This window comes from Archocentrus centrarchus, chromosome 24 (assembly GCF_007364275.1).
Source record: "Archocentrus centrarchus isolate MPI-CPG fArcCen1 chromosome 24, fArcCen1, whole genome shotgun sequence".
Taxonomy (NCBI): domain Eukaryota; kingdom Metazoa; phylum Chordata; class Actinopteri; order Cichliformes; family Cichlidae; genus Archocentrus; species Archocentrus centrarchus.
Window position 1 is genome coordinate 27,771,638 of NC_044369.1, and position 63,450 is coordinate 27,835,087.

At 40.9% G+C, this 63,450-nt stretch overlaps 2 protein-coding genes and 1 long non-coding RNA gene across 6 annotated transcripts; 2 read left to right on the forward strand and 1 right to left on the reverse strand.

Moving 5' to 3' along the window:
- Positions 1-103: 103 nt before the first annotated feature.
- Positions 104-5,272, reverse strand: LOC115773951 (uncharacterized). 2 transcript variants are annotated; one of them, XR_004019148.1, is made up of 5 exons: positions 5,113-5,272; positions 3,719-3,819; positions 2,562-2,714; positions 1,734-1,835; positions 104-1,351 (listed from the first exon to the last, which is right to left on the reverse strand). It is a non-coding gene; the product is annotated as an uncharacterized LOC115773951 (long non-coding RNA). The 2 variants fall into 2 exon arrangements; XR_004019149.1 differs by lacking the exon at positions 5,113-5,272 and adding an exon at positions 4,654-4,683.
- Positions 5,273-17,583: 12,311 nt separating this feature from the next.
- On the forward strand, positions 17,584-24,331 carry rpl7l1 (ribosomal protein L7-like 1). 2 transcript variants are annotated; one of them, XM_030721384.1, is made up of 9 exons: positions 17,584-17,633; positions 19,620-19,809; positions 20,163-20,261; positions 20,584-20,823; positions 21,409-21,517; positions 21,607-21,767; positions 21,893-22,030; positions 22,124-22,233; positions 23,644-24,331. In XM_030721384.1, exons 4-9 carry the CDS (start codon positions 20,810-20,812, stop codon positions 23,850-23,852), a joined length of 741 nt encoding a protein of 246 aa, XP_030577244.1. In that variant the 5' UTR covers positions 17,584-17,633; positions 19,620-19,809; positions 20,163-20,261; positions 20,584-20,809; the 3' UTR covers positions 23,853-24,331. The 2 variants fall into 2 exon arrangements, with proteins under 2 accessions (XP_030577244.1, XP_030577245.1); XM_030721385.1 differs by lacking the exon at positions 17,584-17,633 and having other exon boundaries at positions 20,166-20,261.
- A 4,433-nt stretch (positions 24,332-28,764) lies between these two features.
- Positions 28,765-59,794, forward strand: slc5a6a (solute carrier family 5 member 6a). Of its 2 annotated transcripts, none has more exons than XM_030722037.1 (18): positions 28,765-28,804; positions 37,114-37,191; positions 49,041-49,283; positions 49,386-49,607; positions 50,247-50,312; positions 52,026-52,077; positions 52,225-52,292; positions 52,542-52,696; positions 53,339-53,479; positions 53,585-53,714; positions 53,802-53,890; positions 55,265-55,377; positions 56,086-56,153; positions 56,493-56,579; positions 56,681-56,859; positions 57,236-57,339; positions 58,190-58,311; positions 58,410-59,794. In XM_030722037.1, the coding sequence occupies exons 3-18, from the start codon at positions 49,158-49,160 to the stop codon at positions 58,605-58,607; spliced, it is 1,920 nt and encodes a 639-aa protein (XP_030577897.1). In that variant the 5' UTR covers positions 28,765-28,804; positions 37,114-37,191; positions 49,041-49,157; the 3' UTR covers positions 58,608-59,794. The 2 variants fall into 2 exon arrangements, with proteins under 2 accessions (XP_030577897.1, XP_030577896.1); XM_030722036.1 differs by having other exon boundaries at positions 28,776-28,804; positions 37,114-37,195.
- Positions 59,795-63,450: the final 3,656 nt, after the last annotated feature.

Sequence of the window (63,450 nt, forward strand, 5' to 3'; positions counted from 1 at the left end):
AGCACAAATCCTTGAAAAGTACATGTGCCACAACAGAAAACATGTAAAAGAACAATTTGTAAACATTTTTACCTTGAACCCACCACAACAGAAGTTTTTAAGGGGTATTCAGAACGATGTCCTAAGCAGAACCTGCAAACGTAAGGACCTGTAAAGCTTTCAATAAGTCCACCAAGAGAGTGCGCACCAAGATTGTCTGCTGCCATACAACATACTGTCCCTTTAAAATTCTTTCCATCACTGGCAACAAAAACTCTAGACATACAAAACTCTTCTTTTTAAGACACAAATCTTTTGAGAGGCTCTAACACAATATCATAGCCAAATCTTTTAGCACCAACAGCCTTGCAGAGACTAGACCAGTTTATTGCACAAAGTATAGAGCGCAATCCAGGTGGTATATTTGCTAATACCCAATAAACAGCTGTGATATTGTTTTTTTACACAATGTTCCTAATGGAATCCTCAAAATAATCAATGTGGAGAATGAATGCTATTCTTGGTTCCTCTACAACGAAAAAAAATAGTTTTGTCTGAAATATTCCCCATCTTGAAATGATTCATTCTGAATGGATAAGCTTAACCTCAAGTGAAATATCCTTATTGGTCAATATATGCTGCAAGGTAGAAGGGGCAGGGCATGTATTGGGAGCTGAGATTCTCCTGCAAATCAAGAGCATACTCCACTGGCTAAAATTACAAATAAATTAAATGCTTGTGACAAATAAGAGAGGAGACCATTTATGGTCATTGTATAAACTGAAAGAATTGTCTTGTCGAAAAGAAAAATCCTATGCTTGCTTCCTCAGCACAGCGAGCCATTAAATTATATCAGTTATGATCTCAAAGAAAAAGCACAAATCTATGAAAAGTGCACTTGCCCCAACAGAAAACATGTAAAAGAACAATTTGTACATAAACATTTTACCGTGAACTGACCACAACAGAAATTTCACTGACATTTGGCACCTTCAAACATTCAATTCTCAAGCTTTGTTAAAGCTGAACCTTGTGGGTCACACAAAAGTGTGCGACCATAGTCTCAGTTCAAGCCAGAAGTTTGCTCTTGAGGGACTGGACTTTCTTTGACAGCTTTGATGCATCCAGTTCCAAGAAAAGTTTTTGGAATACCTCAAAGGTGTACTTCAACTGCTTGGGATAGTCGAGATTCAGTGCATAGGTCAAGCCCAAGAGGAGACAGCAAGTCCTGGCAATATCTCCAAGTCCTCTGATGACTTCCATGCCCTCAATGACAACTCCAATTTCCTTTGGGCTGTCGCTTGTGGAGGCTATGTCCTTTGTGAGTTATTGCCACTACAAGCTGTTCAAGTTCCTCCAAGTTCTCGATGTCCTTTATTTTTAAAGTAGCATATCACTTAAAAAAAAAACTGCACAACACATCACAAAGATTTTTATTAAAGAGCTCTATGTCACCCATGTCAATGTAAGGGTGAATGACAAATTAAAGCAAAATTTTAAGTTCATGTTTATTTAGGGCCCTTATTCACTGTTCACTGATCACTCATGAAAACCAGAAGGAGTTCATCCACCAGCAGCCAACAACTTCAGTGCTCCTTAGAATTGATTCAACAGACTGAAGCTGTTCTGGTAGGGCAAAAATTAAAGAGTACGAAAACAGTTTTGGTTACACATCACATACCAATGTACTTGACAGCCTCTAATCAAGGAATTACAATCCTTGAATTAGGTTAATGCAAATTAAGTTCACCTACACTGAACTCTTTGATGAGATGTTCCCCATGCTCTCCAAGGTATTCTATAAGGCACCGAAGGACAACCTCTCTGGCCGTCTCAACCCTAGGGCACGTGGAGTTCTGGAGAGGAATGCAACAACTGATAAGCCAATCATAAAAACAAAACAAAAAAAATCACTGTAGATGTTCTATTAATTCGTAAATGTCAACACATAACACTTAGGGGACAATTCTGGTTTTGTACAACCTAGATCCTATTTTTGTGATTTTGGTCATCATGTTTTTAAATTCTGATAGTATTTTACTTGCCTGCTTCACTATAGAGTTAAATATACATTTAGTGAATCCTTGAGTTCATGGCAGTATTTTTGTGTATGTGTGTGTTTTCTGTTCTTATAAATGGAGTCAGTGCAGTGTCATAATTCTGTTAGTTCTGATATTACACTGCTAAAAAACAAACTTCATTCCACAGCACCTTAGTTTGAAGAGTTTGTGTGGTCCTTTTAGCTTTGTAATGCCTGGTCTGTGAAAGGTACTACATAAAAAAACTTTACAATAATATCGAACACATGGTGATAAAATGATAACTGCTATCTTGAAATGGAGCCTAAAGTCAAATATATACTGACAGCACCTAAAATCCCAATCACTGTATAGAGCGGTTAACTCCATAACCACAAAACTCACAAATAGATAAATAAAGAATTATAATCATCATGATAAAATATTATCTAGACATGTACTTTCAAAATTTTATTAGATTTTGCCACCTTGAGTGTAAAGAAAAAAATGTTGCCTGGAAATCTTACGGAACAAAGCGACTTTTAATTTTGAAAAGTATTGTACCTCCAGTGGCTCCATTATGATCTACAGTCTTTGTCCAAGTGCTCCACCTTTAGCATGAAACAGCTTCAGTAGCTTGGGAGTGTGAAGGTCCAACCCAGACATAAATTTGGGTTCCAGTTGTACAGTGGTTATTCTCTGAAATTCAGCACTGATCTGAAACAAAAAGGCAACAAGACAGACAGTGGTATTACATCACTTCTCAACCTCGAAATCGTCAATGTAGAGAATTAATGCTATTCTTGGTTCCTCTACAGCAAAAAATGGGTTTTGTTTGAAATATTCCCCATCTTGAAATGATTCATAATGAGTGGATGAGCTTGGTCTTTTTTTTAAAACTTCATGTGAAATATCCTTATTAGTCAATATATGCTGCAAGGTCTCAGGAAGGGGCACGTATTGGAAGCTGAGATTCTCCTGCGAATCAAGAACGTACTCCACTGGTTCGATAAATTCAAACTGTTCCTTGAAATATTTTCTTCTTTTATAAACAGAACCAAAGGGCCCATCTACTCCCAATGCTTTGCTTGTAGGATGTGACTTACAGAGCTCTTCTGCCAATTCAGTGACAATGTCTTCTTCCACGGCACAATTGTTCTTTTTCAAACTTGTTTCAACTAGCTGATAAATTACTGGAGCAGATGCTGTGTATATAAAATGAAGCTCCTCCACCAAATCATCAATACATTTACCAGAAACGTTGTGCACACTTTCCAACTTCAAGAGAAGTAAGCCAATTCTTTGTTGTATTTCATTCGATATATCCACTGGAGGATTTATACAGGTATCCTCATAATCACTGTCACCTACATGATCAGTGGTAAAGTCTGGTGTTCACCAATGACATCTGGCTTTAAGTCTTCAATTGAATGAGATCTGTGCTTTCTGCTTTTGTGCGAAAAAAATGTGACATATATATTTGTCTTAAATGTGCATCCAGCAAAAACACACTCTACGCTTTCATGATGCCTCAGATGATTGCCAAGGTGTAGGAAATATTCTTTTTTAGTGGGATGTTTAGATGAGCAGATTAAACATGAGAAACAGAGGACTACTTCTGGCCTTCTAGCTTCATCTTCTGGATGGTATCTTGAAAGATGCGTGCGTAGGGCACTCAAAGTGTTAAAGGAGCACGGACAATCATGAACAAGACAAGGTACCGAATTTCCAGTTTCAAATGTCCTGTGCTGTAGCCTGTAATGGGTCAGAAGATCACCCTTGTCGTTGCTCTGAATCCGCAGGTTTTACACTGCCATCTCATCTGGGGACATGTAAGAGAAACACAGTAATGTTAATGACAAAATGTGCCTTTCTGCTTAATTGCATCCCTGTATCAATCACATGCATAGGCTGTATTGTAGGGCTGGTTGGTATATCAATATTTGCATCCGTTTGTTATATGTGCACTGACGACATCCAGCCTAGCAAGACGTTAAATTTTTACACAATTATAGCCTACATTCTAGATTTGAGAGTTTCTCCCAAAACAAAACTTGTTAATTTGACTTCATTATTTAAGCCATTTTAAATATTTCATACTATTAATGAATTGTAAAGCCTAATTGTTGTACACTTGAACATGTGATTACTATAATATAATAAGTGACTGGCTACATTTTTACTGAGTTTTATGCAAAGGTAGAACAAATTAATTTTAATAGGGAGGTTTTTATAGCAGGCATCACATCAAGCTGCATCACTTCACATCAGGCTTGCGCATTAACCTACTTTTATCTTTTATATTATTTCACCACCACCACCCCTGCCTGGCTGAAGTTCGCGAAACTTTTAAACTATCAAACCTGGCTGTGCTGGACACAAAACGAATAAAGATATGGTACCGCATTACTCAAATGTTTTCAGAAGAATTGTATTGTACTGTTTCGCGTTTAAATGAGAAAATTGACGCAACCGTCGTGTTAGCTCGCCTCCCTGATATGACTTCTCGCGGCTGGCGGGAGATTAATAAACAGTAACCCTTAATAAAACTGAAGCTCTAAAACGTAACTGTTGATACACTGACTTAATGCGTTTTCAAGGTAACTTAACATTTATGACAAAACAGCGAAAGAACAGAGAGAAGTGATAACGTTACCTGCGTGGTAAACGGTCCAACACAAAGAGGCAGTAAAGCTAACGGAAGTGCAGCAAGTAGAGTTTGGAACATGGATGCTTACTATACTTAGCCCTGATAATTTCCCGTTATGGAAAGGTGTCTAATCGTAACACAAACCCCAACATGCTTATCGGCAGGATTTAATAAGTACATACCGAGGACATATCACTAACATAAACGGAACATGGGCAACACAATAGCGGAAATACTAACCAATATCTTTTAAAATAAAAGCTTGTGCTTTTGTCAGCAATACGAACGGTTCGAAACGCTACCACAGTACTAGCCTATATTAACATGGCTTAGCTAACAGAAGCCAGCTTTCTGCTGCTGGGTCTCTCTTTCTCTGTGACTGCTCATGTTGTATTATAATGCAGCATACACCATACCTATGCATTGTCCTCACCAGCCCAGTACAAACAAAATAAGTTTCCTTACCGTAGTCAACCAGATAGATGAGTAAAGAGGTAGAGGGTAACTCCCCGTCTGCATGTTTTGTGGCTATGTCTGCCAAATTCAAAAAGCGCGGTTAACAGGAAGTGCTTTTCAATTAAAAATTGACCAATTCCATTAAGTTGGATTTATTCAATTTTCTCTCTGTTTAGAATTACACAAACAGAAAGCTTATATTTGATTAACCCAGAATACGTCAGTTTTATTCAAGACATTTTTATTTTAATTTTACTTAAATAATTACAACAAAATCAAAAACACATTAATATTGAATATATTTTCCTAAATTCATCAATTAAAACCTACATGACCACAGAATCATTTATTACAGTGTAGGATTAAATCTATTTAACAGGAGAATAAACCAGAAACAATAAAACATCAAACAGACCCAAGAACACGGGAAGCTCTAGAACTGAAACACAGGATGAAATACAGAGTGAACAACAGCCAACCGAACAGAACCGAGAAGAACCAACAGAACCAACTAAACCAAGAAGCCTGAGGATGTAAAGAAAGAAACCAACCAGGAACGACCAGAAAAAGGCACAAAATTCAAGACTGCAAAAACACAGTAAACTAGGAATCAAATAGTAACCTTAAATAATAGAAAACTGAAAACACTGGGTCATAAACTCAGGACCATGACAGTAAGATCCAAGCAAAATGTATATTAACTAGAAACACACTGAGGACGGTGACACAGTTTAAAGGGTTGTGCTTTTTTTGATTGAGATCTAGCGACATGATAAAGATCATACCCAGCAAGCTAGCTAACTACATAACCGTTTGGACTTGGTTACCAACTAAAAGTATTGTAATTGCTGGTGGAAATATACCTGTGTCTTTTTTCTTCCTCTAATCCTCTCTTTTTCCTCCTCTCTGCCTCAGTGGGACACGTCCTTTCTCTGACATTTCTGTTTTGTAGCCTAGGGTCAGCACTACACTGCCTTTCAGCCTCTTTTACCTTGCAAAGAGTTGTGGAACCTCCCCAAACTAAAGCGTGACCCTCTCACCACCCCATACAACCAGAGATGAAATCTACTGAAAAGGAACTTCTAGTAGCCTATCACAGTCTGTCCTAGGGTGAGCAGCAGGGTACAACATGGACAGGCTGCCTACCTGTCACAGGGCTAACACACACACACACACAGACAACCAACCATTACACACTTACAGGCAGTTTACAATCACCACTTAACCCCACTAAGTGCATGTCTTTGGGAGGAAACCAAAGAACCTGGAGAAAACCCACAAACTCCACCCAGACAGGCCTCAGCCAAGGCGGATTCAAACCCAGGACCTTCTTGCTGTGAGGCAACAGTGATAACCACCACACCACTGTATAATAATATATATCCAAAAGAAAACCAAATGTCAAAAAAGGAAGAAATATATACTGACAAAAATTCAGTTGGTTTGAACAGGAAAGGGAATGACAGCAGAGTTCACAATGAAAAAAAAGAAGCACAAAACACTGAAAGCTACTTTCAGCGCCTTTATTCACAAGCAGTTTGATTTTTGCCTGAAATGTCCTTCCTGACTCCACGGGGAGCTGTGCCTCTTTCTGGGACTAAACTGGGAATCTTTCACATGTTGTTTTTGTCAACGCAGATTCACTCCAGAGCGCTGCACCACCAAGTGAGATTCATGCATTAGTGTTGAGCTTTAAGTCAGAGTTTCATGTGTCACAAAAGTGGCTCTGTTTTTATCTGGCTCAATGACCGTGGTAACTTATGCCGAACAACACACAGCCTGGTCCTCGTACGAGATCTGGTTTAAGCGGGAAGCCCAGGTGCTGGGGTGGATCAGTGGGTGAGCAGGTGACCACATGTGCTGCATGGCTGTGGTGCAGCTGGCCTGGGTTCACATCTGACCTGTGGCCCTCTGCTGTGTGTCTTCCACGTTCCTGCCTATGTTCACTGTCCAAATGATATTTGTTTGTTTTTTTTAAGTACCACTTTTTCATAGATTCTTTTATTTATGTTTTAGGTGCAATCTAGACTCTCTGGGGGAATATGTGTAAATTGTCCAAGCTGTTGCTACTAAAACCCCTGAATGAAGCACAAACTGTGCGTCTCATTGTCACTGGAATGTACATGTATTAACTTGGTGATGCAGAAAATGGATGCATGAAGTTAGACCTGACTCTAACCTGCTGCTAAGCCTCTTTTCCACAGCTGCTAGAAGACAGACTGAGAGTGCCTGTTCAGTCAATAAAATTCATTTCACTTCAGTCTGCGACAAACTAAAGCGATTTCCACGCCTCCTTCGTGAGGCTGCGGGGCCGTGACCTTTAATGTTTAAATGGATCCAAGTTTCAGAGCTCTAACTTGCAGCCATCATGTTAGAAAAGAACGGCAGCAGCGAGAGCAAACTGAGCACGAAAATAATTAACTCAAATTAAAATGTTTATCTTATTGCTCTGTGCTCTAAATCACCAGATTAATTTTCTGCAGCATGAATCTCTTGTCTCGTTTGCAACAGTTTTGCATTTTCCTGTTATGTTTTTTATCTTCTGTATAGGTTTTTAATCACCATTTTATCATCATCTTCATCATCATCTGATTGGGGTGAGTCGTATTCACATTTTGTGCAGAAGAGTCATATGACCCATGAAATGACCCTTTTATGTGAGCAGACACAGAGATTGAAGTAGAGAGCCCAGCTTAACAGAGAAAGCTGATAGCTACTGTTAGGATACCCATTATCTCCACCTGGGGATTTAGGTTTTATCAAGCCAGCTAAAGCAAGGGTGGAGCCTCCATGAACTTTTACAGCAATTTGAGCTACAGTAGCTCATCTGCCGGATCGGACCACATCAGTGAGCCTTGGACACCCATGACCCCATCGCTGGTTCACCGCTTTTCCTTCCTTTGGCCACTTTTGATAGATACTGACCACTGCAGACCAGGAACACTCCAGAAGAGCTGCAGTTTTGGAGATTGCTCATTGCTTGCCCATTTTTCCTTCTTCTAACACTTCAGCTTTGAGGACAAAATGTTCCTTTGCTCCCTGATATGTAGCAGAAAAAAGTCAGCTCAAATGCAACACTTCCAAAAAGATACACAAGTTTAAATTGTGCTAAATGTGCCATTGATTACAGAATGCTTGTTGATTTTACAGCGTTAAGTCAGGACAGCAGCACAAAGCAATGCATTGTTAGAATGGCTGAGCAGTCCAAGGTACTGCATTCAACTGAAAGGTCTCTCCAGAAGGGGTGGCTTCAAATCCCACTTCTGACAGCAGACAGACTCATACAGCAATTCATATTTTATTTCTCTCTGAAAATCAAGATGTCAGGATTTCAAACAGTCCCCACCTGGGACAAGGCTGCTTTTTATGGGCCATAATCAGCAAAAAAGAAAAAGAAAAGGCCTGGAATGTTTTACTTTAAATGTAATAAATTTAGAATAAATGGCAGTTTACCTTTTTTGATTATGAAAAAATAACTTTTTTTCCATATTCCAATTTTTTTAGTTGCACTGATATAACCAAGCTAAGCAGATTTTTCTTACGTTTTACCATCAAGCATGGACCAACATGGCACTGTAAAAAGAGAAAAAAGGAGCGCAAAAGTACAGGAAATACACACTGCAGCAGTTTTAGGTGTGTGATACATCCATAAACATGGAGAACATGTCAAGATACAGCATCTCCGGATCATATTTTCAATGTTCGGGAGATCTCTCGTCAGAGAATGACTGAGAGAATGGCTAATGAAGAGATGGAACGAATAAGACTGGAAAATGAACTGAAAGAAAAGCAGGCAGAAAGGGAAAAGAGACTGGAAAGTCAAAGGCGTCACCATCTTCTAGCTGCGGCTGACAGACAGGCGAGGATAGCCATGGATAGAGAGAGACTTCGCCACATAAAAGCAGAAACTGAAAGAAAGGCTCATGAAGAGAGGGAAAGGCTGAGATATGAATGGGAACAGTGTCTTCTAGCAGCAGAGGAGGAAAGAAAAGAGCTATTCCCTGATTGCGACTGGATCCCTATGTGCCTTTTAAAGGCAGAGGTGTCTCGGCGACAGTCTGCCGCCAAGAACACACGCCAAAATCGTGATCTGTCCTAAGAGCTCAAAGCTGCACGTAAAAAATCTTCCCATTTTAGACACTAATGTGGGAAGGAACGGCCTCCTTTCAGACAAAGTGTCCAAAGCCACAAGATTGTCTGCCCAAAATTGATACTGGCCAGATTAATTTAGTCCAGTATGAGGAACACGGCAAATAAAAGCGGGAATTTAGGCAGAAGCCAGGAAAACGCCTGCAATAAAAGATTTACCTGGCAATGCCAAACCAGTCACCACCCTCCCTCTCCTTTGCGACAACAAACAATCCACCCATTTCCAAAAAGAAATTCCACCTCCCCCCGATTTAAATGATTTATTTACAACAATGTCAATATCTACTGTGTAAAATAAATATACATGTATATTTATTTTACCCCCAACCGGTCTAGGCAGATGGCTGCCCCACCCTGAGTCTGGTTCTGCCGGAGGTCTCTTCCTATTAAAAGGGAGTTTTTCCTCCCCACTGTTGCCATGCGCTTGCTCAGAGGGGATCATATGATTGTTGGGGTTGTTCTACAATATTCACAACAACAGTTATATAGCCATATAACTGTTGTTGTGAACTGACATTGTTGAATTAGATTAAACTGCATGAGGGAACATTTCAGATTTTATTAACAAAACTAAGTTGTGTTTATATAATCTGTTTCATTTATAATAGTGCAGTAATAACTGCAATAAAAAAAACAATGACTACAGTCCAGTTACTTGTGTAGTTATGGGAAATGCCTGAACCTTATGAAAATGTATATTTTTAATAGGTAATTGTGTGACTCAAACTCTGGAGTTGTGGAGTGTCTTAGAACTTTATTCCTTGCAAGCAATGACAAAAAAAAATATGGCAGTTACATGGCAAGGTAAAGACCTTTTTCCGACTGTGATGTGAATTTCTGCGCTTCACAGTCGGAAAAAACGCTGCATAAACTGCGCGGTGTGTCCAGCCTCTCAGCAAAAAGCGCAGCTGCAAACACAGCAGTGGAGACCTGCTTTGATTTTTCTTTGTTTTTTGGACAATCAGACATGTAATCACGCGGTCCCGTCACTGAAGCTGCACCCACGTATTAAGATGCTTCACTGTGTCGCAGGGAAAAGCCGACTCTGCTCTGTGCTTTCAACATGTGCATCAAAGCCAAGTTTACTTGGAAAACTCAAAGCTCAATAGCTGGTAACTTGGAGGTCATAATCTATTTCAGTCTGTCTTTCAAATACATATCTGTGCTAGAATTTCACATAAAGACAATTATTTTCATGCACACACACACACACACACACACACACAAACAAACAATTATGTGACATCACACCTTTGTCAAAATTTTGTGATTTATTTGCTCCACTGGAGTGCAGTAAGCCATCATATGCCCCCATTGGAAAGTAAGAATATTACATAAAATTGCCTGCTTGGCCAAAAATTGATAAATTGATAAATCTGGTAGAAACTGTTAAAAATAACAAAGTCCATGTCTTGAGTTTGGCAGTTGTGCCCAAAATGTGTGATTTTATGTTGAATGTAACAACGAATTTTAAAAAATGTAGTTTTAATGTGTTTTAATTGGCCAAAAGTGTCCACGATAGAGCCAAGTGGTACAATTGAATGTATACAGTATATTATTGATATATTTAACAATGATAACCTTCATCCATTAAAATAGATATTCAGCTTATAAATGAAGCTGTCACAGTCGGCCTTCCAGACGCCTGTGACTCTGTCTCTCCTCAGTGTGTGTGTGTGTGTGTGTGTGTGTGTGTGTGTGTCCTTCTGAGTCGCCGCTTGGCCGCTGCAGCACACCTGTTGATGATCTGCTCATCTAGCCGGTATTTATGCAGAGCTATGGCCATCAGTTGAAGCTGGATTGTCTAGTATGCATGTTAGTGATCTTGGTTCATTCCCTGTTTCCCCACTTACCTTCACAGTACATCTGTTCACCTGTATGTTTCTCTCCACACAGACCTCACCTGCGTCCCTGAGTGAGGAGTGGTGAGAGGCTCAGCTGAAGTCTGTTTGTTTGGGAGCTTTTGGACCCTGTCAGTCTGTGGAAATCCATAACCGCTGCAAACCTTCCTATGGAAATCCTGCTGATTTATCCTCAGTATTGTGTTGTAAATAAACCTGTTATCCTTGGTCTTCAAGTCCGCGTTTTGGAGTCCTTAACTGGCTGAGCCATGACAGAAGCTGTGTTAATCTCATGTCAGAATAACCTGATAAAAATCAAACTGCATCTTTTAAAGCCACTAATCAGACTCAGATTTCAAATCTAATAATGATGACAAATAAATGAATAAAGAAGGAAACTGCTACTGCTCTGCCTCTGAAGTTTCAGGTGGCAAGAGGAAAGTATCAGACATAAAGATTTATATCTCCTCCTCCTTTCACCCATCCAGCAACAGGCTGTATGAAAATACCCACTCATCATTTTAACAAGTGTGCCATAATGTTTTTTTTAGAGGATTAGTTCCCTGTCTCACATCCTGTTTTTTGTATTTTCAGTGAAATCAATCTGAGATCTTGAGTTAATCAGCAGAGGTCACTTTCTGAACTTCCCTTTTATTCAGAAACATTTTCTCTCAGCGAGGGAACCGTTCCTCAGTCGACACTTTCCTAAAATCAACCACAACGTGATCTGGTGTGAATCCAAGATCACAAACACAAACATATACACTTAACCTTTAACACAAAATAACAATGAACACAAATCTTGACATAAAACTGACCTTCATGAGAATCACTCAAGACAGTGTTCATCCAAACTTTAAATGAGTTGATTAAAAGAACTCAAACTGTGGAAAACCATCTAGATTTCCACACTGACACTGACCAGGTATTTTAAGCCACATTTCCATTAGTATCTACCAGTGGCGCAAAAAGTGGGTATGCATTATATGCAATGCATAGGGGCGTTGCACACAAGGGGGCGCCAAAGCGACGCGGGGAAATTATTTCTCTAATCGCATTTTCTGTATTTAACAGCTGTGCATATGATATGATCAGTAACGGAGGGATGCGGCTGATTAGGCGCCCCTGTGCTCCTTCACCTCCCCTCCTCCTGCTCCCCCAACACAGACACACACACACACGCACACACAAAGGAAGTCAGGATAGCAACTGAGATGGATGCTTCTCCAAAACGTTTTAGGAAGCAAAAGAGATTCCAAGATGACACTTCCTGCGCATTGTTAGACATTTTTTTGTTTGTGATTGAGCTGATCATCTGCTGTAATATGTGACATAAAATAAAAGCCTTAGTAGGGTCACCCCAGATAAGTGGAAGAAAATGGATAGATGGAAAATAAAAGCCTAAAAATAAGTCCTTAAATAAGGGAGATCTGCACACATGAACAGAGTAAACCTTAAGAGGGTGTGTTTTGTGTGTGTGTGAGAGATTTTTGTCAAACTTGTCTTGTCCTGCTTTGTTCTGTTACATAAACTCCACAGAACAGCATGTAAATGTGAGTAAGAGTTCATTTGCTCTAACAGCCACTGGGGTGGTCATCAGGAGAGCAGGTTATTGGTAGAGCAGGTCATCTACCAATCAGAAGGTTGGTGGTTCAATTCCTGGCTGCTCCAGTCTGCATGCCAAAGCATCCTTGGGCAAGTTGCTCTCCAGTGCAGTCGTCAGAGTATGAATGTGTGTGAGTGTTGGATAAAAAGCAGTTTGATATAGAAAACAGTGCTTATATGAATATGGGTGAATCCAAACGTGTTATATGAAGTGCTTTTAGTGCTCAACTAGAGTAGAAAAGTGCTTTATAAGAACTTGTCCATTATTGTCTACTTATATGTTTGCATCAGATGTCCAATCCTCCCCCAAGATATGCACACAAGTTTAGTTTCCATCCCAGAATGCTCGTCTCAAATACAGCTGTGAAGCTGGCATTCATTTCACGAAACTGCAGAGACAGATAAATAAGTCCTTAAACTTTGCTCCAGAGCTTGGAAACAATTTGACAACAAAATCTTTCTGTATCCATTTTTGTGTTTTCATCATCTCACTCCCAGATCCAGCCTCCACATTGAGGTGGGCCCTTCGTCTTCAGCTTCCTCGTCTCCCCTGTCCCCATCCGGCCCCACCCTGGAGGAGCGAAGGAGGCCTGGTACCTTGTTGATCTGGCAGGAGAGAGAGCGGCTTCAGCAGCAGCAAAAGGAGAAAGCCAGATCAGTGAAGGGCTATTCTAAAACAATGACCAGTTTTAGGCTAGTCACATGAAGAGGATGAAGAGGTTTTTTTATACTGCACATTACAGAACGTTACCACCATGAACACGATGTCCCTCCAAACACTGGAACACTGTAAATTTGAACCTTTGTAAAATGCTGTGTTGGAACTTTCTGCTCCATTCATCCAGTAAAGACCAGTTCTCAGTCCAAGGCTATTCCCTTCTGTCTTTCTCATATCTAATTATACACTTTTACATGTCAAAATCCATTATTATTTTTTGCTGAAGTTATCCACCAAAACAGGAAGTCATGTGACCACTGCACAGCAGATGGGAAGTAATTCTTGGTAAGGATGGCCTGCAGAGCCGGTACACACACATCAGAGCTACAGTGGAGACAAAAATCTGTTTACGAGCTGCACTCTTTCTTCACTCTTCTATCTCAGTCTTTATCAAAGTAGTAACAAAGGAAGGCTTGGGGGTGCAGAAAGTTCTATTGATTAAAAGGTGGTCTCTGTGTCCCCCTAGTGGTACATCACCAGAAAACAGCAATTCACATTCTGGCCTGCGACACAGATGTGCAGTGAGTAATGCTCTACTTGCCTTCAGTGACTCAAGCTCAGTAAAGCACAGAGCTGAAGTGAATTTTGTGTTTGTAAATCAGACTTCTTTTTTTTTTTTTCTTAGAGTGCCGACCAAATGAGCACCGGCTCTCCTTCAGTCCTCCTACAACGATCAAGCAGCAAGACCGGTAGAGAGATAGCTGAGCTTATAAGAATAGCCAAAAACTAATTTAGAATACTCTAAAAAGCAGGAATGCACTGGTGAGCTCAGTGGGTCCAAAAGGTTCACAAATGACAACTAAAGTGGATGAAAGTAAACCCCCCCCCTCACAACACCTGAAGGAGCCAACAGCAGTTCCCTAAAACAGAAACCCCTCTGGAGCAGGATTTGTCCAGATGAAACAAAGATGAGGCACACTTCAGGAAGTCAAGGATTTTTATCTGCAAGGCAACAGTTTGATCACATATTGACTGCTTAATTTTAAATCTGTGGGGCAGATGCCAAATTAGGAAAATTTTGTCACCATTCAAAATTTGATGAGCTTGACTATAGTTTGAAGGAGCATTTAAGGGCAGGAAAAAAGTACTTTAAGAAATCAGAAATCACTCAAAAAACAGCCTTTAAATCTACTACACCAATTAAGGCAAATGCTGGTTATTGACAGTTAAGAGAAAAGTGTATACTGATGGCATATTTTAAATTCAAGGTTAAAGTGTGTGTATATCCGATCACCCTCACTGAGAGGGGGGATCTCTGGGTGTGTGTGTGTGTGTGTGTAATTTTGTCAAACGTGTCTTGCTCTGTAACATAAACTCCACAGAACAGCCTGTAAATGTAAGATCTGCTCTAACACGTTTGCACTGCTGACTTAAATGTTTGCGTCAGAAGTCCAGTCCTCCCGCAAGACGTCCCCTCCTCCCGGTCAGGCCCAGAAACCCAACAGTTTTCTGTTTCGCTCGTCCTCTCACAGCAGCCTCAGACCCACAGGTACACAAAGAGCACCCTGCGCACACTGCACAGCTTCCTTCTAGAAGTCAGACACACTCACACCTTTAGTGTTGTGTTGTCAGGGGCCGTCTTTTCTCTTGGTGAGTCTGGTAGAAGTGAGTCAGGAACAAAGCTGCATCACTCAGCTACGCAAGGTAAACCATGTAGACGAGCATTACTTCATAATTTCAATAGAGGCTGGAAGGGCCTTGATAGGATTGAGTTTAATATATTGATTATAGAAAGACTACTTTGGGTTATATTCGGGGTGCAGTGTTTCTTAGACTGAGACCTGTGTTATTATAAGCATCCCTGGCCTTGTCTGTTTCACTGTAACCTGACTTACTACCACCATTGCTAAACTGTCTATATAATCATATGCTACTTAGCCCTGTGCTCAAGTGGAGCTGTGGTTTCTGGTTTAAGCACCTTAGTGTGGTGAAAGCAACCCTCTGTGTCCTTCCTCAGACTCTCGAGTCCCGGCTGAAGCTCACTCTGCCAGAGGATCTGGGTGAAGCTTTGTCCAACGGCACCATCCTCTGCCAGCTGGTGAATCACATTCGACCGCGCTCTGTGTCAATCATCCACATTTCTTCCCCAGCAGTGGTGAGTCTGGAAGCCTTGAAATGGGTAGAAAATGTTGTTTATATTCTCATGTTATAACCAGAGACACATTAAAAGCTGTTTGGCTATTGTTAGCAAACCCTGAATAGCTATATGACTTATGTAGGCAGTTTTCCTTCTCACTGTGTGATCACATTCCCTCACTTCTGTCATGCCACCTTAAATTTGTTTTCCTTTTTTTTAAAACATTCATTCATCCTTTTTGAAAACGATGATTCATGTAGTTTGTCAGAAATGTAGAAATGTGTGTGTACCAGTGTTCAGAAAATAAATGGAGGCTTGCTGGTTAGCAGTGTTACCTCACAGCAAGAAGGTTCTAGGCTCAGTTCCACCTTAGCCCGGGCCTTTCTGTGTGGAGTTTGCATGTTCTCCCCGTGTTTTTTTTCTGGGTACAAGTCCCAGTGTTTTCACCTAAACGTGGCCAAAACTGAGCCCGGCAAAGTGTCGACTTAATGTGGAAAACTTCATTGCTGCCTGTTGCAAGCTGGGAGTCACTGAGGTAAAGACACCTTAACCTGAGCCCCCTATTGTTTCTTGATGATGCGTGCTTTGAAACAAAAATGAAAATATGAGTGGTAGATAAAAAGAGCCTTACATGGACTGTGAGCTCAGTTGTGTTGCCGTTTCCTTATGTATATTGTCACAATGGCAGTGCTTTATCCTAAATTGGATACGAGTTTAATCAAGTCCACGTCTGCTTTTTGCTATCTGCACTGTGTCTTGTCCTTTTCTTATGTCCTTGTTTTAACAATATAACTGATCATATTTTCTTTGTGTGTGTGTGTGTGTGTGTGTGTGTGAAAAACCACATCCTCTGTTGAGTCCCCATTGCACACTATATCATCCATACATGCATGCATACATCTGTGTACTTGGTGTAAACATGATGACTCTTCAGTTGTGTTTTTAATGCCATTCTCACGGCATAAAAATGCACATGAATACGTGTGAATATGTGCTTCTATAAATATAGCTGAACTTAAAGCTTCGGCCCTTGGCTTTCCATTGCAGTCCAACAGATTCATTACGTGATGCCACTGTGCGGTAGCTCCAACTGTGAGTTGTAGTTACACAACAAGGCCACCAAGGTCATGCAAACTCATCTGCTGACTCAACAAAAGGGCTCCAATTCCTACTGAATGTCAAAGCCTGTGACTTTACTGATGATAATCCATCTGTTGAAGAATCTTTGTGTGGCACCCCAAAAGTTCCTGAAGTTCCTCTGGAGGTTCGTGGAAAGCTGGGTTGTTCCATTGGAAACGAGTAGAAGAACTGAGTTTCTGTGTTTTTCACTAAGAAAGAAAGCAGGCGGTTCTGTTTGTGACGATGAACTCTGGGAATGAGACACAGTCGGGTTGGTTTTTAATAAACTCCTGAGGGAAACAGACCAACTGTCACAGTTTGACTTCTGTGTGTTTGTAAATCTCAGGTTAGCCAAGTCGCTCACTAAATATCCTGGAAGAATGTTGTAGGTAAATGGAACGGCTCCTTGGAGATGTTTTATTTAGTTCTGCTCATGAATTGAGACTGTTTTTGTGTATAGAAGATTAGAAGGATGCAGGCAGATGGATTTTTTTTTTAGCCTTGTGACAGATGAAAGTTATTATGCTTATTTCTAGCTGCATATTTTTATTGTTGGACTCTACAAGAGTTGCTTTGCATGATGCTTAGTTCAAAGTCCTTATTTATCCTATACTGGGCCTTAACACCAGAGGAGCAGAAGGTCCCTCTCCAAATGATGTGATGTAAGCTGGGCACAACTAAAATGTTTTCCAAGCAATCATTTGTATTATATGAAAATCACTTGCCAAAAACAGATTATAGCTGCTATTCTTTCTGGCTCAAAACAGCTTCTTATCATTCATGAAAGGCGTTTGACGGATTGTGGGTCATTTACAGCTGTTTAAATGTCAGTTTTTGGAGAGTGATAACTTTTCGGCACAACGGACAGGCACTAATGCGCTGAGACCGCGAGACTACGGAGCGAGAACGAGATTCATCATGGCGCCACCCGGCTGGTAGGTCTGATCCAAAACTTCTCCCATCTCTGAAGCAAAACACCTGAAATACCAGACAGTAAAACGCTTTCGGAATGTCAGACCAGGTGACACAACATCGTAAGCTATTCAGAGTGAAGGATTTAGAAGGTTTCATCGATAACTGCCGCCAGTGCGCTGACGGAGCAGCAAAGCAACCAACAAACTCCCAAATTGGCTAAGAGAAGGAAGGCGCTATTGACACGAAATTCTCACCAGCTCTCGGTAACAACCCATCCAATCCGCACATGCAAAGAAATCAAACCATAGATGTCCATAAATTAAGTGTAATAATGAGAAATGACAGGGGGGAAAGAACTGGATTCGCTTACTGAACTTTAATTCTTCGTGGTGACGACTGCTTCAAGACGCCTCCTGTATGGAGAAAGTAGTCACATACATCGCTCTGGTGTGATTTTTTTTTTTTGGCCCATTCCTCCACACAAACGCTTCAAATCCTGAAGGCTCCGTGGGCTCCTGTGAACGCTGAGCTTTAGTTCCTTCCATAGAGTCTCAGTTGGATTCAGGGCAGGTGATTGGCTGGGCCAATGAAGCAGCTTAATTTTCTTTCACCTGAAACCAGCAGTTTCCTTGGCTGTAGTATTTCGGATCATTGTTTTGCTAAAAAAAAAAAAAAAAAATAATTTATATGTATATATATATATATATATATATATATATATATATATATATATATTCATTCTTCAGCAATGGAGTCTTGCGTGGTGAGCGTGCATACAGGCCACGGTGGTTGCATGCATTACTTGTGGTTTTCTTTGAAACAGCTGTACCTGCTGATTCCAGGTCTTTCTGTAGCTCTTAGAAGACTCTTCTAATAGTTCCTTTCACTCCTCTGATTCAAATCTTGTGGGGAGCACCTGATCACAGCCAGTTTATGGTGAAACAATGTTTTTACCACATCTGGATTATGGCCCAACTTCTTCTTGCTCTTTCTGGTCTCTGAGCAAACTTTGCAGGAGACTCTCCCTCTGTGTTTTTCTCTGTGTGGACTCACTGTGTGTTGTCTCTGCCCTCCTCCCACTCTGTTGCTCTGTGTAGACATGCAGATTCTGCCACACATTTTAACCAATCACGTGCGGCTTCCACACAAAAAAAAAACACGAAAAGAATACAGAAACGGCTCACTATCAGGAGGCAGCTCCCATCGTTCACTTCAAAGAGCCGGCTCTTAGAGCCGGATCGTTCGCGACTGACCCATTACTAATGGGTTGTTACTGAGATCTGGTCAGAATTTCATGTCAATAGCACCTTTAGAAATATATTTATTAGAAAATTGGCGGTGTGTTCAGTACTTATTTTACCTGCTGTATGTTAGACAAAGGCAGACAGGTCCATGCATTTTCTTCCACTTGTCTGATTCAGGGTCACAGGGGAGCTGGACCTTATCCCAGCTGCTATAGGACAGGTCACCAGTCGGTGGCAGGGCTCTGTCTGACCAACCTACCTTCATTATAAGAACCATTCTCAGCAGCGTATCCCTCTGACCAGTCCAACCCAACATCAGCACTCACTGCAGGGGGACTTCACAGTGTGGAACAAAGCAGGTCAAGATGGCTACTGCCTCAAATACTAACTCAGGCTGGAGAATTAGAGTAGAGGCTCTCGGTGCTTCTAAAACCTTTATTGTTACAAGTTGGGGCTGCCATCTCTGATGCACAGAGCCAGAGTTTCCATTCACTTCTCACACTATCAGAGGAGACAAGAGCGAGAAATACAGAAATCTATCACACTGTAAAGAGGCTGCTGAGAGTAAACAGCTTTCCTTTTCTCCTCTCAAACTCTGCGCTGAGGCACGTGAGAATGAGTATCCATGGTTACAGGGAGATGCTGGGAGACTGTCATGAAAGGCACAGAAGGATAGGAAGGTAGCAGCAAAAAGCAAGAGATGCTGACTGATGCACATCTGCAGCTGCATTAAAGATTGAACACTAAAGCTGGCAACCAAAAATTTAAGCTTGGTTGAGTAAATCTATAATCATCACATGAAAAATGAGAGATCTGGCTGTAGTTTGATTGGTGCATTCTCTTCACAGCCAGGACGAGAGCGAGAACAGCAGGAGATTAAAGGTGCAGCAGGTTGACGAGACACCAGCAGAGCAGGAAAGGTGAAGAAGAGGTGAACCCCATCCATGGTTTGGAGACCAGCATTGGCGAAGTTTAAAAACTGAACACTGTCAACATGTGACACACAATCTCACATAGGACTGCTTCATCAACATGAAGGTTTAAAGTTTTCTCAAATTGCACTGATTGCTTATTTCAATATTCTGGTGAAGACACCTGACCTTTTATATAGTACACAGAGTCTGAGGTTTTATATTCATTTTACTATCAAATCTAGTAAATAACTTTAAAAAGGTGTTGTTGTTGTTGTTGAGTGAAAAGATTTCAAGGCTCTGCGAATCTCCCAGTGTTTTGAGAGCAATGCCCGGGTTTAAAGTCAGTAACAAACTAGGAAAGTTCCTGTTTCCCTTTTTTCCTTTTCCAATAATAATTAATAATTGCAGGAAACACAGCGTATGTTCAGTTTTAGTGTGACTAAAGTAAAATCCCATTGTTTTGTCAACATTGCTCAGCAGGAGCCAACTCATGTTGTGGCATCGGCACCTAACTGTGGCACCCTCAGATGCTGCGACCTGCCGCGGGATTACACAGTGATGCTATGGCATCTGGAGGTAACACAACATAAATGTGATCAGTGACATCCAAAGAGCAAAGAGATATACACGCGCGCGCACGCACGCACACACACACACACACACACACACACACCATGGCATGTTAAAACAAAGTTTATTGATCAACATTATTTATTAATCACAAATAGACATATTATTTTTTCACCAGAAAAATCCATATTCAAAGCAGCACACCAGCAGCCCGACATCAGACATAACGGTCACATGATATTAAACAGAAGCTGTCAGCAATCAGCAACTTTAATGAAGCATTTCATGTCGTTAGATTCAAACTGCTCTTCATATGTTTGGCCTCCAGATGCCGCGAACAGGTCTGTGCTTAAAAGCGTCCAGTAATGAACCTTTTTTCAATACGATAAATATCCGCGGCACTTCGGCCCAGCTCTTCGGAAGCCGTGATAGCTCATGTCGTCATCCACCGAACTGCGGCTCACGCCAAACCAGGGCCGCTGATTGGACTGAGCTGATGGAAACCCTTCCCCGTCGCAGGGGTGACGTCAGTTTTCAGCGACTAAGGATCCACCATGGCTGAATCAGAGTATGTTTTTGGGTTTAATCATATCGAAGTTCATCCGTTTATTTCTAACGTGGAGTTGTGCTGTTTGCAGTGTTTACAGCAAATATACGTTTTACCGATTCTGTTAAGGCTTCTATTTAGAGGGATGAAGGGTGGAAAGCATATTTTAGGGAGCTTAGTTTAACATGGAGCGAAGTGGACAAGTCAATCCAGGGTTTCCTAACGTAACTCGTTTAACTCCCGGGTTGATGTTTGAATGTGTGTAATTTTTCTGTTCGTCCAGCCCTCCTGATACCGTTTATGGAGCTTTTCCATAAACGGCGATAGTTTGTTTATCAGGCGGGACAGACCTTCTCTCGAGCAGGCTAAGCTGCCAAAGGAGCATACCCCGGTAAAAAGTGAACCACATTGGAAACACTGAAAGTCCAGAGTTTCAGGGTTCACCGGAAGTTACTGCTCAAAGCCCCAATCCTCCTTCATAGAGCAGACCTCTGACTGAGGCCTCATAACAGTTCTGTCTGGAAGCAATCTTCTAATGTTTGAGGTTAATTTTTTGAATAGTTTGTCCAAAGCTTCCTTCTCTGACTTCTTGTTTTTTTTCTCCAGAACAAAAAAAGCGATCAAGTTGGTTCCAGAGTATCTTCTAAAAAAGAGGAAAACATACCAGGCCCTCAAAGCCACACAAGCCAAACTCGCACTGCTCGAGAAGAGAAGGGTAAGCACCGATGCTTGTCTTTTTAGAAGTGTTGTGTAAAATCATCAGAACTGTGCTGTGTATTTATGTGTATTTCTGTAACGCTGCAGGTATCTAAAGGGAAAATCAAGTTCAAGCGTTTAGAAGAGTTTTTAAAGCAAAGCCACACACAGCGACGGGATGACACTCGCATCCGAAGGGCTCAGCAGAGACCCCCTGAACCTCTGCCTCCAGCCAAGAACAAGCTCGCCTTTGCTGTCCGCATCAGACAGTGAGTACTGAAATGCAGACACAGACTTCCAGAGCACCTCACAGTATCAGGCATGCGTGCTCAAACATCACACAACTCCAGGGAACTCCCTTCTCAGTTTAACATCACAGATTCTCTGCTGTTAGGATTAAAGGTGTCAGTCCTAAAGTGATGAAGGTGATCCAGATGATGAGGCTGAGGAAGATCTTCAGCGGGACCTTCGTCAAAATTAACAAGACCTCCGTCGCCATGATGAAGATGGTGGAGCCTTATGTGGCCTGGGGGTGAGTGCTCCTGACATGATGTGATTTAGAAATGAATATTGGTGTGAATTTGTGTCGTTGCATCCTCAAAATATTTGGTTGTGTTTCGTACAGATTTCCCAACCTGAAGTCAGTTCGTGAGCTCATTCTGAAGAGAGGTCAGACCAGGATAGGCAGGAGGAGAGTTCCCCTCACAGACAACACCTTCATTGAGCAGCACATGGGTAAGTCAGTTACACTGTTAGGTCGTACTCACACTGATGATGGCACAGACCGGTCAGTGACAGCCTGGCAAGCACCTGTTAGCTAGGAGAAAATGTGTACTTTCCAGGCAGTTGGCAGAAACATCCTGGTTGCTAGTATGTTGTTGCGGTTTGAATGAAAGTGATGGACTTGTCTACAAATGCTGCCCAGCTGCTCTGAGCAGTATGTTGGTGCATTTGCTTTTAAAAGATCTACATCCCTGCGTCGTGCTAAGTCAATAAAATTATTAGGAACTCTTGATGCCTCGGGCAAGACGTGCAGCACAGATGAAGTGTAAAGCAGTGAGAGCTGTAGCCACCCCACACAGTGTGAGCTCATAAAATACCACAACCTGCAGTGTTCAAATACAAATATGTGAGAAATAAAGTGCTTTGAATTCAAACAGCTGTGTGGAACTGGGTTTGCAGTTTAAAATGTGTGTGGTCTGAGCCTTCAGACATAACAGTCAACTCAATACATTGTAGCCCATTTTAAGAAAGGGGGCTTATTTTCTTATTCTATGTTTTTACTGGTCCCCCTTTCTTGAAGCAGATCTATTTTGCTCGCTGTTTTTTTTATACTCCTATCAAAAGATGGGCCGTGTTATGTGAACACCCATGGTGGGCGTCCATTGAAGTGTCTACTCAGTAAAAATTTGGCCTACACTTACCAAACTTCATGGGTAGACAGCTTGTGACCAAAGCAAGGTTGGGATTGTATATGGAGTCACTGGGCTCAAGGTCAAGATCATTGTTACTTAAACTAGAAAACAGTGTCCAGTCAATAACTGGGTAACAATGAACAGGGTTAATACAGTGCAACGGCCATATTTTTACCTGCTAGGCGCTGCTCTTGGGATTCATGGACTCACATTCACATTTTAAAATAATCCTTATCCATCTCATACTGGGCTTGGTAAAGCCCCTCAGTTCACCCTTATTCTAAAGGTGGGCTGTACAGAGGGTCTGTACACACCTGATGACTCAGCTGTCGTCAGCCTCTGTTTTTTGCGGTGACCTGCTGAGGAGCAAGCCTCTGCACAGCGGACAGAAAGAACACAAACTGTTCAAGAAGGCTGGCTCTGCAGCTGGGGTTCAAATGCAGATGGTCCAGCAGGTGGCAGCAGAGAGAGTGCTCACCAAGCTGAAAGCAACTCTGCACACCCACTCCAGGTCCCTGGGGTGATCAGCAGCAGCACCTCCAGCCAAAGACTGATTGAACCCAATGTGCAAGTCAGAATGCTTCAGGAGGGCTTTTATCCCAGCTGCTTTAACACGGTGTAACATAATTGGTTCATTTATGCACATTCCTGAATGTGAGTTCAGGAATCTGCTTTCAAATCTGCTGTGCACCTTTAATAAACTTCTCTGCTCCTTTCTCTCGTCCCACAGGTAAACATGGGATCATCTGTTTGGAGGACCTGATCCACGAGATCTACTCAGTTGGGAAGAACTTTCGAGCTGCCAACAACTTCCTGTTGCCTTTCGGGCTGTCAGTGGCTCGTCATTCCATGAAAGACAAAGCTGGGCTGCTGAAGGACCTGGGAAACCCGGGATTCCGCAGCACAGATATCAACGTAATCATCAGACAGCTGAACTGAGGAGGAACGTGCAAGATGGACGATGGGACACTGGGCTGGCCGCCAGTTTCGGGAAAGCTTATATCTGTTGAAGAGCAGTTGCCAACAATTTCTCTGGCAGAGAAGCTCATATTACTCCTTCTGTGGAGTTTTGTTTTATCCATGTTGTATGAATCATAACTTGTACTCCTGACCATGGACTGAATGAAGCAGCTGTTTCTCTGTGGTGAAAATGTAAAGTAATAAACTTGACACATTAATATTCTTCAGGTTTTCTGAGGAACAGTCAACACTTGCTACTTATGCAAGGCCAGCAATGAAATGATGGAGGGCCGTCCTCCGTGCTGAAGCCACCAGCCCACCTGCTATAAACTCATTTACTGGGGTCTAACTTTGAGTGTCAAAAGGTTTAATGTGTACAACATGTACAACACGCATTCAATCATTGGTTTATGTTAATACAGTTTGTTTTACAATAAAAGTAAAGACTGTTCCAGCAATGTTGAGGTGTTTGCTGAGGTGTTTTACACACAGTGTGATGATGATGATGTAAAACACAAACCTGCACCACACAAGCGAAAACAAAGAAATTAATGTCTGAAGAACCTGCAAAGACAGCAGAGGAGCTGCTTTTTAAAGTGGTGAATGATTTAGAGGCTGAACTGCCCACTGACCTCCATAGGTGAGTCACCTGGATTAACCGCCTTTCCACTGTTCATAAACTGCACTTTTAAAGCCAAACTACTGCATGTAATTCCAGGATTTAGCAGTGAGTGACAAACTGCTATTAGTAACAATCGCATCACAATTTCTCCAGATATTGCATGATTAAGTTTAACAGTATTTGTTTATATTTTGTGGACAGCCTGAGCATCATTTGTGCATACTTGCTGCCTGTGTTCAATTGAAATTTGTTCTACTACTATGAACAAATTCAGGTATGAAGAACCACTGTTTGTACTTGAAAATGTCGTCATGCACAGTTTGGGGAAAAGGTCCAATGAGAGCCGGTCAGCTGAAAGAGACTTAAAAAGTCACTGTATGTTTTTCAGTTTCCGGGGCTCGGGTTGTTTTACCTGAATGCAGGAAAAGGGCTGTTTCTGTGTCCGTGTATTTGATGCTAGGGGATTAAACCAGTCACTGGATTTTATGTATCCAGGGTTTCTGCAGTCATCGCTTGCCTTTTAGTGTCACAATTAATTCAACGAAGCGCATGAGTCACCAGCCGGAGGAGGGGAAAGATGTGGCAGCGTGTGCAGCTGCGTATTTACCAATGCGCAGTGGGAGAAGTGGAGGATGGCGTGGGGTCCGTTTCATGAATGTCAGTAATGCAGTGCCTGGAGTCGGTGCGGACGCGTGTCATCGGGCGCACGGATGCTGAGAACATGCTTTCACGCTTGCGTTGGTCGTAGAAAAGGACAGGTAAGATACAGCCGTGTGCGTGTGCTCTGCGGGGTGAAGGCGGGATACGCCAGTAAATCGGCAAAATCAATCAGCGGCCATTGCCATGGTGACTGATTACGGTGGTGACGTGTTCCTCTCCCCGGTGCGGCTGCGGCTGCTCACTGGTGTCACGACAAACAGCGTCATCATGATTTCAGCAGTTCCACTGCTTCCATTTTCTGTTGCATCATTTCATTCCCGGTGGAAAACCGGTGCTCATAAATCAATGTGGCCTACTATTTAAATCGATCTAGACCACCAGAGCACCCTGACAGGTTTCAGAAAGACTGGTCTGAAGGATCTGGGACATGTAAAGAATGGGCGGTGAAAGCACTGAAGCCTGAAGAACGTGAATCCTTCGTTTTATATCTCAGTGGTTTAAACAAAGTTGACACTACTAACGACCGTTATAAGCAATGTCAGAAAAATCATATAGCTGGAATGTATTTAAGTGCTTTTAAGTACAAAGTAGAGGTGACTGAGTTTTTACATTTTCTACATATCAGTTCAATTCAATTTATATAGCGCCACAAATAGTCACCTCAAGGCACTTTGAGCAAACATCCCTTTAAACAGGTAGAAACCTCTGGCAGACCCACCAGGCTCAGGGAGGGGCAGCCAGCTGCTGATGGAGAGGGGAGGCGCACTGTGGAAGAGAGCCAGAGACTGATAACAAGTAATGATTCAATTCAGAGTGGGGTATAAAAAGAGTGAAAAGAGGTGAATGAAGAAGAAACACTCAGTGCATCATAGGACACACACACACACACACATACCCAGCAGCCTAGGTCTATAGCCATGTAACTAAGGAAGGGTTCAGGATCCCTGATCCAGCCCTAACTATAAGCTTGATCAAAAAGGAAAGTTTTAAGTCTAATCTTAAAAGCAGAGAGGGTGTCTGTCTCCTGAATCCAAACTGGGGGCTGGTTCCACAGAAGAGGGGCCTGAAAAATAAAGGCTCTCCCTCCCATTCTACTCTTAACCACAAGTAAGCCAGCAGTCTGAGAGTGAAGTGCTCTATTGGGATGATATGGGACTATAAGGTCTTTAAGATAAGATGGGACCTGATTATTCAAGACCTTGTATGTAAGAAGAAGGATTTTAAATTAAATTCTGGATTTACCAGGGAGCCAATGAAGAGAAGATAATATGGAGGAATATGCTCTCTCTTTCTAGTCCCTGTCAGTACTCTAGCTCAGTGTTTTTCAACCTTTTTTCAACAAAGGTACATTTATTTCATTGAAAAAAATCACAAGGCACACCACCAGCCAAAAATGTTAAAAAAAAAAGATACTCTGTAGCCTATATTAACAATATAGTCATTCTTATCAAAGTGTCTTGAATAGGAATCAAATAAACACTAAAAAGAACTTTATCATATAATATATATCTTCTTTCAAATAAAAAGGGCGCTTAACATGTCCACTTCATAAACACAGCCTGAACATAACAAATGCCACAACAATGTGGTCTTATAGTAGAAAACTTCAGTGTTTTTCAAACTCTAATTCTGTCCAAAAGCATTCTGTTACCAGGAATAACACAACACAACAATACATGAGAAAGAGGCAAGCTCACAGCTAATGCCAGTTTAATATCATCATCATGCATAAGTCCCCGTACAATGTTTTAATGGATGAAGGTTATTAACTATAACCCTGTACCACCGAACATGTCATAATCGGCTCAGTGTAATTCAAAACTGCCGCCGTTCGCGGACTTACGGCAACAATTACCGTAATAACACCACAGTAATACCCTATGTTGGGTGTGAAGTGCAGTTTCTCAGCTTTCAGAAGCTTTGTAATTAATTAATCGAAATTAATCGCATTTTAGTCACATTTCAATATTTAACATGAGAAATATTAATTTAAGTTTGGTTGATGAATGAATCAATATACATAAGCTTAAATTTCAAAATGTTGTTTATTTTCCCACCAGTCTACTACACAGACCAACTAAGGGTGGAAGTGCTCCTGTGATAAACCCCGGAAATTAAAGTTAAGCATCATAACTGGATAGTTTTATTCAACATTAATGTCTCACTTAATATAGTTGGAAATTAATCATTCGCTCAGCTGAATTCCTTGATGTTGAAATGTGTTATGCTTGTTTTAACAGCTTACTTTGAATTAAAGACTTAAAATTAAGCCACAAAAAGGAGAAAAAGTTGGTTCTCCGTTTAACCAGCTGTTTTTACACAGCTGTGCTTTGCACTCATGGTTGCTAGGCGACATGAGCTACCTGAGGTGAGGGCAGGTGACGCTGATATGAAGGCTATCCGCTCACTTCCGGCCTTTGAGGTCTACGTGGGCTGCGAGGAGGTCTACGTGGGCCGGGTCCTTCGAACGATGCGGCCCCTGAATTTTTGACATCGTGCGTTGATATAATCTGTATGCCTGTGCACTGAGAATCGTTCCACGGTGCAAAGCGCGATTAAAATGCGTTAAATTTTTTTAATTCGTTATTTTCCCCATAATTAATTAATCGAAATTAATGCCTTAAAGTCCCACCTCTAGTTATAATATCTATGCTGTGTGTGTGTTTCAGATGGCTCTCATGTTGCAAAACTACCGCTGCAAACTATCGGTCTGGGCATTGAACCGGTGCTTTGCGTGCCTCCAGTTTCTTGCTGTGGGGTTTTTAAAATGATTGTGGTGAAGGAGTCGCTCTCATGCCTCCGCTAGTGACGACACTCCCTGGCCAATCAGTGTCATGCTGTACTCCGCGTCATATTTTTGTATCACCTCGGATAGCTTAGACCCTCGGGTGAGTGGGTACTGAAAAAGGACCGGCAAAGTGTTCCTGATTCTAATGGAGATGCCCTCAAATCGTGGCGAGTCAAGTCGACCCGCGGTGAGTCGCTCTGTATGGGAACGCGGCTTAATTCTCTTGTCTCTGTGTACAATGCAATTCGCTACCTGCTGCTATCTAGTCTAGTGATATGGAAGAGTATTACATGATTATGCTCCAGTCACTACTACAGCACAGACACTCGTGGCATATTACGTGAAACTGGATAATTCCCACGGCACACCTGCGTGCGCCGCGGCACACCAGCGTGCCGCGGTACACCGGTTGAAAAACACTGCTCTAGCTGGCTTTTCACGGAACTTTTTAGGACAACCCGATGGTAATGAATTTTTCTTTCTAATAATACTGTGTAAGGAAAGCATCTATAATATAATTGGTCTTAGTACAGAACCCTGTGGAACTCTGAAATTAATCTTAGTGTATGAAGAAGACCCCCCATTCAAACCACTCTACCTCCCAGTTTGGGTATCGGAGACTATTATTGTAGTCTTACTGCACTTGTCTGACATCTTTAGTAATTACCTGGCTCTCACTTAAACGCAACGAAATATGTGGCTGCGGTTAGCTTTCATTTTAGTTTACGAGGAGCTCGTGAAGGCAACATTAACCAATCTCGTGTCAAGGAGAATGGGAGGTCCTACTGCTGAGCTCCCTTCAAATAGAAGTCAGCGATGCACCGTAACTACAGCACTATACATCAGAAGCGTGGTTCACGGGTAAGTGTGTTAGGCTAAGAAATTAATTTAAGAGGTAGTATTACAAAGTGGGACACCCGCGTTTTGCTGTCCCCGTGGGCTTCGGGAGAGCCGGCTGTCAGATTAGTTTCACGTTGGTGCACGCGGTTCCAATGGAAAGTTAGGATGACTGGGAAACAAGACCATGTGGGCGCACAGTTCAATATCAGCCGGGCTTCGTGTGTTCGTGCTGTTTCCTTAGGTTAGAGGTGTCCTGAAAACAGAACCGCAGCAAATTAGCAAAGGTGAGCCGATTTGGCTAGCTCAGCCGCGGGCAGCTGAAATGAATGACAGCGCGTAGGAAGTCCGTCTTTATGTAGCCGCTCAGCGCTCACATTTCCACGTAAACCGCTGCTAGCAACAGTGAGTGGAAGGATTTATGTGTGTTTTATGTGGAATTTCACATCCAAAATAGCAATGCAGCAACCAGCAATTCCGTTCAATGTGCTGCTTGGCGCTACTTAGTTGCCCTGTAACGCTCACGTCAGTATTTACGTATTCTTGAAACTGTTACTCCGCTCTGCCCTTACGCACTCTTTGATCAGCATGTGAAATAATTCTGTTATCTTACCCTGCCTTTTATTGCTCCAATAGAATTGTTATAAATCAACTATAAAATCATAAAATATTACAGACATCACGAGATCCCTGAACTGGAATCTATAGGAGAAATTCCGCAACAGAGATGGTGGTGAAAGAACCTCCAGCTGGGGAAAAAAAAAAGCTTACTAAAACCTTTTGAAGTAGTGTTTGTTTTATAAGATGGGACTGTTGATTTTATACTTTTTATGTCCATTGTAATGAAAGTTAATTTAGATAGTGCCTCAAAATAAAGCTGCTGAGTGGGAAGACCTGCTTTTATAAGGACTTCAGGACAACTCCCCAATTAATATAGTAATATCTTTGCTCAAGCTTGCTTGGGCATGAGTATTCATGTGTTAAATATGGCTCTTGGACTGGGTCAGACTCCATGAGATGGCAGGAATTTCATCAGATTGAAAGATTTTTATTCACTCTTTATAAAACAGTAAATACTGGCAAGATTTCTGGCTAAGTCAGGTTGAAGTAGGTGGGCCCATTATTCCCCCACCCCAATTTCCCTGTAGCTCAGAGACCATCTTACATCCCTATATGAATCAACAGAATGAATCCTTGGATGTACTGTGCACCGCAATAATCTAATAACAGTATTGTTAACTTGCTTGAACTTGAACATCTTATTAGTCTTTTGTTGCTACATTACGTTACCTGGATCTTTGTCTAGCTGGTTATCTAACAACTAATGAACTTTCAAAATAAGAGTGAGGTGATTGTCTGTTAGGGAAATCTGTCTGAAATGAATCAGTCACCTTTGCATCTGGTGGTATTGCACTTAGATCTTTAATGAAGGCTGATTTTATGGTAATATTGATGGGACTTTTATATCAGTGAGTTGAACTGATTAGTAGATGTTGGCTTGTGGTGAAATAATAGAGGTGGTGAATTTCCAAAACCTATTTTTCTAATTTGCTGAGGGGGAGAAAAAAAAAATCTCACTTTGTGGGCTAACATAAACAGAAAAGTAAAGTTGCTGTATTTATTGCTTCGGTGATGTAAAAAATTGGTCAAGTATTTAGAGAAAGTTGGAAGACTGTTGAATGAAATATTGTGTTTACTTGTTAATAATTGAGAACACTGTTGTGTGTCTCATTTGTAACCTACAGATTTAAGAAAATCCCTCCTTTTGCTGCCATGTAGCATATTTGCAGACACGTGTATGTTCAAAACGCCGCCTGATCGCAGGTGACCCTGAGGTGTTGTGTACATTTCCTCGTATGGAGAGGGCCTCACAACAATAAGCAACTATACCATATTCTGCAGGTCCGTGATTAGACGCACTCTTCAACACAACAGTCACTGCAACAATAACACCACTTGCATTTTCATCTCTTCAAATCTCTTTATGAAGTCATAACAGGGTTTAGGGTATAAAGCAATCATTGGTGATTGTATGTGTCAGCGTCCACTTTATCTTTGTTTTTTAAAAACAAACTGCACTGTCGCCTCTGTTTTTCCTCTTACCTTGATGTCATGCTCATGGTGGTTCTGTTACAGAACAGATTGGGCTGAGGCTCAAGGGTTAATGATTGCTCATGTTATTGGCCTTTTAGGGTCACTGATACAAACTCAGCTGGAGACCGTGCACAGATTCCAGGCAGTAGACCAGCTGTACCTGCGTGTAAACATGGAGCTTCCACAAACATGTGTTTGGTTTTGTGTGCTGTGATTTTCCTGTAATGCACATTTTAGTTTCATTGTCTCTTAAAGTCATGCATTTTGCTTACTGTAGTTTTGCAACCTCTAATTTCTTATTGTAATAACCTCATAAATCTGAGTGCTAATCCACGCAGTGGATTGATCTTAGAACCCCTGGTCTAGTAGATCTGAAGGGAAGTGAAATACATTTACGAGAACACGCAGTCTTCATCCATGAGTCATTTTTCTCATGAGGGTGAAGATTCCTGTAACCTTTATGTCACTTGTCCAGCTGAATTTCACTTCAATTGACGGACTGAAGCTAGGTTGGATCACTAATAGCATTTTATTCTTTTTTTTACCTTATCACCGTCATGACGCTCACATTTGTGGTTTTGAGTTAAGTATCTCAATAATAGCAGCATGAATTCCTATATAAAGTGACTCAGTGCTCCAAGAGATCACATCAGGATAATTTGTAATAACTTTGGGTCTCCTTGTTGTGCCATCATTGGATCAAACTTTCATTTTGTCCTGTTCCCTGCAAACTAACATCAGCCTGGTAAACACCTGTTTGTAGTCTTTAAAGTTTTAAATATAACGTCAAGCTCAACCACAGTCCTGGCTGAGCAGCTGATAACCTTCTGCCCATCCTGGTGGTAAGCCTCATTTAGCCTGTCCACAGATGCTGCTCCTCTGCAAGCCACTTTGAAACCCACTTCCACCCCAGCTCCTCCGTTTCATGCTGTCGGATTTAATCAGTGTAGTATCTGTTGATTTTTTTATTTTATTTTATTTTTTTCTATGCTGGTGTCTTGATGCTGCTTTCCTGACCTTCAGCATTTAAGAGGGCGGAGGTCTCAAAACATTTCAGCAAACTTAAATGACTGCAGATGGAAATCGGTGTCTTCTTCTGACTGAACTGTGTTCTTTTGTTTGCATCATCCAGAAAAGTATAAATTAAGTCTTTTGGAAAGGACAAGTTGCAGTGGGTTTGGTCAGACTGACTTTGGAATTGCCTGAAATCAAATCTTTAAGAAAACAATCGTGTTGGATGGAAAATCAGCCAGATTCTATCGCACTGTGAAGGACAGTATGACATTTGTAGTATTTCTCCCATTTGCCACTTTAGTCCCTGTAATATTCTGTTTGAGAGTGTAGTGTTTGTGCTGGCCTCATTGTCTGACGAGGAGAGTGAGAGTGTGTGTGTTGCTTTTGAAAAGATTGTACAAAGCACTGGCCCCATTCAGGCATTGCTCCTGTACAGGTGCAAAGTTTCCCAGGCTCACCCTCCAGCTCAGCATCAGACAACAGGTTTGCTTTCTTCCCCACAATTTACACACAAGACGAGGGTGATGCCAACAGCTCTCCTCAGATTACCTCATGTAATTTACAATCATTGTCCCAGGCAATCACGACCTCCGTGACCTCCTTGAGTTAGTTTTGTTTAAGATGGCTCAGCCACTACAGAAAATGCACGCAGGCACACAGAGCACAGCTAGATGTGTAGTAATCAGTGCTGTAATCAGATTCATTGTTTTGATAATGGTAGGATAGGAGAGAAAGACAGATAAGTGATCAGCATGAGGGGGCAGAAAGGAGGTTGACTACCACCAATTGGTAATAGTGATGGTCACATGGTTTGTGCCTGGACCACTAAGAGCCTGTCCAGCCTGTAAAGGAGTTTTCCCATTTTGCGCACCTGTGAAGTAAGAAGGCCAACTGGTGCAGAAGCAAATTGCTTGCCATGAATCATCTTTCCTGTTACAACAAGCCATTAACTGTACACTGTTCAGACTGGAGTAGCATGTGGGGTTGCTGTTAAGTGTCTTGCTACAGGCAACATAAAGTGAACGCTCTGAGGCCCACACATAATATTAGATGGACTGTCACGAAAAACAGACCGGCACGTGGACGTCCACACTCAAGCTCACCGTCTGAGGATAAAACGTTCGTCACTCAAACTCTCGTGGATTTGTGGAAGGGGAAAAAGTACAGTACTGTGCAAAAGTTTTGAGCCACCCCTCATTTCTTTATATTTTGTTTCCAAGGAGCCAGATCCCAGCCTTTCTGCAGGTTTTTCAAAGTTTGGACATGGGCTGCTTTTTCAATCCTTTTCAATCCAATCAAAGAATGAACCAGTGTTGTGTCTACATACAACAGACAAACTAGCAAAGAACCTATTTTAAATTGTATCTTTAGCAGCCTGTCACAAAAACACATAATTTGTTCCCATTTCTTTAGTTTCTATGAAAAGTCCCAAAGATATCAACTTTAAAGCTCATTAGAATTGTATAAACTGTTTGTGCCTTATACAGTATACTGTATTCCCATGTGTGTTTTCACAGGTTTCTGTAAATCACTGCACTTATTTCCTATTATTTCCCTAATATAAAGAATTGAGGGGTGGCTCCAGACACTGCAAAGCTGAGGCTTTAGAGTGGTTCAGGTTTAGAGAACCTTCTTGGTTCAACTTTGTGATTTTGCATCTTCCATAGCCTGTTTCCCTTGAGGGGTTCCACAAGGTTCAATTCTTGGGCCAGTCCTTTTTTTCCTTTATTTAAACTTGTAAATAAAGACACAAAATAGCAGAAAAAAAACTAACGAGGAGCCTACAATACAGCTCCTCTTGGCACAGCAATGGGGTTTGGCACAACAGAGCATACAGACCATTTTGCTTGCTTAAGCTGCTGGACAATACAGGTTAAAAAAAACAAAACAAACACAGTTGGACCTTAAATATTTTAAATTTCAATGTAAGTAATTTCATTTTGTTCAGACCCAGCAGTGTCTGTGCTTTTCCTCTCTTGGACATTTCTCCATCCTGGCCTTCCTCCACTGGCTCCCTGTTTGTTTTAGGATCCATTTTAAGGGTTTATTTGTTAAAACTTTTAATGGCTCAGCTACAATTTGCATATCTGAGCTGTTGACTCCATACGTCCCCTTGAAGTCGCAGAGGTCTGTGGACCACCAGATCCCGGTTGTCCCAAAAGCTCGACTGAAAACCAGGATGACCTGCTGTTTCAGCTATAGCCTCCAAATTTTCTAATCCTCTCTTTGCACATGTTAGAGCGGCTCCCTCATTGCTTATTTTTAAAAGGTGTCTTTGTTTGTCTGTTGTTTTGATCATTTTATTGTTTTGCTGTTAGGTGTTTTGGTGCTTTATCAAAAAGTGCTCTATCAATAAAACTGGATTGGTACTGGATCGTGTATGGGAAGAGTCTGGTATTTCACAAACTGTTGGCTTGGTTGATAGTAAGCAGTAAATTGATGCTGTAAAGGTCATTTGAGTTGGACTCAGGTACTCTGAGGTCTGACTGTGAGAGAGACAGTCCCAGCTTGTGGATTCTGGGATTCCTGGCACAAGGTTTTAAATGAGAAAAGATTGAAATAATTAATGGAGAAAAAAACCAGCCCAAACCAGCCTAGTGAGGAAAATTCAGCCAATCACATGCGCTCCATTAAATACAACCGGTCATTAGAGGTCATGCACACCCGGCACAGTGTGAATGATTTGAGTCATATTTCTTTTACAGCTGATTCATACGAAATATTGATTGTACTGTGTCAGTATTCTAATACTTCACAAAAAGTTAACTGGAACAAAATGATGGATTAGCTAACTTTAGCTTTTAGCTTATGTCTTAAAACCTCTTTGAAATACATCGAATAACTGCCTGAATTCATGATGAACTGTTATGACAGACCTTTATTCCTTCAGACTGTTTCTGCTTAATTAGGGTGTGAGAGAAAGTATTAACATAGGGATTATTGGTTCTGCTCATTTCTAGCTCCATGTTTTTACACTTGTACTTTAGGCGAGTAGCTTTGCATGATTCTGGTTCAAGATCATCCTTGTTTATCTTGTACCGGGCCTTCTTGCAACCGCTCAGCTCATCCACTGGCTGAAACAAGCTGTCAAAAAGGCTGTCGCCCTCACGTTACCTCTCACAAACAGCTATGCACCTGAGATGACCATATAAGGGATATTTGCTCTGTATGACATCAGGGCATCTTAGCAGCAAGGCTTTCTTTACAGAGCTGTCCAACAGTGCAACAAAGGATTGCCAGCTCCAATCATGCAGCACAACAGGAGTAAAGACTTCTTTGAGGCAGGGAACCAAAAACTCACTGTACATACTGATGAAAGGCAGAAGGTTTACTGCTAGATGGTTTCCTTTCTTGGACTGAGCTGGATTTCATCTGCAAAGCATTGATGTATTACCTGTGAATTTGGATATATACATATATGCAGTGTTTCCCACAGAATAAGATTTTATCTGTGTACGTAAACACACAATGTACAAAAGGAGGCGTAGTCAGACTGAAGTTAAATAATGCAGCAATATTTTGTTGCCTCTCCAGTGAGTTCCTAATCTCATGCCAGCCGCCATCTTTGATTGTAGCTTTCTTTTTGCTGTGTAGATTAGTGAAATAGGACCACTGTCATCAGCTGTTGTCCCAGATAGTGGACAACACCTGAGCTCACCATCTCTCTAACAGCCCCACCTCTTTGCTCTTCACCGTGGGTGCAGACAGACGCCATGTTAAACTGTGACAGTTAAACTGACATCCTCACTATCAGTCTTTTTGTTATCAGTCTTTTTGTTGAAAAAGTGGGACCTACACAGGCTTAATGTTACAATACTTTTTATGCACATGCATGCTCCTAAATACGTTTTCATTGCAGGCCTATTATTAATCGCTAATGTGGGTGAAAGGCTCACATTTACATGTTGAGCTCCACAGAGTCGTGCATTAAATGAAGCATCAAAGCAAAAAAAAAAACAAATTGCATGAGAAATTTTTGCATTTGAGATACTCGATGAATTATTGCAGCACTCGTCTGTATGTGGGGAAACACAATATAGAAGTGAACCATTCTGTATTCTGACATTAAAAAGCTACTTTAGAAGTTTTCACTGCGTGCTGTGAGGGCTTTTGAATGGAACCAACTACACTGGCTCCTGTTCCCAGCCTGTCACAGCTGTGTATATTAGGCATAATGAGCCATTGGGATAAGAGTGGGATTTAAGAGCATGTCTTATTGGCTGGTGTTTGATCAAAGCAGCAGAGAATATTACTCAGACAGGCCTGTCAGTACAGACCTTTAAAGGCCTTTTCTCAGACCTGGTGTCACTCCTGACACAATTTCCACTGCTTTTCTTTTGTTGCTATAGGCACAGTAAAGTTTTCCAGCAGGTAAAAGTTGCCAGAATGGGAGCAAAGTGCTCCAGCCACAAAGAACTCAGCAACACCACCTAGATTTTTCACTACTTATTTCAAACTGTTGCACTTTGTGTCATTTACAGCTGGACGCATATGAGGATGGCTCAAGTGGCTTTCTGAGGAGCAGCAGAGCAGGTGTCCATGTGAAAGTAGTGCTTGTGTAAAGGCAGAGCATGTTGTTACATTGCCCTGACAGTCCCGGCGGTGATCTTACAAAGAACAAACAAACTGTGGCAACAGTGTTACCATTTTCCTAAACCACGGCTCTAATCCTGTTTCAGTTAGCAAATTGCTCACACACATTTTGTTAACCTTTGATCAACACATGACCCAGCTGATGGGTGACACATTAAATACAAACAGATGCAGATGCTTCCACACACTTTAACCATGAAGTGCTTCGAAGTAATAGACGCCCAATCATGCTCTGTGTGTAACGTGAGGGGAAACAGAGGTCTGTCTCCTGTGATTTCTCCCCTCCCTCTTTGGTCTGTCCTCTTAACCTGACCTCTCTGCAGTCAGCTGCCCCTCATCTTTCTCTTGTCATAAGAAGTGTGGGATACTGCAGCACACCACGCTGTGAGAAAGCATGTGTGTGGGGCAGTGGAAGCATTATTTTTTTCCAGCAATGAACAAAGCGGAGTCTGTGACAGAACAGGGTTGTGTGTCTTGTTAAAACATAATAACAGATTGCATTTTATTTGGTTAAATGAATCTGTGTGTATTGAATCCTTTGTAATAATATTATGATAGATCTTTTGTCTCAGTTGCTTCTTAGGAGGGCTGCTGTTTTAAAACATGCTGAGTTTCTCCTCCTGACTTCACAGTGCTCATGTTTGGCAGCAGTGACCAGGCAGCATACTTCAAGTGTTGAGTGTCTATCAGCCTGCAGCAGCTCAGTCTCAGTAGGTACAGTAATTCCTTCTTTGTAGCCTTTTCACCATAATTTCTTTGTTGGTATTTCTTCTGTTTTGATACTTAAGAATTGCATAAAGTAATCTAATTACTGTGAATGCTGCAAAGCATTCACAGTATTGTTGTTGTATTCTTTATTATTACTGTGAATGCTGCAAAGCATTCACAGTATTGTTGTTGTATTCTTTATTATTATTATTATTATTATTATTATTATATATTATTCTTCCGTACGTTTTTTGACCGCTTCGATCTCAAAAACCGTTTAAGCTACAGAAACCGTTCTGGTATCAAAACGTGCGGCTTCTTCAGGAGATCGCTGCTATTACTTTTCAGGTTCAAATCTTCTGCCATTAATTTAATATTAATATTTTTCTAATTTTTTGGCCCCATTCAAATGAATGGGGAAAGCTTAAAAACCTTTTAAAACCCTTTCAGCCTTTAAAAGCTAAGAACTTCAGCATACCTTAAGCTAGAGACACCATTTAAACTTTAAAATAAAGCCATGACTCTCAGCTATTCAGCTATTACTTTTTGTATTAATATCTTTTATGGTTTTTAAACAGTTACAGTTTAAGCACGAGAAGGTTTTTTGCTCTTTTTAGCATTTATAATGGTTGTGTATGTGGTCGTCTAGAGTGCGCATTCCAAAGGTTAGAGTGGGAGACTTGAAATTCTTCAGCTGAAAAATATCTCTCTAAACTGCCGCTGTGTCCACACTCTTCACTCTACAGCCATGATTTTATGATCAAAACGTAGAGCTGCTTCTCTACTTTCAAACAATGTGTCTCTTAGCCCTGAGAATGTAAACTTTTTAAACTGTGAGGCTTCAAGCAGAGGGAGCACCCTCCAACTCCTCCATCCGCCTCTATAGAAATTTTCGGGAGGTGATTTTCTCAAAACCAGAAAAGACCCTTTTTTAAACTGCTTCCATGACCACATTTTTCAACCCAGGAAAATAAAATTACACCGCTGTTTAGAGCAGGTCCTTGTGACGCTCACAGTTTAAAAATTATTTTGATAGGAGTTACGGTTTTTGATTTATAAGCATTTGTTCGGGAGGTGCGCCAAGACAAATTCAACAGGGCTTTGCCACAAAGTGCCTGCAGTTAAACAGTTACACAGCTGTTTTGAGTTGGCAGAACTAAATGTGTAGCAGCATTCTGATTGGCTCATAATACTTTAAACTGATTGGTGGATTATTCCTCTGCATGCAAGCTGTTCAAAGTTGAGCTGTTTTTTGTTCTTTCATAACTTCAGCACCGTTTATGCTACAGAAACCATTCTGGTATCAAAATGCTCAGCTTCTTCTGCAGATTTATGTTATTGCTTTATGACATTACGTTTAACAGTCGTTCAGCACTTTAACAGCCTTTTCAGGTTTAAAACAGTCGTTCAGCACTTTTAACAGCCTTTTCAGGTTTAAACAGTCGTTCAGCACTTTTACAGCCTTTTCAGGTTTAAACAGTCGTTCAGCACTTTAACAGCCTTTTCAGGTTTAAAACAGTCGTTCAGAACTTTTAACAGCCTTTTCAGGTTTAAACAGTCGTTCAGCACTTTTAACAGCCTTTTCAGGTTTAAACAGTCGTTCAGCACTTTTAACAGCCTTTTCAGGTTTAAAACAGTCGTTCAGCACTTTTACAGCCTTTTCAGGTTTAAACAGTCGTTCAGCACTTTTAACAGCCTTTTCAGGTTTAAAACAGTCGTTCAGCACTTTTAACAGCCTTTTCAGGTTTAAACAGTCGTTCAGCACTTTTAACAGCCTTGTCAGGTTTAAAACAGTCGTTCAGCACTTTTAACAGCCTTTTCAGGTTTAAACAGTCGTTCAGCACTTTTAACAGCCTTTTCAGGTTTAAACAATCATTCAGCACTTTTAACAGCCTTTTCAGGTTTAAACAGTCGTTCAGCACTTTAACAGCCTTTTCAGGTTTAAAACAGTCGTTCAGCACTTTTACAGCCTTTTCAGGTTTAAACAGTCGTTCAGCACTTTTAACAGCCTTTTCAGGTTTAAACAGTCGTTCAGCACTTTTAACAGCCTTTTCAGGTTTAAACAGTCGTTCAGCACTTTTAACAGCCTTATCAGGTTTAAACAGTCGTTCAGCACTTTTAACAGCCTTTTCAGGTTTTAAACAGTCGTTCAGCACTTTTAACAGCCTTTTCAGGTTTAAACAGTCGTTCAGCACTTTAACAGCCTTTTCAGGTTTAAAACAGTCGTTCAGCACTTTAACAGCTGTTCAGCAGTTTTAACACCTGTTCAACATTTTTAACACCTGTTCAGCAGTTCAGCAATTCAGCAGTTCAGCAATTCAGCAATTCAGCAGTTCAGCAATTCAGCAATTCAGCAGTTCAGCAATTCAGCAGATCAGCAATTCAGCAGTTCAGCAATTCAGCAGTTCAGCAATTCAGCAGTTCAGGTATTCAGCAGTTCAGCAATTCAGCAGTTCAGCAGTTCAGGTATTCAACAGTTCAGCAGTTCAGGTATTCAGAAGTTCAGCAATTCAGCAGTTCAGCGGTTCAGCAATGCAGCAGTTCAGCAATTCAGCAGTTCAGGTATTCAGCAGTTCAGCAATTCAGCAGTTCAGCAATTCAGCAGTTCAGCAGTTCAGGTATTCAACAGTTCAGCAGTTCAGGTATTCAGCAGTTCATTGAAGCTCATTCAGCAAATAAGGTTCCAGCTGTTTGAAGCCTTTCTTGGCATTTCAGCTCCAATCTTTCAGCATGCAGCATTCACAGTGCATTTTCTTCAGGAAATGCTTTTTCTAGTTATTACTGTGAATGCTGCAAAGCATTCATTACTGTGAATGCTGCAAAGCATTCACAGTATTGTTGTTGTATTCTTTATTATTTATTATTCTTCCGTACGTTTTTTGACCGCTTCGATCTCAAAAACCGTTTAAGCTACAGAAACCGTTCTGGTATCAAAACGTGCGGCTTCTTCAGGAGATCGCTGCTATTACTTTTCAGGTTCAAATCTTCTGCCATTAATTTAATATTAATATTTTTCTAATTTTTTTCGCCCCATTCAAATGAATGGGGAAAGCTTAAAAACCTTTTAAAACCCTTTCAGCCTTTAAAAGCTAAGAACTTCAGCATACCTTAAGCTAGAGACACCATTTAAACTTTAAAATAAAGCCATGACTCTCAGCTATTCAGCTATTACTTTTTGTATTAATATCTTTTATGGTTTTTAAACAGTTACAGTTTAAGCACAAGAAGGTTTTTTGCTCTTTTTAGCGTTTATAATGGTTGTGTATGTGGTCGTCTAGAGTGCGCATTCCAAAGGTTAGAGTGGGAGACTTGAAATTCTTCAGCTGAAAAATATCTCTCTAAACTGCCGCTGTGTCCACACTCTTCACTCTACAGCCATGATTTTATGATCAAAACGTAGAGCTGCTTCTCTACTTTCAAACAATGTGTCTCTTAGCCCTGAGAAATGTAAACTTTTTAAACTGTGAGGCTTCAAGCAGAGGGAGCACCCTCCAACTCCTCCATCCGCCTCTATAGTAATTTTCGGGAGGTGATTTCTCAAACCAGAAAAGACCCTTTTTTTAAACTGCTCCCATGACCACATTTTTCAACCCAGGAAAATAAAAATTACACTGGTGTTTAGAGCAGGTCCTTGTGACGCTCACAGTTTAAAAATTATTTTGATAGCAGTTACGGTTTTTGATTTATAAGCATTTGTTCGGGAGGTGCGCCAAGACAAATTCAACAGGGCTTTGCCACAAAGTGCCTGCAGTTAAACAGTTACACAGCTGTTTTGAGTTGGCAGAACTAAATGTGTAGCAGCATTCTGATTGGCTCATAATACTTTAAACTGATTGGTGGATTATTCCTCTGCATGTAAGCTGTTCAAAGTTGAGCTGTTTTTTGGTCTTTCATAACTTCAGCACCGTTTATGCTACAGAAACCATTCTGGTATCAAAATGCTCAGCTTCTTCTGCAGATTTATGTTATTGCTTTATGACATTACGTTTAACAGCCGTTCAGCACTTTTAACAGCCTTTTCAGGTTTAAACAGTCGTTCAGCACTTTTAACAGCCTTTTCAGGTTTAAACAGTCGTTCAGCACTTTTAACAGCCTTCTCAGGTTTAAACAGTCGTTCAGCACTTTTAACAGCCTTTTCAGGTTTTAAACAGTCGTTCAGCACTTTTACAGCCTTTTCAGGTTTAAACAGTCGTTCAGCACTTTTAACAGCCTTTTCAGGTTTAAACAGTCGTTCAGCACTTTAACAGCCTTTTCAGGTTTAAACAGTCGTTCAGCACTTTTACATCCTTTTCAGGTTTAAACAGTCGTTCAGCACTTTTAACAGCCTTTTCAGGTTTAAACAGTCGTTCAGCACTTTTAACAGCCTTTTCAGGTTTAAACAGTCGTTCAGCACTTTTAACAGCCTTTTCAGGTTTAAACAGTCGTTCAGCACTTTTAACAGCCTTTTCAGGTTTAAACAGTCGTTCAGCACTTTTAACAGCCTTTTCAGGTTTAAAACAGTCGTTCAGCACTTTTAACAGCCTTTTCAGGTTTAAACAGTCGTTCAGCACTTTTAACAGCCTTTTCAGGTATAAAACAGTCGTTCAGCACTTTTAACAGCCTTTTCAGGTTTAAAACAGTCGTTCAGCACTTTAACAGCCTTTTCAGGTTTAAAACAGTCGTTCAGCACTTTAAGAGCTGTACAGCAGTTTAACAGCTGTTCAGCGTTATTAACAGCTGTTCAGCATTATTAACAGCTGTTCAGCAGTTTTAACACCTGTTCAACATTTTTAACACCTGTTCAGCAGTTCAGCAATTCAGCAATTCAGCAGTTCAGCAATTCAGCAATTCAGCAGTTCAGCAATTTAGCAGATCAGCAATTCAGCATTTCAGCAATTCAGCAGTTCAGCAATTCAGCGGTTCAGCAATGCAGCAGTTCAGCAATTCAGGTATTCAGCAATTCAGCAGTTCAGCAATTCAGCAGTTCAGCAATTCAGCAGTTCAGGTATTCAGCAGTTCAGCAATTCAGCAGTTCAGCAATTCAGCAGTTCAGCAGTTCAGGTATTCAACAGTTCAGCAGTTCACGTATTCAGAAGTTCAGCAATTCAGCAGTTCAGCAATTCAGCGGTTCAGCAATGCAGCAGTTCAGCAATGCAGCAATTCAGCAGTTCAGCAATTCAGCAGTTCAGGTATTCAGCAGTTCAGCAATTCAGCAGTTCAGCAATTCATCAGTTCAGCAGTTCAGGTATTCAACAGTTCAGCAGTTCAGGTATTCAGCAGTTCATTGAAGCTCATTCAGCAAATAAGGTTCCAGCTGTTTGAAGCCTTTCTTGGCATTTCAGCTCCAATCTTTCAGCATGCAGCATTCACAGTGCATTTTCTTCAGGAAATGCTTTTTCTAGTTATTATTATTACTGTGAATGCTGCAAAGCATTCACAGTATTGTTGTTGTATTCTTTATTATTTATTATTCTTCCGTACGTTTTTTGACCGCTTCGATCTCAAAAACCGTTTAAGCTACAGAAACCGTTCTGGTATCAAAACGTGCGGCTTCTTCAGGAGATCGCTGCTATTACTTTTCAGGTTCAAATCTTCTGCCATTAATTTAATATTAATATTTTTCTAATTTTTTTGGCCCCATTCAAATGAATGGGGAAAGCTTAAAAACCTTTTAAAACCCTTTCAGCCTTTAAAAGCTAAGAACTTCAGCATACCTTAAGCTAGAGACACCATTTAAACTTTAAAATAAAGCCATGACTCTCAGCTATTCAGCTATTACTTTTTGTATTAATATCTTTTATGGTTTTTAAACAGTTACAGTTTAAGCACAAGAAGGTTTTTTTGCTCTTTTTAGCGTTTATAATGGTTGTGTATGTGGTCGTCTAGAGTGCGCATTCCAAAGGTTAGAGTGGGAGACTTGAAATTCTTCAGCTGAAAAATATCTCTCTAAACTGCCGCTGTGTCCACACTCTTCACTCTACAGCCATGATTTTATGATCAAAACGTAGAGCTGCTTCTCTACTTTCAAACAATGTGTCTCTTAGCCCTGAGAAATGTAAACTTTTAAACTGTGAGGCTTCAAGCAGAGGGAGCACCCTCCAACTCCTCCATCCGCCTCTATAGTAATTTTCGGGAGGTGATTTTCTCAAAACCAGAAAAGACCCTTTTTTTAAACTGCTCCCATGACCACATTTTTCAACCCAGGAAAATAAAAATTACACTGTTGTTTAGAGCAGGTCCTTGTGACGCTCACAGTTTAAAAATTATTTTGATAGCAGTTACGGTTTTTGATTTATAAGCATTTGTTCGGGAGGTGCGCCAAGACAAATTCAACAGGGCTTTGCCACAAAGTGCCTGCAGTTAAACAGTTACACAGCTGTTTTGAGTTGGCAGAACTAAATGTGTAGCAGCATTCTGATTGGCTCATAATACTTTAAACTGATTGGTGGATTATTCCTCTGCATGCAAGCTGTTCAAAGTTGAGCTGTTTTTTGGTCTTTCATAACTTCAGCACCGTTTATGCTATAGAAACCATTCTGGTATCAAAATGCTCAGCTTCTTCTGCAGATTTATGTTATTGCTTTATGACATTACGTTTAACAGCCGTTCAGCACTTTTAACAGCCTTTTCAGGTTTAAACAGTCGTTCAGCACTTTTAACAGCCTTCTCAGGTTTAAACAGTCGTTCAGCACTTTTAACAGCCTTCTCAGGTTTAAACAGTCGTTCAGCACTTTTAACAGCCTTTTCAGGTTTAAACAGTCGTTCAGCACTTTTAACAGCCTTTTCAGGTTTAAACAGTCGTTCAGCACTTTTAACAGCCTTGTCAGGTTTAAAACAGTCGTTCAGCACTTTTAACAGCCTTTTCAGGTTTAAACAGTCGTTCAGCACTTTTAACAGCCTTTTCAGGTTTAAACAGTCGTTCAGCACTTTTAACAGCCTTTTCAGGTTTAAACAGTCGTTCAGCACTTTTAACAGCCTTTTCAGGTTTAAACAGTCGTTCAGCACTTTTAACAGCCTTTTCAGGTTTAAACAGTCGTTCAGCACTTTTAACAGCCTTTTCAGGTTTAAAACAGTCGTTCAGCACTTTTAACAGCCTTTTCAGGTTTAAACAGTCGTTCAGCACTTTTAACAGCCTTTTCAGGTCTAAAACAGTCGTTCAGCACTTTAAACAGCCTTTTCAGGTTTAAACAGTCGTTCAGCACTTTAACAGCCTTTTCAGGTTTAAAACAGTCGTTCAGCACTTTAAGAGCTGTACAGCAGTTTAACAGCTGTTCAGCGTTATTAACAGCTGTTCAGCATTATTAACAGCTGTTCAGCAGTTTTAACACCTGTTCAACATTTTTAACACCTGTTCAGCAGTTCAGCAATTCAGCAATTTAGCAGTTCAGCAATTCAGCAATTCAGCAGTTCAGCAATTCAGCAGATCAGCAATTCAGCAGTTCAGCAATTCAGCAGTTCAGCAATTCAGCGGTTCAGCAATACAGCAGTTCAGCAATTCAGGTATTCAGCAATTCAGCAGTTCAGCAATTCAGCAGTTCAGGTATTCAGCAGTTCAGCAATTCAGCAGTTCAGCAATTCAGCAGTTCAGCAGTTCAGGTATTCAACAGTTCAGCAGTTCAGGTATTCAGAAGTTCAGCAATTCAGCAGTTCAGCAATTCAGCGGTTCAGCAATGCAGCAGTTCAGCAATTCAGCAGTTCAGCAATTCAGCAGTTCAGGTATTCAGCAGTTCAGCAATTCAGCAGTTCAGCAGTTCAGGTATTCAACAGTTCAGCAGTTCAGGTATTCAGCAGTTCATTGAAGCTCATTCAGCAAATAAGGTTCCAGCTGTTTGAAGCCTTTCTTGGCATTTCAGCTCCAATCTTTCAGCATGCAGCATTCACAGTGCATTTTCTTCAGGAAATGCTTTTTCTAGTTATATATTATTCTTCCGTACGTTTTTTGACCGCTTCGATCTCAAAAACCGTTTAAGCTACAGAAACCGTTCTGGTATCAAAACGTGCGGCTTCTTCAGGAGATCGCTGCTATTACTTTTCAGGTTCAAATCTTCTGCCATTAATTTAATATTAATATTTTTCTAATTTTTTTGGCCCCATTCAAATGAATGGGGAAAGCTTAAAAACCTTTTAAAACCCTTTCAGACTTTAAAAGCTAAGAACTTCAGCATACCTTAAGCTAGAGACACCATTTAAACTTTAAAATAAAGCCATGACTCTCAGCTATTCAGCTATTACTTTTTGTATTAATATCTTTTATGGTTTTTAAACAGTTACAGTTTAAGCACAAGAAGGTTTTTGCTCTTTTTAGCGTTTATAATGGTTGTGTATGTGGTCGTCTAGAGTGCGCATTCCAAAGGTTAGAGTGGGAGACTTGAAATTCTTCAGCTGAAAAATATCTCTCTAAACTGCCGCTGTGTCCACACTCTTCACTCTACAGCCATGATTTTATGATCAAAACGTAGAGCTGCTTCTCTACTTTCAAACAATGTGTCTCTTAGCCCTGAGAAATGTAAACTTTTTAAACTGTGAGGCTTCAAGCAGAGGGAGCACCCTCCAACTCCTCCATCCGCCTCTATAGTAATTTTCGGGAGGTGATTTTCTCAAAACCAGAAAAGACCCTTTTTTTAAACTGCTCCCATGACCACATTTTTCAACCCAGGAAAATAAAAATTACACTGGTGTTTAGAGCAGGTCCTTGTGACGCTCACAGTTTAAAAATTATTTTGATAGGAGTTACGGTTTTTGATTTATAAGCATTTGTTCGGGAGGTGCGCCAAGACAAATTCAACAGGGCTTTGCCACAAAGTGCCTGCAGTTAAACAGTTACACAGCTGTTTTGAGTTGGCAGAACTAAATGTGTAGCAGCATTCTGATTGGCTCATAATACTTTAAACTGATTGGTGGATTATTCCTCTGCATGCAAGCTGTTCAAAGTTGAGCTCTTTTTTGGTCTTTCATAACTTCAGCACCGTTTATGCTACAGAAACCATTCTGGTATCAAAATGCTCAGCTTCTTCTGCAGATTTATGTTATTGCTTTATGACATTACGTTTAACAGCCGTTCAGCACTTTAACAGCCTTTTCAGGTTTAAACAGTCGTTCAGCACTTTTAACAGCCTTCTCAGGTTTAAACAGTCGTTCAGCACTTTTAACAGCCTGCTCAGGTTTAAACAGTCCTTCAGCACTTTTAACAGCCTTTTCAGGTTTAAACAGTCGTTCAGCACTTTTAACAGCCTTTTCAGGTTTAAACAGTCGTTCAGCACTTTTAACAGCCTTGTCAGGTTTAAAACAGTCGTTCAGCACTTTTAACAGCCTTTTCAGGTTTAAACAGTCGTTCATCACTTTTAACAGCCTTTTCAGGTTTAAACAGTCGTTCAGCACTTTTAATAGCCTTTTCAGGTTTCAAACAGTCGTTCAGCACTTTTAACAGCCTTTTCAGGTTTAAACAGTCGTTCAGCACTTTTAACAGCCTTTTCAGGTTTAAACAGTCGTTCAGCACTTTTAACAGCCTTTTCAGGTTTAAACAGTCGTTCAGCACTTTTAACAGCCTTTTCAGGTTTAAACAGTCGTTCAGCACTTTTAACAGCCTTTTCAGGTTTAAACAGTCGTTCAGCACTTTTAACAGCCTTTTCAGGTTTAAACAGTCGTTCAGCACTTTTAACAGCCTTTTCAGGTTTAAACAGTCGTTCAGCACTTTTAACAGCCTTTTCAGGTCTAAAACAGTCGTTCAGCACTTTAACAGCCTTTTCAGGTTTAAAACAGTCGTTCAGCACTTTAAGAGCTGTACAGCAGTTTAACAGCTGTTCAGCGTTATTAACAGCTGTTCAGCATTATTAACAGCTGTTCAGCAGTTTTAACACCTGTTCAACATTTTTAACACCTGTTCAGCAGTTCAGCAGTTCAGCAATTCAGCAATTCAGCAATTCAGCAATTCAGCAGTTCAGCAATTCAGCAGATCAGCAATTCAGCAGATCAGCAATTCAGCAGTTCAGCAATTCAGCGGTTCAGCAATGCAGCAGTTCAGCAATTCATGTATTCAGCAATTCAGGTATTCAGCAATTCAGCAGTTCAGGTATTCAGCAGTTCAGCAATTCAGCAGTTCAGCAGTTCAGGTATTCAACAGTTCAGCAGTTCAGGTATTCAGAAGTTTAGCAATTCAGCAGTTCAGCAATTCAGCGGTTCAGCAATGCAGCAGTTCAGCAATTCAGCAATTCAGCAGTTTAGCAATTCAGCAGTTCAGGTATTCAGCAGTTCAGCAATTCAGCAGTTCAGCAGTTCAGGTATTCAACAGTTCAGCAGTTCAGGTATTCAGCAGTTCATTGAAGCTCATTCAGCAAATAAGGTTCCACCTGTTTGAAGCCTTTCTTGGCATTTCAGCTCCAATCTTTCAGCATGCAGCATTCACAGTGCATTTTCTTCAGGAAATGCTTTTTCTAGTTACATTTTGTCCTTCTTCCTTTTGAACACAAACATAATGCAGTCATATTTGTGGCTGTTGAGAGCAGGTGTGTGTGTGTGTGTCTGTGTGTCTGTGTGTCTGTGTGTCTGTGTGTCTGTGTGTGTGTGTGTGTGTGTGTGTGATTTAAGTGGGAATATGGAGATAACTGGTTGTGCATTTGCTTTCTAAATTCACAACTCAGGCGTTCAGTGACCCTCTAAAACTTGTGTGCAGCTTATAAAATGAAAAATAGTCTTTAATAAAAGATCAAAGCAGACAAATTCCCATAGTTTCTTTGCAATAATATTAAACACTTCCTTAGATTAGATCTATTCTCTTCTATATTATTTAATCTTTTAACCTTTAGTGCAGCAGATCTGTTAAGTATATCCACACTGTCTTATCTCTGTAGCTTTTGAACCTTTTCTCCTTCTAATGTCAGTCATCCTTTTCCACCAGCACAAAAAAAAGTGGGAGGATCTCGTCGGCATGTTTGTATTTGTCTGAAGTGGCGAGTAAACAACATGAGGATTTCAGACTGCTAATGCTATGATAATATATGCTAATGATATGCAGCCTCTTTCTCATGCCTTGATTGGCTTAGCCTAATCATGTGATCATATTATGATGTGATTGGCTGAGCATCGTGTAACATGTTGGTCAGGGATGACTCATGGCCATAAATAGTGCAGACTGTGAATCATCATTGAGCAATATCAAAGCCATAACTACTGCTCAGCAATATTGCTCAAACGTAAGCAACATGGTTGCCTTATGATTATAGCGATGTTATACATAATGCTTTGATATCAGCAGATTATGTAGTATAGGTGCGTTATGTAGTCATTTTCCTGTACACATACAAGTATAATATAGTGTGAATACCTTGTAAGTATGAATTATATCTGACTTATTGTACTATAGTATAAATAGATGTAGTATAGACCCTTGTACAGAGTGCAGTATGTACTTTGTCTGATTTGTTCACCCTGGACATGTTTTGTCTGTTCCAGGTTGTGGTTACCAAAACGTATTTGTAGAAATGTTAATCACAGAATATCACAGAATAAAATAGTTTTGATTTAATGATTTATTGTTAATACTGAAAACATATTATTGCTAGAATATGTATTATATCTTTACTAACCAAGGGGTGATGTTTAAAGTAAGGCCTCCAAGTAAGGGCAAAATAGTCCTGCAGAAGGTAATCAGGTGTCTGCTGAAGGGTTTCTGTTATCCTGACTTATACTTTTTTTTTTTTTTATGTATTTTCATTAATCGTGGGAGGATATACCAGTGATGGTAATGGGTCTGGTTTTCATAGCCTGGCCTGATGCCTTTGCTGCCTCAGTATATTTCTCATTGCTGCCTCTGCTTCCTTCTGTTTCCTCCAAGTCAGAGAAATTAACCTGACATATTTTCTCTCGTTCTCTCCAGCTCTCAGAAAGTCTCTCTATGGGTGAAGCGTTTTCTTTGACGACGTAATCTCAGCCTGTCACAGGCGGTGCATCCGAAGGCCTTCACCCCCCCAGTTCCTCCACATCTGTCCTCAACATGGGGGAGGTAGTGCAGATGCACTTCACCACGGTGGACTACGTCATTTTCGCCTTGCTGCTGGTGGCCTCAGCTGGCATCGGCCTCTTTTATGCCTTCTCTGGGGGCCGCCAGCGCACAACACAGGTAGACTTTTGGTATTAGACACAAGTAAAGTGTTTTATATTGTAAAGTGAATTATATTTTGTGAATGTTAAAGAGTTCGGATGCCTGTGTTGTTTGCCACAGGAGTTCCTGCTGGCTGACCGCTCAATGAGCTGCCTGCCTGTGTCTCTCTCCCTGCTGGCCACGTTTCAGTCAGCTGTGGCCATCCTGGGTGCTCCGTCTGAGGTGTACACCTTTGGGACGCAGTACTGGTTCCTGGGATGCTCCTATTTCCTGGGTCTTCTCATCCCAGCTCATGTATTCATACCAGTCTTCTACAGACTGCAACTGTCCAGTGCCTATGAGGTATTCACAAGAACAGTTAACACACAGCACCCCACCCCCACCCCCTTATCATTACACACACACACACACATATACACACGCACACATCAGCCACATCTGTTTGTGTTGTCTTTGTTTTTGCTTTGTCATTCTCGTAAGTGTCCTTGCATTAAGCGCTTATCTCACATGCACCATAAAACTTTATCTGCCAGATTGTCTTAAGTGTTTTCCAAAATGATTATTAATTGTTATCTTCTCTCTTTTTTTTCTGTGTATTTTTCAGTTTTGCACCGTCTCTATATGCTTTCCTCCTATTTTTATCTTTCTCAAATATGATCTCAGAGCTGAACACTCTTATCTATCTTATCCAACACATTTACATCAGAGGAGCGAATGTTCTTGCCTCTCTTTATCTAAACTCACTGTTCCTCCACTGAGGATCTTGGTACGTGACCACAGAACTACTGACTAAATGTTTTTCAGTGACTGATGTCAAACCTAAAGAGCTGATTTTGATGATCAGAACCTAAACGGCTCGTTCTGATCCTCAGTAAACATCCACTGTGCTGTCTGCATATTAGAGGCTGTCTCTGAGATGATATGTGGCCAGATTTTTCATTTTGCTCTGTTTGGTTTTCTGTTACATTCTCTCCTCGACAGTATCTGGAACTGCGATTTAACAAGACGGTTCGCATATGTGGGACTGTGACCTTCATCTTTCAGATGGTACCTTTGTCTGTTTCATACTTTGTGAACAATTTTACTATTCAAATACATTGTTTCAAATGATTTAAGCTTTTACTATGGAACTGAGAGTGAAGTTTATCTATTGCAAGGGGTGTGTATAGCTCTGAAGCTTTTAAATCTATGTTTACCAATAAACAGCCTTTAAAGTGTTACAGTTAAATCGGTTTGGATTGTATTAAATTCTTTAGTCACGTCACCCTGAGAATATTTTTACCCCCCTTTTCTACTCAATGGGATCACACAATGCATCCAATTAAGGCTGAGCTTTACAGTTCAACTTTACAGGATTTCATGGTAATAACAGGCCAGGTTCGTGGCGAGTTAGTTTATTAAGGGTTAAATGAATAAACTCCTGCCTGTGAGGAAGAGACTGCCAACCTCAGGCTCCACTTCCCACTTCACAACATTTTCTCTTGACTTTTGTATAATAAAATGTAACAAATTTCAAGAATATAATCACAGAATTGGTATTAATGGTAAGGCTCATGTCAGCTCAGTGTGGGTCTTTCCCTGCTCTCAGTGCCAGAGTTTTATTTCACTGTTCTTTCTGAACTGCCTTTGAATATGCAGTCATATAATAAACTAAATGCGCCTCATGATTCAGAAGCTCGTAGGAGCACCTTAAGCAGTAATAACTTGAAATACTTGTTTTCTGTATGACGTTATCAGCCTCTCACATCTTTGTGGAGGACTTTTGTCTTCTTTGCAGCGTTGCTTCGGTTCATTGAGGTTTGCAGGCATTCATTTATGCACAGCTCTGTCAAGGTCCCACCACAGCATTCAAGCCTGGCTGGGGTCTGGACTTTGTGCCATTGCAAAAGCTTCATTTATTTATTTATTAAACAGAAGCAATATTTGATCAAACTTAGTTTCCTTTGCAACAATGCTTGGCATAAATGTGTACCTACATTTATGGTGTAGAGCACCATAGTTTATTTTCTCAAAGATAAACCAGGCTGATAATCCTACCGTGTAAAGTCTATTTTTAAAGCGTTGGAGTGCACTGAGACAAAACATGGCCTTTAAGATTCCCTCTTTTTCTGCTAATCTTCCTCTTCCACACTGCTGACCTCAGGATTCCCACAGAACTCTTAAAGTATTATATTTGATTGATAGGTTCATGATATCTCTTAAAATGTTATTTTTATTTGTGAGAACTGACATTAAAAGTAATTGTTAGTTGACTTAAAGAGTTTAAACTCTCTTTACATGACTGTATTTTCACTACAAGAGGAAAAAATGTCTTTATGTTCATCATTAATAACTTTTTGACTCACGGCACGACTAGTTCAAGAAAATGTGTTAGCAGTGTCACCTAGCAGAAGTATAAATAAGAGTGCGTTCATTCAGCCTGACTGAAACCTTGGCTTCATGGTTAAAGTTTCTGTTTATGGTTGGGCTTGTTTCCTTCACAAGGTTACCCGCAACTTTATCTTCTTCATTATCAGGATTGTCTTGCATTGTCTTCAAAACCATGTTTATCATTAATGTCACATTTATGGTAAAAGACCACCATAGTTTATCTTCTCAAAGATAACCCAGGCTGATAATCCTTCCATGTACAGTCTATTTTTTTTTTAAGGATTTTAAGAGTGTGTGTTATGAATCAGATAATTCCAAAATATGACCTCTGAATTGTGCTGTGTTTCTGTGAGTCTTTCTCTTCTACACTGTTGGTCTTTGCCTCTGCAGGTCATTTATATGGGAGTTGTCCTGTATGCTCCAGCACTGGCACTTAATGCAGGTAATGCGTGGGTCACAGTTAACACATTCAGAGTGAACAGTTATTGGTGATATTCTGCAGGTACCTGCAGGAATATATTTCTCACCTTGAAGGTTGGGCAACCTGTTGCACAGTCTTTGGTAATGTTTTCATTCTGTCCACCTGCAGTGACAGGATTTGACCTATGGGGGGCGGTGCTGGCTATGGGATTGGTGTGCACTCTATACACTGCTTTGGTAAGTCTCTAAATTCTCCAAACTTGTGATAATTTTGTCAGTAAAACTGTTACAAAATAAATTTGTTTGTAGCAGACGCTTAATGATAAAATAAAATGGTTGTGTATATTATCATAAGAACAAATCATTACTAAACAAGGTAGTGGAGAAACAGGAAGTTTATAGAACTTAGGGAGTTCAGATGAGATCATTTGTAATGATGATCATTATGGACTGATGTGAATCTGCTACTGTGTTCCTGTCTCCCAGGGGGGGCTGAAAGCAGTGATCTGGACCGACGTGTTCCAGACCGTGGTCATGTTTGCAGGCCAGCTGGCAGTCATCGTGGTGGGGGCTGGTCAGGCAGGGGGAATAGCAGAGGTCTGGAGGAAAGCCATCAACGGTAGCCGTGTTGCTGAACTAGAGTAAGTAGTTTGCATATTTGCACATTTGTAAGAGTATAAAGTGCAATGATATGCAAATCTCATGAACCCATATTAAAAATATCAGTTGTTGATGACAAGAACATGCCTCAAAAGGCTGGAAAAGTAAGTAATACTAAAAAGAAACAGCTGGAGGAACATTTTGCAGGTTTATTGGCAGCAGGTCAGCAACATGATTGGGTATAAAAAGAGCATCTTAGAGAGGCAGAGTTTCTCAGAAGTAAAGATGGGCAGAGGTTCACCAGTCTGAGAAAAACTGCTTCTACATTGTTCTGTGGAACAATTTCAGTAATGTTCTTCAACATAAAATTGCAAAGACTTTGACTGATAATATTACGTACTGTAGATTATGAGGCAAACGTTTGAGAGAATCTGGAGCAATCTGAGGGACAAGGCTGAATCAAATCCCTGCATGGGCTCAAACACTTCCAGAAATCATTGTCTGTGAACACAGTTCATCCATTCAGCTGTAAATGCAGGTTAAAGCTCTGTCATGCAACAAAGAAGAAGCCATATGGAACATGATCCAGAAATCCTGCTGTCTTCTTCGAGCCAGAACTCTGTGGTCAGACGAATGTGAAACTCTTTTGGTGTTTATATTGTATTCGCTCTCTGCCTGTGTAGCCTGAACCCCAACCCTCTGGAGCGCCACACTTTCTGGACTCTGGGTGTTGGGGGAGTCTTTCTGATGCTGGCTCTGTATGGCGTCAACCAAGCCCAGGTCCAGAGATACCTCAGTTCCCGCACAGAGAAAGAAGCTGTCATGTGAGTAACATGAACTTCTCAGGAAAAGCTTTGCTGACCACTTCTGTTTAAAAATCACTACATGATTACAATAACAATCTGTCCTCACCCATCGTGCCTTTCCAGGTCCTGCTATGTAGTGTTTCCATGCCAGCAGATCGTCCTGTGTTTAGGGTGTCTCATGGGTCTGGTCATGTTTGCTCGCTATGGTGAAGAAAGCCCTCTGGACAAGGGCTACGTCAAAACTAATGATCAGGTGTGCATTTAATTTTCTTCATGCTCCAACAGTATCGATAGATAATTAGCAGTGTTTTGGTTCCTGATGCTTCGTTTCTTTGTGCAGATGGTGCTGTACTTTGTGATGGATGTGTTCAGAGATCTGCCTGGGCTTCCGGGGCTGTTTGTGGCCTGTCTCTTCAGTGGAGCGCTCAGGTAAATGACACAAGAACCAAGACTGAGAGCCAGGATACCTGCAGGTCCTTACAGACTCTTAAAGTATGGTTATGGTCATAAAGTGTTTCAGAGCACAGCACGTGCTGCGTCCTGTGTGAAAGCATTTTTATTGAATTTAGCAATTAAGCTAATGTTTGCCAAGATTAGCCAAAAGAAAGGCAGTGTTTTCTAATGAAGCCTGTCTGACAAAGGAAAACATCAACAGGAAGTCTGATTCATGAGGAGATTGTTTGGATTTGGGGATCAAATTGGAACCTGGGTTGTCTATTGTCTAATGTTAGCTAACACTAGCATGCCTACTAACAGACAAATTGTAAGCTATCTCAAATGGCAAAATACTGTGAGTGGGTAAAGTCTGCTAATTAAATAACTGATCGCCTTTCTGGCCATTTCCAAGTTAGTTTATTTGCTAAAATACTGGCAGATGTGAGCAGCACAGCTAAACTACAGCAAGCAGGCTAACCAAATCTGGCTTGCTAACATCCCTAGCAAAATCACATCTTACGTATGAAGTGCAACGGTGTATTGACTGCAGTTCACTTAAAGGATGCCAGTGCCTTTAATAACAGTGGTTTTCTGGAAGTCACCGAGAACACTTTGAAGGGAGGACATGTTTCTTGAATCAGAACATGGGAAGATGCTCACATGTGGCAGTGATAAAGCCACATACATGGCAAGGTTTTGCAGTGTTCTGTGGAGGAAAGAGTCAATAAAAAAAAAAAAATCTTAAACTGTGTTTTTAAAGGGTGTGCTGCAACCTTGAAAGTAAGTGATGATCCACTACTGGAGACTTGTTGGTTGTCCTTCGTCTGCCAGCTTTTAAAGCTGGTTACCACCCAGGTTGACAGAACTACAGATGTTGAATTTCTACCTGCTTGTTATAGCATGCTGTTTAACTTATTGATGTTATTTATAGCCCCTGGATTAAATCCACTGCTCCTTTGGCAATAACAAGCTCGGTTGGCAGAGGCTACGCTGCTTTATCAGAACGTCAGGCAGCTGTAATTCATTATTTTGTGTGTGTGTGTTTGTCCTCAGTCTAATTGCACCACACAACCACAACAGTTTGGCATGTGTTTACCTTTCTCAGTGAATTATTAATGTTTTTCATATACTACATTTTCTTGTTTGAGTCAGTTTTAACACTGTTACATGTGTAGCCATCGCCTGCTCTTTGATAAGCAGTGAGAAATGATGTGTACTGAGACATGAATTATTAGTACATGTATCAGAAAGTCTCGCTTTAATAGGGAAATCCCACTGTAAAAGTATGAAATGATGGCATTCTTGTTCCTGAAGGCTTGAAGTCACATAAACTTCTTCTTCTTCCTCCTCCTCTTCTTCTTCTTCCAGCACCATCTCATCAGCCTTTAATTCCTTAGCAACAGTAACTATGGAGGACCTGATTAAACCTCATTTTCCAAACATGACTGAAGCCAAGGCCACGCTGCTGTCCAAAGGACTCGGTGAGACAAGTGGTGTAGTTGTTTTTTCACCGTGTTTGCATAAATGAAGTGTATGCACAAACTGTGAACATGTAGTTATGTTGGAGTGTATCGCACTTTTCTATTCTGCTGCATGCCCCGTTCACCCACTCACACACATTCACACAAGCAGATGTAGATTGTAGTTTGTATTGTCTTAAAGGGGGTCTGTTTTACTCCATAGTTCAAAGTAATCCTTATTTATCATTAACTGGGTCTTGGTGCAACCCCTCAGTTTGTGTGAAGTGTCTCTTGTGGACTTCTTTTCTAATAAAGTCCATTCAGTCTCTTGTGCGCATATCACCGTTTCACTCTCATCAGCTCACATTTCCTCCTGAGCATAAACACTGTCCTGACCATCAGTTTGTCTGAAACAAGTTTTATGTCCCTTCCTTCTCTCTTTAAGCTAACTTTCTTCTGATTGGCTGCCCTTCATAAATAGGTTTAAAAGCAGCTGCATGTCAGAGGTGACCCTATAACACAATCATATCCAAGAACAGAAAAAAGTCAGTCTGCAAGTCTGAGCTAGTGACTGACATGATTATTTCTGTATATACACTGACTAGAATAGGTTCATTTTAAAGATGTGATGCAGTCCATCCTTTGCATTTTATTTGTGCTCCTGCATAGTTCTTGGCAGTGAAGTAGGAGGTGTAACCACTATCTATTTCTTTGTCACGTGCTCCACAGCCTTGGGTTATGGTCTCGTGTGTCTGGCTATGGCCTACATTGCTTCTATAATGGGATCTGTGCTGCAGGTAAGTATTCATCAAAACATCTGAAAATGTAATAAAGTTTAACAGAGTTTTCGAAAGGTCATAGTTAAAGGTCATGGTAATTGTGATGTTGGTAAAAATGTGCATCGACCCTATATTCATAGAGACTATTAACAACACTATATAGTCAATTTGTATTTGTTATTGAGATTTGAGCTACAGTTTTTTCACAAGAAAAATCATTTCAGAGTAACTAAAGTAAACCTGATTCATTCCTTTTATCCAAATATTCTCAGAGTTTTGTGTTGATAAGATGCATCTGTACAGCAAACATGAGCATCTCAATAAGTCACTTGTTGCATTGCTGTTCTGCGTGCTCAGGCAGCCTTCAGTATCTTTGGGATGGTGGGCGGACCCCTGCTGGGACTCTTCTGCTTGGGAATGTTCTTCCCCTGGGCAAACCCCACTGTGAGTCCTACTTTAACTTGGGCGTAATAATAATTAATTTGAAACAGTTTTTTGTTCTTGTGGTCTCACCAAAGTCGTCTCTGCTCCTGTCCTCTTCTCAGGGTGCGGTGGTTGGGTTGGTAGCGGGCCTCGCCATGGCCTTCTGGATTGGCATCGGCAGCTTTGTGATGCGCATGTCTGTTTCCATGCCAGTAACCCCACTCAACACCACTGCTCTGCCACTGTTTGATAACATGACTGCCGCTGTCACGACCACACTGGCCCCCACAGCCAAGCCAGGGTAACACGTTTCATCTCGAGAAGTAACCTTTTAAATATATGTTCGTATTAGTGTTCAGTGTTTGTTGACTCTACAGAGATCACCTCTTTCTAGCCTCCTTATTTTTATTTTTTCTTTGTGCTGCACTATTATAAATAATAAATCTGAGTAATTTCACTGATGGTAACAATGTACTTGTGTATTTACCAAAACTGAGAGAATTTTTGTTTGTTTGTTTGTTTTCCCCCCTCATCTGGACTTAGAATATTACCAAAGCTATGACATTAGAAACATTAGAAACACCCATCAGTGTGGACAGTAGTCCACACATCAGAGGGAGAGCAAATTAAACTCTGTTTTTGTGTCTTTATTTCTTCCCTCTTTATTCCCCCGTCAGGCCGACAGGTGTGGAGGCTCTCTACTCACTGTCCTACATGTGGTACAGCGCTCACAACTCAGCCACTGTGGTGGTGGTAGGACTGTTGGTCAGCCTGCTAACAGGTACACACATGGTTGACACGGTCTGTTCTGTAACCTTATTGTGTCCTTCCTCTTTTCCACTGATGCAGTTGAAAAGAGGTGCTGACACGTTATTTAGAGGCGAGTCCCCACATTTCTACCAAAAAAGACCACATCACCATTTCACCACGTCACCATGTTACCACGTTACCACATCACCATGTTACCACGTCACCATGTTACCACGTTACCACGTCACCACGTTACCACATCGCCATGTTACCACGTTACCACATCGCCATGTTACCACGTTACCACATCGCCATGTTACCACGTCACCATGTTACCACGTTACCACGTTACCACGTTACCACGTCACCATGTTACCACGTTACCACGTCACCATGTTACCACGTTACCACATCACCATGTTACCACGTCACCACGTTACCACATCGCCATGTTACCACGTTACCACATCGCCATGTTACCACATCACCATGTTACCACGTCACCACGTTACCACGTCACCACGTCACCATGTTACCACGTCATGTTCTTGGGATTTTGACTATTCAGTGGAACTACTAAGACTGTGGGTCTCAGCTGGACGTTGGTGCTGTTGAGCAAATGTTGGCTTAACTAGCATAATGGAACTGCCATACGTTAACATTTTATTCATTTAGCTGATTGTGCTCGTTGTGCAGCCTCTGAGAACCTCTAGCATAGCTATAGGCTTTGTTCTTATGTCACAGAAGTGTCTCTTGTGTTTTTCTCTTCTAATAAGGTCCAGTCAGTCTCTTGTACTCATATCACCCTTTCACTCTCATCAGCTCACATTTCTTCCTGAGCATAAACACTGTCCTGACCATGCATCCTGTTTACATGCCAGGGCCTATGAAGGAGAAGGAGCTGACCCCGGGCACAGTTTACCCCGTCCTGGGCACGCTGCTCTTCTTTCTGCCCGACCGCTATAGAGAGAAACTTTGCTGTATCACTCCTCTGGCTCAAAAGGTAACATATTATATAATGTATCATATTCCCACTCATTTCCACTTTTCTTTGTCTTTCAATAACATGCTTTTAATAGTGTTTTTACCCGTGTTGATCAGCCCAAACAAATCAAGACACAACCTTATCAAAAGGCCAAGAAAGACAGCAACGGAGCAGCCTACTCCAAAGAAGACACCATCACAGAGGAGGAGATGGAGAGCGACAGAGCCCAGACAGAGGAGGAAGACGCCGAAGTGAGGACGGCTCGGCCCTCGTGCCAGCTGATGGCTCACACGGTTCAGGAGACAGCCTTGTGATCCTGTTTTTACTTTGTAATGCAGACATACACTCTCAGCTCAGTCCAGTCTCTCTTGGTGAGAAATGCAACAGAAAAAAAAGATCATAGATATGATTCTGTGGCACTAAGTTTGGGTGTTGCTGCTCACAATTATTTTTCTCAAACAACTTGAAATCAGCTTCTGCCAGGCTGGAACTGAGCTTTGGAAGCACAAGCAAAAGAAATTCATTGGTTATTCTTCATTTTTCACACTGTAGGCACAAAAAGGCTTTTTAACCTGTTCACACATGTTCAGTCTGAAGGAATAGACGGGGTAGCTTTCATGTTACTGTTTGACAAAAAGTCCAGAATCAGTTAATTAATCGATACGGGATTTAAAAAGTGTTATTTTTGTAGAGAAGGTGGAAGCACAAATCCCAGAATATGTCCAAGAGAATATATTAAGACAGACTGAGCCCTTATAGAGGGCATGACAGGTTTGTGCTGCTGTGATATTGTAGTGTCTTTACAGGACCGTGGTCTGAATAGTCACCTTCTAGCTGCTAATACAGATGTCTAAATAGAGGTCCACTACAGCAAAGCTGTGTGTTCAGATGAGGGCAGAGATGGCTTCTCCTGCTGGAGCTCATGAATCCCTAACTGCCATCCTAGTGTTCCTACAGCAGGACAAAATAACCCGCTCGATTGTATATAAAAGCATGATATTATCCATAAATGCGTCTAATGTCTACAGTAACACTCCACTTATGTGCCAATTTCAAATCCCAGGCAGTAAATGCACTGAATGGTAAATGTAGTGACTTCGGACAGTAGTCGTCGTGCTCTGTTGTATTGGATGTACAAACAGACCCAACTTCCTGCTCTGTTGGAGCTACTTGAAGAGATGGTGAGGTGCTGCTTAATATTAACAGTAGATGGGAATGTATATGGAATTGAAAGTGGTGCACAGACAACATATGAAATGGAGAAATTTACTTTTTTTTGTTTGAAAATTTGCTCATTTTGAATTTGATGCCACCAACCAACTTGTAACAAAAGGCTGGAGAAGCTCTATGCCTAAAAAAACACACACACACACCTAGCAGAATATCCCACAATTACTAAGGTTAATTAGTATCGTGATTGGGAAATCTGGCCCTCAGGTGGTGCTGCAGTAAAAACACAGTCCTGTTAGGGAATGGAAATCAGCTGTCATTGCTGCATCCAACACACAGTACAATTGGCACAAGGGGGCATTACTGCCCCCTTGTGCCAATTGGGTACTTTGCACATCTGCGAAGGCACCATTAATGCTTAAGACATGATGTCATCCAGATAAAGTCTGCTTCAGAGAAAGAAAGCCCAACCATATCCTGGATGAATTACAGCAGCAGCACAGCTCTAGAAAGAGTCCAGGTGGGAAAATATTTCACTGTGAAATAAAAATTTGTCGAAGGAGACCCTGCACTGACTCGAGTCCACTCGGTACAGCTGTCAGCACGCTCCCGTCCCAACTTTTTAAAAAATATGTTGCTGGCATCAAATTCACCAGGAGCATATTTAAAGAGTTTAAACTGTGTCCCCATGTTGTTTTGGGACTGTTTTCATTGATATATATGCAGATGATTCTGCTTTCATGTACATTTTACACACCCTCCAAAGTTTTTTTTTTTTTTTTTGAAACAGGGTTATTCTAATGTTATGTTGTTACTTAGCTAGTTAAAGATAAAGGAAGCAACACCCAGAAAATATGTCAGTATTGTTCTTCTGGAGGAACAGTGGCAGGGTGCTCTGGTACAGGGTGCTCTGGTACAGGGAGCTCTGGTACAGGGAGCCCCGTACGTGAACTAGGAAGCTCGTGATGAGTGAGTCTACGTAACAGTTTTTTTTTTTTTTTTTTTTAAAGCACACATTTTATAGATTTGTGCTTAGTTTCATTGAACATATCCAGGTATATCTGTCAGGAAATGTCAGAGTCCTTCTGAAGTGCCTCTGAGCGAATGTTTTAGCCGTATTATGATGAGCTCGTGTTGCCGTGGAATGTGTTAGCTGTAGTTCTTTAAGGTGTAAATCATGAGATTTACATGTTTAAGCAAAAGTAGCTCAGCTGGGTCCATTGTAGAGCATTCCCACAGTACCTCATAGCTTCACCTCTGCCCCCATCTGATGACGGCACCGCTCTGAAGCCATCGTGGACCACGAGAGAGTAACTTAATATATTCCAGAGTGAAACCGATTGAGTCACTACTTTAAACTTTGTGTTGAGGTTCTTATAAGTGCCCGTCTTCTTTTAAATTCAGGTTGCTGTCAGTGACAGTGTGTGTGAGACCAACGTGAGTAATATTGTGTATAGTTGAATATTTTCATGCTCATCATCGTTGAAACTTTTTGGAATCGCAGAATTCTTGACCATCATCATTTAAGCGTTTGAAGTCACGTTGTGGTGTCAGCTCTGTGTGTGTGTGTGTGTGTGTGTGTGTGTGTCTGTGTCTGGTGATTCTCAGTCACAAGTGGACTCGTGTCCAGTTATGGGTCACTACCATGACGTGCCATGTTTTGCTCAGCCTGTAACAGCCAAACTAGTCTGACATGTTTCCAAAGAATTCAGAGTCCACTTGAAGTGTCTGTGCTTAATGTTGACCCACATCTCGTGTCAGTAGTTCATAACTAAGACTCGGATGTCTCGGCGGCCTTACTAAGTAGTTTCCTGTTTGAGCTGCTTTGCTGGAGTTGTTGGGCCAGACGATCAAGGTGAACCGTAGCCAAGTTACCGACTCTCGAGACCGCCGTAACTCCTGTTTGATGGAACACCGACACCTTCTAAGCAGCTGTTAACGGAACCAGCATGTTTGTACCATCATCCCGACACTCGAGTACCTCAGTTTATCCAAAGCATATAGAATATGGATCTCATTCTTTCTGATTACTTATTTTAACCAGTAGAAAGTGCATTTGAGGTCATATTTGTATATTTTTGTAATTTCACATGAAGCCTGTCCACATTTCTTGAAGTGAAATGTGGCGTTCTATATGCAAGAACCATAAAAGGTTTTTTTGTGAATGTCAGGCAGAATTGGGACCCATAAAAAACACGTCAGCATGCTGGAAACAGCATTTTACACACGTGATGTTCATCTGGCTTTTTTGATGTTGTGGGTTTCTTTGTTTATTTTTTTGTGTATGTGCGTGCTACTGAACCAAATTCTGCCAAATTCACAACTATTTAAAAACCTTTTAATGGTTCCTAGAATTGTTGAATTCCTTGTGATGATGTGTAGTTTCTTTATGATTGTGTAGCATTGAATCCTTCTTCATACCTGAAATTACTTGAAGTGTGTACCTGGAATGATGAACGCCCTTTACAATGTAATGAATCATAGTCGAAGGGTTGGCATACTGTACTATTATGAAGCCTGGACAGGGTTCAGCACTGTGATTACAATAAATACTAACACACCTAATAATAAAGCACAAGAAGTCAGTAGTTGTGCTGCTGAGAGCGTGTGACTGCAGCCATCAGGCATCAGCAGCTTTAGGTTCAGCATTTGTAGTCATGGTGAGCCATCAGTGGCCTTTTCCCAGGGAATCAATGAAACAGAAAGGGCACTTAGTAATTTCCAGAAACAATAAATATTGTTTGGAACAATATTTATTACATTTGTTTCCCCATCAACAAGAATTCTTCCTCTTATGTATTCCAAAAAAGAGAGAACCCCATAAGCACTGGAGTCCATATACAGGGACTCCTCTGCTTTGGCTGTGCCTTCATTTGTGGTAGTTTTTTTTTTTTTCCAGCCCTGTATCCTGATGTATTCCTCATGGATTTTCCCATGTTGCCGTCTGTACTCAAACACGTGTCCCAGAGTGGAGCGAAGGCTGCGTTTGGCAGAAATGAATTGTATAGCTGGAATGACCGTAGGGATGGGACAGACGGGCCGGACGGAGTGACGCAGGAAACGCTAAACTGACTAACGCTAACTCTGTTGTCTGTTCCGCTGCTGTTTGGATGTATGATTATTAGAGTTATAAATGAACTCAGATGGCATTAAAAATGATGACAAAGACTGTCTGTGGTTTTGTCTGTCCTCTTCATTGCTGTGAACATGTGGCGTGATTAACCTGTCATTATAAAAACAGAGCATGTTTTATATATCAGGACATAAAATAAAGGTCTGATCTTTACCAGGTCTTAAAATGATGTAAATACAGCCTCAGCTGAACAACAACACAACAGATTGCATCGTCTCATTTACTCTACTCTCTTTTTTTCCTGTGACCAGACCTAAATGACATTACTTCATACATTCAGAATTATAATCAGTTTCAGTTCAATATTTCATTTTTTTGTACACAACTAAACAACAGAAATCAAAATCCTTTCAGCTGGTTTAATCTCAGTTTTCATCTTGACTAAAAGTATGTTTTCAGAAATGAGGTTCTGCTCTTTATTCCTGTTATTTTCCAGAAAAAAAAAAGAATTGTTCTGTACTGAGTCTCACGTCTTTGCAGCTTTAAATATGTCTGCTTTCACTGCCGTAGTAATGATGTCATTGAAGTAGTTAATCTGTTAAATCACCAAACAGTCAAAAATGTAAACAGTTACATTTTTCAGCTTCAATCAAAAATGTTACATTTTTACAAAGCCAAAATAAATGGAAGCGACTCCTCTTGAAAAAACATTTTACACATTTTCCAATTCAGTTCACTTTTATTTATATAGCACCAAATCACAACAGTCGCCTCAAGGCGCTTTATATTGTTGGGTAATGACTCTACAATAATTACAGAGAAAATCCAACAATCAGATGACCCCCATGAGCAAGCACTTGGTGACAGTGGGAAGGAAAAACTCTCTTCTAACAGGAACAAACCTCCGGGCTCAG

Bases quoted from the DNA above. Each gene is read 5' to 3' on its own strand.
- rpl7l1 (XM_030721384.1), top strand. The intron at 21,518-21,606 runs GTAAGCACCGAT...GTAACGCTGCAG, and splicing joins CACTGCTCGAGAAGAGAAGG to GTATCTAAAGGGAAAATCAA. The intron at 22,031-22,123 runs GTGAGTGCTCCT...TGTTTCGTACAG, and splicing joins GAGCCTTATGTGGCCTGGGG to ATTTCCCAACCTGAAGTCAG.
- slc5a6a (XM_030722037.1), top strand. From the start codon at position 49,158: ATGGGGGAGGTAGTGCAGATGCACTTCACCACGGTGGACTACGTCATT. The intron at 49,608-50,246 runs GTATTCACAAGA...TCTCCTCGACAG, and splicing joins AACTGTCCAGTGCCTATGAG to TATCTGGAACTGCGATTTAA. The intron at 53,480-53,584 runs GTGAGTAACATG...GTGCCTTTCCAG, and splicing joins ACAGAGAAAGAAGCTGTCAT to GTCCTGCTATGTAGTGTTTC.